Source organism: Tamandua tetradactyla, chromosome 20, assembly GCF_023851605.1.
Source record: "Tamandua tetradactyla isolate mTamTet1 chromosome 20, mTamTet1.pri, whole genome shotgun sequence".
NCBI lineage: Eukaryota > Metazoa > Chordata > Mammalia > Pilosa > Myrmecophagidae > Tamandua > Tamandua tetradactyla.
This window is the reverse complement of record NC_135346.1, coordinates 38,692,407-38,764,495: the sequence shown is the minus strand read 5'-3', so window position 1 is coordinate 38,764,495 and position 72,089 is coordinate 38,692,407. Positions and strand designations below refer to the sequence as shown.

General features: G+C 36.8%; 2 protein-coding genes across 4 annotated transcripts; both read left to right on the top strand.

Moving 5' to 3' along the window:
- Window positions 1-18,373: 18,373 nt before the first annotated feature.
- SOX30 (SRY-box transcription factor 30) lies at window positions 18,374-71,020 on the top strand. Of its 3 annotated transcripts, XM_077137531.1 has the most exons (6): window positions 18,384-19,836; window positions 21,445-21,684; window positions 23,046-23,225; window positions 26,714-26,761; window positions 30,214-30,706; window positions 69,298-71,020. In XM_077137531.1, exons 1-6 carry the CDS (start codon window positions 18,837-18,839, stop codon window positions 69,677-69,679), a joined length of 2,343 nt encoding a protein of 780 aa, XP_076993646.1. In that variant the 5' UTR covers window positions 18,384-18,836; the 3' UTR covers window positions 69,680-71,020. The 3 variants fall into 3 exon arrangements, with proteins under 3 accessions (XP_076993649.1, XP_076993647.1, XP_076993646.1); XM_077137532.1 differs by lacking the exon at window positions 26,714-26,761 and having other exon boundaries at window positions 18,382-19,836; XM_077137534.1 differs by lacking the exons at window positions 26,714-26,761; window positions 30,214-30,706 and having other exon boundaries at window positions 18,374-19,836; window positions 69,298-69,541.
- On the top strand, window positions 55,058-57,442 carry LOC143664040 (mitochondrial fission regulator 2-like). Its single transcript, XM_077137530.1, has one exon. The coding sequence runs from the start codon at window positions 55,248-55,250 to the stop codon at window positions 56,352-56,354; it is 1,107 nt and encodes a 368-aa protein (XP_076993645.1). The 5' UTR covers window positions 55,058-55,247; the 3' UTR covers window positions 56,355-57,442.
- Window positions 71,021-72,089: the final 1,069 nt, after the last annotated feature.

The window sequence follows — 72,089 nt, the reverse complement described above, 5'->3', positions numbered from 1 at the left end:
AGGAATACAAGGGAACTTCCTTAAAATGATAGAGGGAATATATGAAAAACCCACAGCTAATATCATCCTCAATGGGGAAAACTTGAAAACTTTCCCCCTAAGATCAGGAACAAGACAAGGATGTCCATTATCACCACTATTATTCAACATTGTGTTGGAGGATCTAGCCAGAGCAATTAGACAAGAAAAAGAAATACAAGGCATCAAAATTGGAAAGGAAGAAGTAAAACTATCACTGTTTGCAGACGATATGATACTATACGTCGAAAACCCGGAAAAATCCACAACAAAACTACTAGAGCTAATAAATGAGTACAGCAAAGTAGCAGGTTACAAGATCAACATTCAAAAATCTGTAGCATTTCTATACACTAGTAATGAACAAGCTGAGGGGGAAATCAAGAAACGAATCCCATTTACAATTGCAACTAAAAGAATAAAATACCTAGGAATAAATTTAACTAAAGAGACAAAAAACCTATATAAAGAAAACTACAAAAAACTGCTAAAAGAAATCACAGAAGACCTAAATAGATGGAAGGGCATACCGTGTTCATGGATTGGAAGACTAAATATAGTTAAGATGTCAATCCTACCTAAATTGATTTACAGATTCAATGCAATACCAATCAAAATCCCAACAACTTATTTTTCAGAAATAGAAAAACCAATAAGCAAATTTATCTGGAAGGGCAGGGTGCCCCGAATTGCTAAAAACATCTTGAGGAAAAAAAACAAAGCTGGAGGTCTTGCACTGCCTGACTTTAAGGCATATTATGAAGCCACAGTGGTCAAAACAGCATGGTATTGGCATAAAGATAGATATATTGACCAATGGAATCAAATAGAGTGCTCAGATATAGACCCTCTCATCTATGGACATTTGATCTTTGATAAGGCAGTCAAGCCAACTCATCTGGGACAGAACAGTCTCTTCAATAAATGGTGCCTAGAGAACTGGATATCCATATGCAAAAGAATGAAAGAAGACCCGTTTCTCACACCCTATACAAAAGTTAACTCAAAATGGATCAAAGATGTAAACATTAGGTCTAAGACCATAAAACAGTTAGAGGAAAATGTAGGGAGATATCTTATGAAACTTACAATTGGAGGTGGTTTTATGGACCTTAAACCTAAAGCAAGAGCACTGAAGAAGGAAATAAATAAATGGGAGCTCCTCAAAATTAAACAGTTTTGTGCATCAAAGAACTTCATCAAGAAACTAGAAAGACAGCCTACACAATGGGAGACAATATTTGGAAATGACACATCAGATAGAGGTCTAGTATCCAGAATTTATAAAGAGATTGTCCAACTCAACAACAAAAAGACAGCCAACCCAATTACAAAATGGGAAAAAGGCTTGAACAGACACCTATCAGAAGAGGAAATACAAATGGCCAAAAGGCACATGAAGAGATGCTCAATGTCCCTGGCCATTAGAGAAATGCAAATCAAAACCACAATGAAATATCATCTCACACCCACCAGAATGGCCATTATCAACAAAACAGAAAATGACAAGTGCTGGAGAGGATGCGGAGATAGAGGCACACTTATCCACTGTTGGTGGGAATGTCAAATGGTGCAACCACTGTGGAAGGCAGTTTGGCGGTTCCTCAAAAAGCTGAATATAGAATTGCCATACGACCCAGCAATACCATTACTGGGCATCTACTCAAAGGACTTAAGGGCAAAGACACAAACGGACATTTGCACACAAATGTTTATAGCAGCGTTATTTACAATTGCAAAGAGATGGAAACAGCCGAAATCTCCATCAACAGACGAGTGGCTAAACAAACTGTGGTATATACATACGATGGAATATTATGCAGCTTTAAGACAGAATAAACTTATGAAGCATGTAATAACATGGATGAACCTAGAGAACATTATGCTGAGTGAGTCTAGCCAAAATCTAAAGGACAAATACTGTATGGTCCCACTGATGTGAACCGACATTCGAGAATAAACTTGGAATATGTCATTGGTAAGAGTCCAGCAGGAGCTAGAAACAGGGTAAGATAATGGGTAATCGGAGCTGAAGGGGTACAGACTGTGCAACAGGACTAGATACAAAAACTCAAAAATGGACAGCATAATAATACCTAATTGCAAAGTAATCATGTTAAAACACTGAATGAAGCTGCATCTGAGCTATAGGGTTTTTTGTCTGTCTGTTTGTTTGTGTTTTTTTTTGTACTATTATTATTATTTTTATTTTTTTCTCTATATTAACATTCTATATCTTTTTCTGTTGTTTTGCTAGTTCTTCTAAATCGATGCAAATGTACTAAAAAATGATGATCATGCATCTATGTGATGATGTTAAGAATTACTGATTGCATATGTAGAATGGAATGATTCTAAATGTTGGGTTAATTTCTTTTTTTTTCTTTAATTAATAAAAATATATATATATATACATATAAAAAATGCTACAAGAAAGCAAAACTATAAGCCAATCTCCATAATGAATATAGATTTAAAAATTCACAACGAAATATTACAAATTGAATCCAGTGACATAGTAAAATAATTAAATACCTCAGTCAAGTGGGGTTTATGCTAGGCATGCAAGGGAGGGTCAACACAAGAAAATCAATCAATGTAATACAACACATTAAACAAATCAAAAGGTATAACTCATATGATCATCTAGATTGATGCTTGTGCTGGTTTGAAAGGGTGTATGTACCCTAGAAAAGCCATGTTTCAATCCTAATCCCATTTTATAAAGGTAGCCATTTCTTCTATTCCTATTCAGTACTGTGTGTTGAAACTGTAATTAGATCATCCCCCTGGAGATGTGACTCAATCAAGAGTGGTTGTTAAGCTAGATTAGGTGGAGAAGTGTTTCCACCCATTCAGGTGGGTCTTGATTAGTTTACTGTAATCTTATAAAAGCGGAAACATTTTGGAGAAAAGGAGATTCAGAGAGAGCATGAAAGAATGACATAGCCACGAGAAACAGAGTCCACCAGCCAGGGACCTTTGGAGGTGAAGAAGGAAAATGCCTCCTGGGCAGCTTCATGAAACAGGAAGCCAGGAGAGAAAGATCGCAGATGATGCCGTGTTCACCATGTGCCTTTCCAGATGAGAGAGAAGCTCTGAGCATGTTCGTCATGTGCCTTCTCACTTGAGAGAGAAACCCTGAACTTCGTTGGCCTTCTCGAACCAAGGTATCTTTCCCTGGATGCCTTAGATTGGACAGTTCTGTAGACTTGCTTTAATTGGGACATTTTCCCAGCCTTAGAACTGTAAAATTCCGCTTTTTAAAAATCATTCCGTTCTGGTATATTGCATTCTGACAGCTAGCAAACTAGAACAATGCTGAAAAAGGATTCGAAAAAAAAATCAGCATCCTTTTCTGATAAAAACACTTCAAAAGGTAGGAATCAAAGGAAACTTCCTCGGTATGATAAAGGGCATATATGAAAAACTGACAGCCAGCATCATACTTAACAGTGAGAGACTGAAAGCATTCCCCCTAAGATCAGAAATAAGACAAGCATGCCCACTGTTACAACTATTATTTAACATTGAGCTAGAAGTTCTAGCTAGAGCACTCATGCGAGAAAAAGGAATAAAAAGCATCCAAGTCGTAAAGGAAGTAGTAAACCTTTCATTATTTGCAGATGACATGATACTATACTTGAAAAATCCTGAGAAATCTATGACAAACTACTTGAGCTAATAAATTTAGCAAGGTGGTGGGATATAAAATTAATGTGCAAAAATTCAATAATGTTTCTATATACAAGCAATGACCTAACTGAGGAGTCAATTAAGGAACAAATTGCATTCAAAATAGCAACTAAAAGAATCAAGTGTTTAGGAATAAACTTAACCAGGGATGTAATGGACCTGTACACAGAAAACTACAAAACATTGCTAAAAGACATCCAAGAAGATTTAAATAGGTGGAAAGAGTTCTGTGCTCATGGGATAGGAAGGTTAAATGACATTAAGATGTCAACTGTACCCAAATTGAGCTGCAGATTCAACGCCATACCAATCAAAATTCCAACAGCCTACTTTGAAGACTTGGAAAAAGCTAGTTATTAAATTTACTTGGAAGGGAAAAAGACCTCAAATAGCCAAAAATATTCTAAAAAGGGAGAATGAAGTGGGAAGACTAACACTTGCTGAATTTTAAAATACTTTTAAAATTGTATAATATAACATATATGCAAAGCAAAGAAAAAAAAGCAATAATTTTCAAAGCACTCTTCAACAAATAGTTACAGAACAGATCTCAGAGTTCATCATGGGCTATCATTCCATCATCTTAGATTTTTCCTTCTTGCAGTTCGAGAGCACTGAAAGCTAGAAGAAATATATATATATATGTTTTCTTTATCTTCACATCGACAGCTTTTTTTTTTTTTTGGTCTAAAATTTAGAGTGTTGATGATTGTACAACTAAGTGAGGTTAGTGTGAGACATGAACTGTTTATTTTGGACATTATCCATGATGCCTAATGGATGGAGGTGGCCAAAGGGTACATTGATTGAGAAGCAGAAGGGCGAACTGTGGTTTATACCGGATAGAATATTGTGTGGCTACAGAAAGAAACAAAGTTGTGAGGCATGCAATGAAGTGGATGAACTTTGAGGACATTATGTTGTGCAAAATAAGCCAGAAACAAAATAACAAGTATTGTATGGTCTGTTTTAGAAAATACCTGTAAGTAAATTGAGGCTTAGATTGTAAACCCACACAGCAGTCACATTTAGTTTGGAGTTGTGTTATTTCTAGATTCTGAGCTGCTGCATTATATGTATATAATCTTATTTTTCCCTGGAATTTGGGGTACCTGTGTGACACCTAAGACTCAGAGTTGGAGTTTTGCAGCTTTGAAAGTCAGCACTCCTACAGACAGTAACTGTTAAAGAAACCGAAAAAGAGGTCAGCCTTCAGTGAGAGGTAAGAACAAAGACAATCTGGTTGGGACTAAGGTAAATCAGAATACAGGGCAAAGGGAGATGACTGTGTACATTTAAGAGCTTCACCCACTGTATGAGACCAAAGGATGGGAGGTTTATTTTGTCCAAAGACTAAATTTTCTGTAGCACACAATCTAACTCAATCTTCCTGGATAGCTCATTTAACAACCCAAACACATGGAGCCCAGAATGGGACCGAGGTCTTGTAATTTTGTCTAGTTTAACGTAATTATCCATAGTATGTTGGGCAGATAATTTAAAAGTTTTGGCAAAATCCCTTGTGGGACTGAAGAAAAAATATGGAACTATTAAACTTTCCCACCTGGGAAACCCCTGATACTCTCTCAAACATTAGGAACTCCCAAGTTAATACGCAAAGCCCTTGATCTCTCTTTTTTTTTTAAATGTTTTTATTGAGAAATATCCACACAATTTTAGTCCAACCATATTATACAAGCATGGCTCACAATATCATCTCATAGTTGTGTATTCCTCACCATGATCATTTTTAGACTACTCCTGAAAATGAAATAAAAAGAAAGGAAAGAACTCATACATCACATACCCCTTAACTTTCCCTTTCACTGACCCACAGTATTTCAATCTATTCAATTTTTATGTCTTATGTCCCCCATCATTTCTTTATTTTTGTCCTTAGTTTTTTGTTTTACTCATCTGTGCATACCCTGGTTATAAGATGCATTAGACACAAGGTTTTCACAATCACACAGTCACACTGCAAAAGCTTATATAGTTATTCAATCATCAAGAATCAAGCCTACTGGAACACAGTTCAACAGTTTCAGGTACTTCCCTTTGGCCATTTCCAATACACAATAAACTAAAAAGAGATATCTATATAACGTATAAGAATAACTCCAGTATAACCTCCTGACTGTTTGAAATCTCTCAGCCACTAAGACTTTATTTTGTCTCATTTCTCTTTTCCTTCTTTTGGTCAAGAAGGCTTTCTCATTCCAATGATGCCAGGTCCTGGCTCATCCCCAGGAGTCAGGTTCCATATTGCCAGGGAGATTTATACCCCTCAGAGTCATGTCTCATGTAGTGGGAGAGGGCAGGGAGTTCACCTGCCAAGTTGGCTTACAGAGAGAGGCCACATCTGAGCAACAAAAGAGGCTCTTCAGGGGTGACTCTTAGGCATGATTACCAGTAGCAAGCCCTTGATGTCGAGGCTTGCCCTTATGAAACTTATTTATGTAACAGAGAAGTTTAGCCTACCTATAGTTATGCCCAAGAGTTACTTCCAGAGGACTTCTTTTATTGCTCAGATGTGGCCTCTCTCTCTCTAAGCCCAACTCTTCAAGGAAAATCATTATCCTCCCCCCAACATGGGATATGACATCCAGGGGTGAAAGTTTCTCTGGCAACATGGAACACAACTCCCAAGAATGAGCCTGGCCCTGGCACTGTGGGATCAACAACACCTTTCTCACCAAAAGGGGGATAAGAAATGTAACAAAATAAGGTTATCAGTGGCTCAGAGAGTTCAAATAAAGTTGAGAGGCTATTCCGGAAGCTACTCTCATGCAAACTTCAGCTAGATATTGCTAATTGCAACGGTTTGCCAAACTCCAGCGTCATTCCTGTTAACCCTAAAGAACATCTAGGGCTCTATCTGAGATTCTACAAAAGTTGCACGCATGAAGTTCATTTTTCAGAAACCAATAACATCCAGATGGCTTCTAGACCAAAAAAGCCCTGAAACCCAGAAGGCCCAGCCTCTCCAAGAACATTAAATATTTCTGTCTCCCTATTCTATATTGTTAACACTCCTTTTCAATATGAAAAAGTTAGAATGGGCATAGCCCAAATATCCCTAAGGTTTGGGGGAAGGATCAAAGGAGAAGGAGGAGTCCTAACAGAGAAGATAGGATTTAAAAATGAGTATAACTGCTGAATCATTATATTGATATTTCTTTTAGTCGCCAGCACTTGGAGCAGCTAGAAGGAAAAAACTGAAATTGGGGATCTGCAACCCATACCAAACTTTGAAATCTGTTCTAGAAATTCTTGTTAAAATGTACTAGGAAATTTACTGGTTTTTGTGTATATGCTTTGGTTTGTGCTGGTTTGAAAATATTATGTACCCCAGAAAAGCCATGTTTTAATCCTGACTCAATCTTGTGGAGGCAGCTGTTTCTTTTAATCCTAATTCAAAATTGTGGGCAGTAACTTTTGGTTATCTCCACAGAGATGTGACGTGCACAATTGTGGGTGTGACCTTTTGATAACACAGAGATGTGACTCCATCCTTTCCAGGTGGGTTCTGATTACTTTGCTGGGATCCTTTAAAAGAGGAAACATTTTTCAAAGAGTCAGAAACAAAGGAGTCAACAGAGAGAGAGAGAGCAAACAGAGGGAACAGAGACACAGATGTTTGGAGATGCTTGGAGCCCAGCTGAAGTTGCTGTGTGCCTTCCCACCAGATGGTAAGCAAGCCAAAACCTGGAGATAGCCAAGGGTAGCCAAGAGATGAAAGCCAGCCCCAGAGAAGCAAAGTGAGGAACCCCCACAGGAACAGAGATTGAAAGCAATGGAACCCAGGAGCAAGGGGACCAGGAGATGCCAGCCACATGACTTCCCAAGTGACAGAGCTGTTCCAGATGTATCAGCCTTTTTGAATTAAGGTATCTTTCCCTGGATGCCTTAGTTTGGACATTTTCTTAGGCTTACAAATGTAAACTTGTAACTTCCCTTTTTAAAAGCCACTCCAGTTCTGGTATATTGCATTTTGGCAGCTTGCAAACTAGAACAATGTTATATTTCACAATAAAAGATGTTTTAAAAAATGATTGCTATAGGTAGGTGTGAACTTGAAAGAGGGTAGGATAACATTTTGAATAAATTCAGGGATGTGAGTAATATGTGCAGGGTGGAAAGTAGGGAGTGGGATAAAGTCAAAAGAGACAAGATTGACTTGAGAATATTAAATATAAGCTAAGGACTTTGGCCTTGATTTATTTAATAGAGTTTTTGAAAGATTAATCTAGCTGCGCGTGAAAGGTAAACAGGAGTGAAGAAAACCCAGAGGCCAATTGAGAATGTATTTCAACATTTCAGATTTGCTGTGCTGATTAGAATTAGGAAGCAATAAATGAAGTAAATGAAAAACAAAGAATTTGTTGTCCATAAAATACTTTGAGGTCCTAAATCACAAAAAGATTTAGTCCTTTTAAGACAGGGCAAGGCATAAAGTCATCCTGAAATAATACAAAGATATTATTGATATAGAGAAATAGTCATGTTCAACAAAGTATAAATTCCATCTTACAATTAGGAATTATTTATAGGGCTGCCTATTAAGTGCCCAAAAGCAATTTGGCCTGGAATGGACCATAAATTGGTAGCAAGACTGATATAGGCAGATACATTTCAACTTAATTTTTTTTCGAATGGCTGGGCTGGTTTATTCAATAAAATAATTTGAAATCTTTGTGCTCATCTCAGAAATTCAGAATGTGAATTGACTTTCTGTTTGGTTTATATTGTTACTCATTTCCATGCAATGGATATTAAAGGTAGAAGAAAATCCAATAAGTAATTTGTGAATAATTTGCTTGATAAGAATTGTTTCCTAATCTGAGTTTGATGTGATTGTTTCTTTAATTTTACAATGAAAAAAAAAAAACATGTAAAAAATGAGACAAATTCTACCAAGCTTAACTATTATTCCTTGTTCTCGCTAACTGGAGAACAAAAATTGCTATTTAAACATAAATACACAGAATTTCACCTCTAAATACTTCTGGTACAGTTTTCTTCTGTTGCATAGAAATCTGTGAAGAAACAATAAATTGGGAAAGGAATTCAAAGGATTTCAGAGACTCAATCATATCACATCACTGATACTGCAGGCATTCCTACCATTTAAGGAAATCTTTTTTATCCTTGATATTTATTCTTTGAAGATCACTACTCAAGAATGCATTCTTAGGCAAAATCTCAGCAATTCCTACCCTTTAGGTCTGACTCACCATGGATACAATCTGAAAACTTACCCTTTCCTCCTTAAGTTTCTATATTTGCAAAATACAATTTCATATTTACACAATTTCAGGATGAGTAACTGTGATGTCAATCAGAACCTATGAAGAATAACTCTATAAAAATGTAATTAAAATATATTCACGCTCAAATTCCATTTAGGTTTTACTTCCACTCATGTCTGAAGAGGACCTCACTTTTCCACTCATATACTGAATTTTGGTGAGATGCACCCTTGTTTTCCCAGTCATTCACAGGTTTGAAATTTGGGAATCATTGTTAGCTCTTCTCCATCCTTTTTAAGTAACAATGGCCAACATACTGATATTCACAGTTTCCAAATTTGGTTTGAGCCCTTTACATAGACTATTTAATATCATCACGATGGTTCTTTAAGGCATAGACTGTTATTATCCCATTTCATAGCTGAGGAAACAGCTTTAGAGAGATTAAGTGACTTGTCCAAGATCACATAGCTAGTATATGGTGGAGCCCAGATAGGAAGCCAGAATTCACTGCCAAAGCTTATGCTCATAAACATTTCATCTGTACTGCTTCCCAATACCACTGTCATGTTGACCTTATGGATTCATTCCTTTATTCATTCCACAAACACATAAGCAATCATCCTAAATCAGACACTGTAGAAGGTGCAAGAAATTAATTAAGAAAAGATTACTGCACTTACAATTTAGTCAGAGACAAATTCATTCATAAAAAATTAAGGCATGTTTTAAGTGTTAAACAATGTTACTTTCATCCCCCTTTCTATCAATTTGGATACTTTCAGCTGCAAGGGACTGGGAATCTGATTAACAGAGAATATGGACATTTACCTAATCATATAGAGAAATCTGTAAACTGGCAATTCTAGGGCTCACTGGCTCGATGATGCCATCAGGAATCAGAGAGAGCTTATCAGAGAGCTTTCTGATCACAAGATGGCTGCCATAGTACCAGACATTATATCCTCACACTGCGGCATTTCCCAAGCAGAAAGGAAGGAGATGAACAGAAAAGAGCTTTCTCTTTATAGTTACTCTCTCTTTATCTTAAGAAAAAAAATTCCCAGAAGCCTCTAGCAAATTGTTTCCTATGTTGCAATGGAAAGAACTTGGGTTACATGCCCAACTGTACATCAATCTCTGACAAGGAAAACAATACTTGCACAGTGTTATCAAAAAGTAAATCAGGGGCCTGTTAGAAAGGAAGAAGGGGTGAATGAAAAAGGATAGGCAATTATTAGTGTTTGCTATACCCACTTCCAATATGGGTGCCAAAATGAGGTACATAAAAGTGTTGTAAAAGCACAGATGATGAAATGTTTTATTCTATTTAGGAAAGCTAAAGATGGCTTTTTGGAGAATGGGACATTTGAGTTGGGTGTAGAAAGATAGATAGGAGTTAAGCCAGGCAAAGGCAAAATATCTTAGAATATCAGGGGTGAGAGGACCAACTGGGGATTGAGATATGATAGAAGAGTGCAAAGGTGAACCATTCATGTTAAGAAATCAGATGGTGAATTTAGCAGACAAAATCTTCAAGGAAGTTATTATAAATCTTTATAAATTATCATATTTATAAATTATAATATTATAAATGATAATGAGTACATAAATAAGAAATCTTAATAGAGAAATAGAAACTACTAAACTACTAAAAATGGAAATTCTGGAGTTGAAAAGTACAGTAATTTAAATGAAAATTTTAATAGGCAAGCACAATGGCAGATTTGAGATGGCAGAAGAAAGAATCAGCAAACTCAAAGGCAGATCAATAGAAACTATCAAATTCAGAAATTGACATAAAAAGTTTCAAAGAAATGATCTGAGCATCAGAGACCTGTGGGACAATGGCAAGTATTCTAACACAGGTTAATGGGAGTCTTAGAAGAAGAAAGAGAAACCAGATAGAAAAAATGTTTGAAGAAATAGTGGCTTAAACATCCAAAATTTGACTAAAACACAAACAGGTATTAATTTACAGATACAAGAACCTAAACAAACCCAAATAGAATAATGATAAGAGAACCACATCTAGACACATCATGAACAAACTATTAAGAGCCAAACACAAAAAGAAAAATTTGAAACCTTCAAGAGAAAAATGACTCATCATATATTGGGGAAATAAGAGAAGAATTACTCAATGATATCTTGTCAGAAGCAGAAGAGGATAGTGGAAATATATATTCAATGGGCTGAAAGGAAAAAGAAAACAAACAAACCAGGTGTGCTGGTGTGAAAGGATGTATGGACCCTAGAAAAGCCATGTTTAAATCAAAATCCCATTTTGTAAAAGCAGAATAATCCCTATTCAATACTGTATGTTTGAATCTGTAATTCGATCATCTCCCTGGAGATGTAACCCAATCAAGAGTGGTTGTTAAGCTGGATTGGGGAGACATGTCTCCACCCATTTGGGTGGGTCTTGACTAGTTTCTGAACTCCTATAAAAGAGGAAGCATTTTGGAGAATGAGAGATTCAGAGGCAGCAGAGAATGCTATAGCATGACAAAGCAGAGTCCACCAGCCAGCGACCTTTGGAGATGAAGAAGGAAAATGCCTCCAGGGGAGCTTCATGAAACAGGAAGCCAGGAGAGAAAGCTAGCAGATGACACCATGCTCGCCGTGTGCCCTTCCAGCTGAGAGAGAAACTGTGACTGTGTTCACCATGTGTCTTCTCCCTTGAGAGAGAAACCCTGAGCTTCATCAGCCTTCTTGAACCAAGGTATCTTTACCTGGATGCCTTTGATTGGACATTTCTATAGACTTGTTTTAATTGGGACATTTTCTTGGCCTTAAAACTGTAAACTAGCAACTTCATAAATTCCCTTTTTTTAAAAGCCATTCCGTTTCTGATATGTTGCATTCTGGCAGCTACAAACTAGAACACCAGGTCAACCAATAATTCTACATCTAGCAAAACAAGCTTTCAAAAATTAAGGTGAAATAAGACATTCAAAAATAAAAACTGAGAGTATCTGTTGCTAGCCAGCATAACTTCTAAGAAATATTAAAGTAGATCCCTCAGGAAATCATGCTAAACAAAAACACGGACCTACAGGAAGGAGAGAAGAAAATGGAAATATTTACCCTATAGTAAATATATTGGTAACTATAAAAGATTATATATATATATGTTTCTTACTACTTTTCTCTTAATTTCTTTAAACATCATAAGTTTGCTTAAAACAATAAATATATGGCTGTATTAAGTTTATAAAAGATATAAATATATTTGCTGTATTATTTAGTTTATAACAGATATAAGAATAATACATGACAATAAGACCATAAAAGAAGATGAAGGAAATGGAATTCTGGTGAAATGCTGCTATAATTTACCAGAATTAAGTCACTATTTTTGGAAGAAGACAGTGATAGGTTAAAGATGCATATTGTAACCCATAAAGCAACCACACACATACATAAGGTCAAAATCCAAAAAAACAACAGAATTAAAATGGAACACTAAAAAAATATTTGATAGTACAAAGAAGGCAGTACAGGAGCAACAGAGGAACCAAAAAGCATATAGAAAACAAATTCCAAAATAGTAGACATGTGTCTAAGCATGTCAATAATTACATTAAATTTTACTGGGCTAAAGAGAGCTGGAACGCTATATTAAAATAGACTTTAAGTGGGCCACGATGGCTCAGCAGGCAAGAATGCTTGCCTGCCATGCCAAAGAACCCAGGTTCGATTCCCGGTGCCCGCCCATGTAAAAAAAAAAAAAAACATAATTTTTTGGGCCATGGTGGCTCAGCAGGTAGAGTTCTGGCCTGCCATGCTGGGGACCCAGGTTCGATTCCCAGTGCTTGCCCATGTAAAAAAATAATAATAAAATAAATAAATTCCCCTTAAAAAATAAAAAATAAAATAGACTTTAATAATCAAAAAGTATTGGCAAAGTCCCTTGAGGGATGGGAGAAAAAATATGGAACTATTAAACTTTACCACTGGGGAAACCACTGATACTGTGTCAAACATAAGGGATACCCAGATCAATAGGCCAAACCCTTGATCTTGAGGCTTGCTCTTGCGAAGCTTATGTATGTAGCGGAGATGCTTAGCCTATCTATAAGCAGGCCTAAGAGTTACTTCTGGAGGACCTGTTTTGTTGCTCAGATGTGGCCTCTCTCTCTCTCTCTCTAAGCCAACTCTTCAAGTGAAATCATTACCCTCCCTCCTATGTGAAACATGACATACAGGGGTGAAAGTCTCCCTGATAGGGTGATGGCTCCCAAGGATAAGCCTGGTCCTGACACTGTGGGATTGATAAAGCCATCCTGACCAAAAGGGGGAAAAGAAGTGTAACAAATATGGTATCAGTGGCTGAGAGAGTTAAAATAGAGTTGAGAGGCTACTCTGGAAGCCACGCTTATGGCAAGCTTCAGTTAGATATTGCTACTTATCATAGTTTGCCAACCCCCAACCAAAACCATTCCTGCCAACCCTAAAGAACACCTGGGCCATTATATGAGATTCTACAAAGATTCTATGCACTAGGGTTACTTTCCATAAATCTATAACCTTCAGATGGGTCCCTGGACCAGATAAGCCCTGAAATGCAGAGGCCAGCCTCTCCTGAACATCAACTAGTTCCATCCCCCATCACTTATTATCAACAGCTCTTCCAACATGAAAGAGTTAGAACAGGCAGAGCCCAAATACCCCTAAAGAGTAAGATCAAAGGTGATGGTGGAATCATACAGAGAAGATAGAATTTAACAAATGAGTATGACTGCTGAATCATTATATTGATACTTCTTTTAGTCTCCAGTATCTTAGAGCAGCTAGAAGTAAAAATCTAAAATGGTGAAATTTTAATCTATACCAAACTCTGAACTCTGTTCCACAACTAATTGTTGCAATGTGCCTTGAAATTTATTGTTTTGTATATATGATATTTTTCACAAAACAGAAAACAAAAGTGATGATAAATGCACAGCTATATGGTGATACCGTAAACCACTAATGGTACACTTTGGATGATTACATGGTATGTGAATATATAATATATATATATAAGAAAATAGACTTTAAGAGAAGAAATCACTAGATTCAGAGAGGAATTTTTCATTATGAGAAAAGGGTCAATTCATAGGAAGATAAAGCAATTATAAATGTTGCACTAATAACAGAAGCCCAGAATATGTGAAGCAAAAATTGACAGAACAGAAAGAAGAAATTCAATAATTTTAGTTGGCTCTCCCAATACTTCTCTTTTTAATTGATAATATTCAGTAAGCACACAGCATATTTGAAAAACACTATCAACTACAAAATTTCACCCAACAACAGTAGAATATACATTCTCCAGAATAGGCCACATATTAGGTCTTATTTATGACCACAAGGTCATAAAACAAGTCACAATATATTTATAAGGATTGAAATTATACAAAATATGTTCTCTGACACTACAGTAGAATTAATTTAGGTATCAATAACAGAAGAAATCTTGGAAGTCCTCATATGTTTGGAATGGAGGTATAGCAGTGCATAGAGGGAAATTTATAGCTTTAAATTATTATATTAGAAAGGAATAAAGATTTAATCAATAGCCTAAAAATTAAAATTAATAAACTAGGCTTCTACTATAGGAAACTAGAATAAGAAGAGAAATGAAACCCAAAGTAAACAGAAGTAAGGAAATAAAGATTGGAACAGAAATCAATAAAATAGAAAACAGCAAAACAATAGAGAAAATCAATGAAACTGAGAGTTGGTTCTTTGGAAAAATTTATGAAATCGATAAAATTTTAGCAAAATGACCTAGAAAAGAAGAAAGAAGGCAGAAGCTACCAAAATTAGGAATCAAAGAAGGAACATTATTATGAACCTTAGAGAAATTAAAAAGATTATAAAGGTATATTAAGAATGACTTTGTGACAACAATTTGACAACTTAAATGAAATGGACAAATTCTTAAAGCATCAGAATTTACCAAAATTGATTCAAGAAGAAATAGAAAACCTGAATAGATCTATGTCAAGGAACTACATTAAACTGAGTTAAAAATGTTACCACAAAGCAAAGTCCAGGCCCAGATGGCTATACTAGTGAATTCTATCAACACATAAGGAATTCACAATAACAATTTTACACAAATTATTCTAGAAAATAAAAGAATAAGAAACACTTTTCAGCTCATTTTACTGATAAATTCACAAAGATATCAAAAAAAAAGAAAACAAAATAATAGCAAATTGGATCCAGTAAAATATAACAGTATTATACACTATGACCAAGTGGAGTTTATTCTAGCAATACAGCCTGGATTAACATCTGAATAGCAATTAATGTAAAATAACATATTAATAGAAAAAAGTAGGGATTAACAAACTATGGCCCATAGGCCAAATCTGGCATGCCTTCTATTTTGTGAATAAAGTTTTTTTTTATTATTGTGGTAACATAACATATAAACATATCAAAAATTTGTGATTATAACCCTTTTTTAAGTCTACAGTTCAGTGGCATTATTTATTTAATTACTTTTACCATATTTTACTACCATTGCCATCTTCTACTACTAAACCCTTTTCATTACCCAAAACAAAAACTGTTTACTTTTTAAGAGAAAAACTCCCCATTTCCCTTCCAGGCATCCCCTGGTAACCGCTAATCTATTTTCTGTCTTTGCAAATTTGGTTTTAAATAATGCGTTATTAAAACACAATCATGCCCATTCATTTACATATTGCTTATGATTGCTTTCACACTATGACAGAGTTGACTGGTTCCAATGGACACCCTATAGCTCACACAGCCACAAAATTCACCATTTGACCCTTTCTGGTAAATTTCTGCAGATTACTGGAATAAAATACAAAGCCATATGACCACCTTTTTAAGCAAAGAAAAAAAAGCATTTGATAAAATTCAACAACTATTTGTGATAAAAATCTCAATAAACTTGGAATAGAAGAAAACTCGCTTAATCTGATAATGGCAGTTATGAAAAACCTACAACTAACATCATTCTCAAACGTGAAAGTCTAGGCTATCAGGGACTGGGGTGAGAGTACTAGATGGGGAGTTAATGCTTAAATTGTACAGAGTTTCTACTTGAGGTGATGGAAAAGTTTTGGCAATGGATGGTTTGTGATGGCATCATAACATTGTGAATGTAATCAACAGCATTGAATTATATATTTGAATGTGGTTAAAAGGGGAAATTTTAGCTTATATATATATCAGAAAAAATTTTAAAAAAACCAGGAGCGTACAAACATGGAAACCCAATGTAAACTATGGACCACACTTAATAGTGCAATTATAATAACGTACCACACTAATGCAAGGTGTTATTAACAGATGTGATTATATGTAAATATATTAATATTTACATATTTTTGAAAGTTTTCAGTTTTTATAAATAAATATTGATAGATATAACCCACATAAACAAAAGTTCTGAGGTTTTCAATAATATGTATAGATGTAAAGGGTTCATGAGATAAAAAAAGTTTGTGAACCTTTGCCCTTGCCTATCTGCCAGATTAAAAAACTTCTGTTTACCACATTTGAGATTAAAGAATTAGAAAGAGAATTGGTCATGATTTGGGATTTAACTTGTCTTGGCTGCAAAACTTATCTTCTTCAAGATAAACCTATAACTTTTAGATAGAAGGTCATTTAGAAATGTCCAAATGTTAATGCAGGATTTCTTTCTTTAGGGGATACTAAGTGGAAATAAATTCAATCCTAGTAAAAGGACCGGCATAAACATGGAAAAGACTTTTGGTGCAGTGCCAAGCATAAGAGTAAGACTTTAATAAAGGTAGTAATTGCTATTTTATTATTAGACTGTGGCAGTCCTTGTTTATTCATTCACACAACTATTTTTTTATTGAACAAACTGAACTTGTTTATTCAACATGTTTAACTGAAAGACTACCAAATCCCAGGCTCAATACCTAGCTGCCGCTGATAGCTTCAGTCGGGCAGCGGGACTGGTACACTGGGTGGTTTTGGGGGCGAGCTTGCAGGGAATTAACCTGGGTAAGCTGGAGCCGGCGCTTTCCCCAGCCGGCGGTCGCGAGAAAAGTCTTCACTGAGGCCAGATGCAGGTTAAAGCTTTATTGATACACACCGGAATGGGCCACCCGGGAACCCGAGGAGTGAGACGTCTGGGGTCCGAAGACCCCGGAGCTCGGACGACCCAGAGCGGGGTAAGCGTGGGGCTTAAGTACTCTCGGGGAGGGGTGAAGTCTCGGGCGCACACGTCAGGGGGAGACAGCCACTCACACAAGCCAGGCGGCAGTTGCTAAGCTTTAGGCAGGTGTGGAGCTAGAATTAGGAATAGAGAAGCGAGGAGAAAAACAGGAAAGGCTGTGGGTTTGTGGCGAGCTACGGAAGTGGGCGGTCTACGACAAGAGGGGGAAGGGGGGAACAGAGAGGGGGGTTACAGGTACGGAGGGCAGAGAGTGAATGTAGAGAGGGAGAGAAGGATTAAAAAATTTTAAGTTTGGCTAGGCTCCAGTCCCTGAGAAATACGCCACACCTAGCACTAGTAATCCACCACGAACAAAAACACAAATGCTTCTGCCTTCATGGTGTTTATAGTCAAGTGGAGGAGGCAGCAGACTAATCATACAAAGAAATGTGTAATTACAAATTTCGGTAAGTACTTCAAAAGCAGTGCAGGAAGTATGAATACATAAAAGGAATTTGACCTGATTTCAGGATTAAAGAAGACTTTTTTTTCAGAAAGTGCCTGAGAAAAATGCCAGTTAAGCAGCATTTTGAAAAATGAGCTGGAAGAGTTAACTAAACGCAAAAGGAGGAATAGCATTCTGAGCATGTTCAACAGCCCCCGTGTAGGAGAGAATGATAGGCCAGTGTGGCCGAGTTCCACATAGCTGGGGTGGAGCAACGAGGAGGATGAGGAGGAATAATAGTAGTAGTAGTAGGTTGGGCCCAAGACTTTATAGACTTAGCTAAGGATTTTAGATAATTATCACGTGGCCAGTGAGGATTCCTGGGAACAGAGATTTAGGAAACGAGGTAGGACAAAACCAGATTTGTATTTTTGAAAGATGATGGGGGGAGGGAGATGAAAAGCTGGTTGGATCAAAGGTAAAAAAGCAGGGGTACTATTTAGACGGCTACGGTAGAATCCAGATGAAAGATGAGCCTTGGAACAGGGGGGTGGCCGTTGAGACCCAAAGAAGTGGATGAATTCGGGACGTACTTTGGCAAGTAGGGACCAGTGGACCTGAGGAATAATTTGATGCCTGACTAGAGATTACTGTGCTTGGAACAGAAGATCCACCAAGTTCAAATGATAGGCTTATTGAGAAGTTGCAAAATGTCACCCTTTACAAAGATCCAAAAGCCGTCGTTAGGGTACTCGGCCCGCCGTTTATTCTTGCTGCACAAAGTTCAAGCACTTGACTCAATTTCCTAGCCTGGTAAGAGGCTTGCCGACTTCATCCACTGGGAGCGCCGTGGTGTGGAATCGCACTGTTTCCTGGGCAACGCCATTGTCTGCCGCTCTGCGCGGAGGAGGAGTAACTATGGACAACCGCCGGAAGAGAACTTCAGCAGAGTGGGAGGGGAAAAATGGGCAACACGTGCCGCAGCCTCGGCCAACGCGGGTGATTCGAGGGCCGGCACGAGGCGAGAGCCACGGGTGGGAGGGGCCGAAGAGAGCGCCTGTGGTTGGTGGGCCAGGGGTGTCGGGACGCTTGTGATTGGGTAAAGCCAAGACGGAGGCTGCAGTTTTGAACCGCGTAGGGTTCTGGGTAGCAAAGGTCTTGGAAGGGTCTTAACCGAAAGGGATAGGGGAAGGCCGCCAACAAACGGCTGAGCTCACAATCCCGGCGGAGGCTAGGTCAGGGCGCCCCCCACCCCCACCCCATGGAGAGAGCCAGGCCGGAGCCGCTGCCTCAGCCGCTCCAACTGCCGCGGTTGACACCGCCGCGCCCGTTGCGCCCCGCTCCGCCTCCGCTGCCGGTCGAGGGCGCCTCCTTTCGGGTAGTGGCCGCCGAGCCCACCTCGTCACCGCCTGCCCCGTGCGCGGCCGCCATTGCTACTGTGGCCTCCTCGTGCGGTGACGCCCCTGCGTCGAGTATACCGTTAGCGGCTCGGCGGCTGCTGCAGGGGAAGCCAGAGCAGGTGTTGCTGCTGCCTCCTGGGCCACCACCGCCTCAAGCCCGGGACGAAGTCACCGCTTCCTCCGCGCAAGCGCGGTTGCTGCAGTTAAGGCCGGAGCTACTGTTGCTGCCGCCACCGCCCGCGTCCGAGGGCGCCCCCTGCAGGCCCGAATTGCAACCAGCGCATGCCCGGGCGCTGCACGTTAAGGCTGAGAAGCAGGATACCGGGCCGGGTTTGGATACATCGGTGGGACCTAGGACGGCAGTCGAGGCGGGCCCGAGGGCCTCCAGGGCGACCAAGATTGAAGACCCCGGGCCCGCCCTCGACAGCCCCCGAGAGGACGAAAAGAAGGGCAAGCTGGAATCGGAGGAGGTCATGAGGGACATGGCGAAAGGTGAAGGTATTAGTTTGGCGGCCGTCAGAGGAGTCATCAAAACGGAGGAGCCTGAGAGACTCCGTGAGGACTGCAGGCTCAGTATAGAACCCGCGTCCAATGGCTTGGTCCATGGCAGAAAGGAGGTCATTCTGGCCCAGCCGACCAGTGCCTTCGGGTCTCACCAGCAAGACCTCAGAATCCCTTTGACTCTCCACACCGTCCCCCCTGGGGCCCGGATCCAGTTTCAGGGACCTCCGCCTTCAGAGCTGATACGATTGACCAAGGTCCCCTTGACACCGGTGCCTATTAAAATGCAATCCTTACTGGAGCCTTCTGTAAAAATTGAAACCAAAGATGTCCCGCTCACCGTACTTCCCTCAGATGCAGGTATTAGACAGCAGGGGAATCTGGTTTTCAAAGCTTCGTCTGTGTTGCCCCATAGATGACAATGTCAGCAGTTCAGAAGCCTATACTAGGAAAATAAAATCATGGAACTGATTGTTGTCAGGGCAGAGTCTTCACAGGTATCACTTCTGATTGACTTGTACATATACCAGTAAAATACACTAACAAATTCACGATGCCAAAATACTTTTAAAAATCTATTTTAAAGTCCAGTAAATGATGAAATTTAGATGTGACTAATGTTAATATAGAAAATATAAATGTTCTTGTTAACACAGAATTCTCAGTTTATATGCTACAAATAACATTAAAAGCATTGTGCTAGAGTAGCTGTATGCTTTTACTTGTATCAAGAAATGAAAGAAGCAATGGGACTTGAAGAAAAATGACTAAACTTAAACAGGAAAGTTTATACTCATTATAGAGGTTGTCTTCTTTTTTAAAAAAAATCAGTAAAATTTTTCTAGTAGTAAACAGTACATGATTAAATTTAGCACTTTAATATTTATTCTTTTAAACACCAAAGACTTATAAAAGTGTTTAAAACACTGTAGAATAAGCTAGGAAAAAATTCCTTTCCAAGAAAAGACTATATCTATGGCAGGGGCAGCTACAAATATTTTATTTCTGTCTAGTATTTCCATATATGCAGTTAGGAAATTCTTAGCTTAAAATTCTGTTCAGACAGAACATTGTGCCTATAAATATCTTGAAAAGTCATATTAGTTTTCAGTTCAAATTTCCATTAATTTTATATTGTTTTGTTCTTATTTTCTTTTCTGCACTTCTCCTTTCCCCACCTTTTGCTTTTTTTAATCTGTATTTTTAAACTTTGTTTTTATTTTCTAAAGGAAAGGGCAAGTTTTCTTTATACTATGTCATCCTTTGCAGTTTTTTTTTATTTTATACATCAAGTAACCCGAAAATAAAGAGAAACAATATAGGAAGTTTATAGACACTTATTTTTGATGATTACACAAGAGATTGAATTTAGCCAATCCTCTTATTGTAATTTCAATGGTCTCTATGACTCTTGATAAGTCACTTTTACTATTTTTCTTTTGTTTTTTTTGCCCAAGACATGCAGCTGGTGTTGACCACCTTGATAGGAGTTCAATCTCATAGTAAAATACAACTAACAGAGTACTATATAAGTATTTTGCTTTAATGAGCATTACAGTGGCATATAAATGAGTTCTTTAAACGATTAGGGAGCACTCATCTTGTGCTAGGCTTAGGTCTTGAATAATTCATCATTCCTGCCCTCTAGTGATAGAATATTTTTAATGGGCAACAAACTAAATATTGCTTTTAGAGATATTGACAGAGTTCACAGGAGTACTAAACCAACAGTTTATTGGGTCTTCAACTAGTATATTCTTTTTGAGGAAAAAGAGAGTCATTCTGAGCAGTTTAGAATGTTGAGTTTGGGGGTTATGAGGAATTCTGGAATACTGGCAGTTCTTTGGTTATATTGAAGTCTATATTTTCTCCAGATATTTAACAAATAAATATAGATGGAGGTGCACTTCACTTTAAAATGGTGTGGGTGTGGCACATTAATTTAGTCTCTTAATTTTTGTCATGTAGGAATACCTGATACTCCCTTCAGTAAGGACAGAAATGGTCATGTGAAGCGACCCATGAATGCATTTATGGTTTGGGCAAGGATCCACCGGCCAGCACTAGCCAAAGCTAACCCAGCAGCCAACAATGCAGAAATCAGTGTCCAGCTCGGGTTAGAGTGGAACAAACTTAGTGAAGAACAAAAGAAACCCTATTATGATGAAGCACAAAAGATTAAAGAAAAGCACAGAGAGGAATTTCCTGGTAATCAAACAAAATAAATAAAGCCTTTTCTCATTTATTTTAAATTAGTTAATTTAGGTAAAGATTAGGTTAGGATGAGATTGAAAGGCAAAAATGTGTATTTTTTTTCTAATCTGATATATGCAATAAAGAAAATAATGCCTAATATTGTAATGATTGAATTGATGTGGGCATAAGTTTCTTTAAATAGAACCAAACAGAGGTTTTCTGGTCTTATATTTATTGACTAATACAAATCAGGGGATATACAGTTTTACTGTGGTTTTGATTAAATATATATAAACTTGAAACTTCAGAGTTCTTGCTTAACTCTGTTGTTTTTATTTTCAGACATATGGGAACATATAATAAAGGTCTCTTAAATTTTCATTTGAATGAATGGAAAAAGCTGAGATTTATTTCTAGGCTATCATTTTGCAAATGTACTAGAAGATGTGGTGTTAAAATCATAGCAACAGAATAAACTATTCAGGCACACTTAAAGGCAATGAGAATGCACCATGCTCCATTTTGATATCTATGGCTATCAGAACATAGTCCTGCCTTCCAACTGATATATTTATCCCAATCAAGATACAGTTTGGAATGAGTCTGGTTCCTCCCCAGCAGTGAGGATATTGAGGTTACGCTTGAGTAATGCAGTGTGTGGCCAGTGTGAGTGTGCATGATGGGAAAATAGTAGTTTGGATTTTTTTTTTCCTGAAATATGAGTGAAGAGGTTCTAGGGGAGAAGATCAAAGGCAGCATTATGGGGAACTGGTGATTCTTTGTTTATACAGTGACTCCAACTTCCACAACCCCAATCTTCTGCCTGTGGAAGAAAATTGGGTGGCTTGAGACTTGGAGATGGCTAGGTACAGGAGCATAACTCTTATTGAACCAGCCTTAAAAATAATAACTGGTCATTAGTGACCATTGCACTGTAAGATTCAGACAATTGTATCTTTTAGGAAGTGAGAAAATGGGAATTGATGAATAAGTAATTGGGACTTTGTTTTATAGTTACAGAAAAGACTTTGGGATTCAAGTTCAATGGCTTTGATGCAGATTAAACTGCAAATTCAGTATGTCTTTGGATAAAAGACTTTGACCTTGCTCTTACAATTATGGATTACAACATTGGCCACTAGTTAGGAGATATATGGATATGTATGTTAAAATGCACTTTTAGAAGAGTCATTCTAGAAGTCATTTTAGAAGAGTCATACTATCATAGAACTAGAAAAGATACCTTAGACAGTAACTCACTTTTAAAACCTTAGAAGTGCCTAATATATTTAATATGAAAAGAACTATTTAAAGACTAAAGGCTAAATAGGGTATATACATTTGAATTAAAAATAGCCTATCTTCTTCTATAGGTTGGGTTTATCAGCCTCGTCCAGGGAAGCGAAAGCGCTTCCCTCTAAGTGTTTCCAATGTATTTTCTGGTACCACACAGAATATCATCTCTACAAATCCTACAACAATTTATCCTTATCGCTCATCTACCTACTCTGTGGTTATTCCCAGCCTACAGAATACCATCACTCATCCAGTTGGTGAGTTGATTTTATAGTAGATTGCTGTTTTTTGAAGAGCTGCATGAAAATTTTACCTCAAGTAGAAATTTCTTTTCTGTTAGACTTAAGAATTTAAAACAACAAAAATTAAGGAAAAAATCAAGAGAAAATTTAATTGGAGAACGAAAAGTTTAAGAAGATATCAAAGCATCTGGTTTGCAAGGGTTGCAGATATTCCATGGGTAAAACCTCAGACCTTTTAAGGAAATCAGGATGAGCACACAGTTTAGGCAGATACTGCAGGAAATTAGTGAAGTAATTCAATAGGAAATAGAAGTGTCTTTTTACTATCAGCATGAAAGAATGCCTTGCTAAAGAGATCATGAGACGTTGTGTCCTGGAACTTAGTAATGAATAATCTGTTAAGATCATTTTCTCATTGCTCTAAAAAAAAGCAACTGAAATAATCTGTTTTCTACCAAATATTTTTTTGCGGAAAGTTCATTATATTGTCTTTCCTTAAATCACTCCTCTATCAGCAATTCTTTACTTTAGCTTTTAAAAACCCAAAATTGAGAACCTAGTTAATAACTTGTTATATATAGTGCTATCCAAAATTGTTTTGTTTTTCCAGAACGGATTTTAGCTATCTCATAGGAAGAGCTTTATACATTCCACTAGATGCTATTGCTTGTTCTAAAACTACTTTTCTTACCAGGTTCCACCTGCTCAGATTATTCCTGTAATAAGGCCGTTCCTATGTGCGGAAAACTTTAGATATCTTGGAAATTGACTTATTAGAATTTTAAGTATTTTTCATTGTTTTTTTTTTTCCATTTATCTTTTTAGCAACTGGTAGCAACAGATGTCTAGGCTCAAAAGCAAGGTACAGAAAGCTGATCCCAAGTCCTGTTCTCTCCCAGCACAGTCAGGCACTCTCACCTCTTAGTATTTGTTAGTGTCTCCTTTAATCCCATATTTCAGTCTAGGCTAACTGTAAAATTTTCACTTGACTTGTTTGTCTACAGCATTACTTCTGATTTGTTTTTATAATATATGTTTATTCTTTTTATCCTTCTGTCCAAGACTTCCTCTCTATCTGCTTCTACCAGCCATTAAATGCTGTGTATCTTCTATTCCCAGAAACAGATGTATCAATGTTCTATTTGAGGCAACTGCCAGTTTTATACAATAATATTAATTTTATGCAAACTTGAGCAATGATATAAGGTGGCTAAAAATTAGAAAATTTTATTCTAATGTTGGTGAGGTTCTTGAATCCATTATGTTGTGTTTAAATATGGTAGGCAGAATGATGCGTTTCAGATCCATATACAACAGGAATCAACGCTAAAGCAAGATAATGATTTTTTGTTTATTTATAATATCCCTTATATCTGGTAATATCTAGTGTAGTAAAGATTCCTTTATTGGGTCTCAAATGATGAACAGAGCTCATTATCTCATAATAATAATTTGAGAATTATTTTCTCAGATATGTCTTTTAATACTTAATAAGATTTATCTGCTACTGTGCTCCCTAAGTAGTTAGGTATGACTTTGCTCAAACAGAAAATTACCATCTTTTTAGGTGTCAAAAATAGGCTCAGCAAGTCATAGTATCCAACATCACTACTTCCAGTGGTTGGAGGTTATGTTGAAGCCCCCAAAAATACTCTGGTAGAGATGACATTTGTTCCTGATTGATCTAATGGTTTTTCAGTTCTATTTTGAGTTTATCTACAATTCTTACCACCCAGCCTTACTGATTTATTTATATTTGTTTTGTCAATTTGGATCAGAACATTTTGTCAACTTGCCATTACTGTTGTTGATTTAATGTTCTTAACCTATCTGCTTTGAAAATTAACTAGGGTCCAGAAATAATCTTAAGGTCTTACTTAGTAGGAAGAGGTTTATTGAATTTGTTTTCTTTTCACATACCTTTTGTATTGTAATAACTAAGTAATTCCACTGATTGTTCTCTTCTTGCTTTAAAAGTATTTAAAGAGCCAGTTGGTATTGACTTTGAGGTCCTTCACATGTGGCTCCTTCAATTTTCCTTTGGACTGCTTAGCTTATTTGCATCTGATTAATAATCCTTGGTGATATCTCTGTTTTACACATCTGGACAAGTATTTACACTTTAAAAAGACACCTTTCCCTTTTGATGAGCACTCTTTGATTTGGCCACTTAGACGTAGCAACTTTCTCATTTGAGGCACATTTTTTTCTTCTGGATTTTTAGCATTATAAACTTCATTTTCTAGGGACTTATTTAATCATCTCTATCAGCCTTTTTTTTTCCTAGCCAATATCTATACTTCCAAAAATCACATAACTCCAGGGTGGAATTCTTTGCATTTTTCTTTAGTCAGAATCTTAAATTTTTAAAATATGTTGTGATCACTACAGCATAGATAAATTCCTATAAATTTTATCTATAGAATTCATAAATTTTCTAGTAGTGTTTCTTGGTTATTCAGCTCTCCATAAAGCTTATTTCATTTTACTGTGTATTCTATTAGACCTTTTTGTTCTAGTAAGCAATCATTTATCCTATATTAGACTCTTCCCGTCAGAGTTTTATCCCATTATGATATTCAGTCTATCTATTTGAAACCAGGCAGTGTAATTTGGTAGTCTCCCTCTTTTCGGTGAATGTTTCCATTTCAGATGTCTTCTTAGTTTAGGGTAAATTCCAGTGCCACAGTTGCATGCTTACATGCCCCCTTGCTCTGCCAGCCCCCCCCCCCCCACCTAATGTTTAATGGGTCAAACTCTGTGCCATGGACAGCATATACAGACATTTTCATGGTCTCTGCTGTCTAAGAGTTCAGGAGGTGGTTGTAGAAAGAATAAATATAAATGAAATAATTTTACTATTTGTTTGATAGAATAGATAGTACCTTTCTTGTCTGGTATTATTTTTATGTCCAGTGCATTATGTTTACTCTCACGTTTAATGTCACATCCCCAACTCTTCTCCTGTTTCTAGTTTCTGAAAGAACTTTCAGCATGATAGTCCAGAGTTCTCTTTAGATGCCTTTGTTTATCAAATGCCTTTGATACCGATTACGCCAGCATCCTTGTTTTATGTTACACATTCAGATGTGTTTATTCTGCTTTAAAAGGCTTTTAGAACTTTGCTAGAAGGTATATTATTTTAGCCTGGCTTTAAAATGTCACTTTGTATGTATGCTAACTTTCTGGTTAGATTATTATATCTGCATTTTGTTTCTCAAGCCTGATTTGTAAATTTTTAGTTAAAAATGTTTACCACTATTTTAATGTTTTGGTAATAGATATATGGAGCCATTTGGGTTTATACACCTCTTCTTGATTAAACGAAACAAAACAGAAACCTCCATAAATCTGATACTGTGAAAATCCAAAAAAGAAGGTGTCTTTGTCCATTCTGGACAAAGGATACTGCCTTAGGTCCATTAGAGCACAATGTTATATCCATAAGAAACACTAATCTAGTTCAAAAATTCCTTTAAATGTGATGTAGTTCTTTATTGCAGGTGTACTTGAGGTGACAGGGAAAGAAGAATCACATGGTTCAACATATAGTAAGTCTTCTTGGGGCTCCTTTCTCATTACCTTTCTCTCTCCCCAATGTCCCACTTTTCTTAGTAATTGCCTAACTCTTCTTCCCAATTTTCCATTTCCTTCTTCTGTCTCTATATCCTTCTCTGTCTCTTGCTCAATTTCTCTAGAAACCTTACTGTTCTGATTCCACAAGGTCCCTCACACATGGCTTCCAGAGGAAAACAGACATTTCTCTCTTTGCCCGTTTCTCTCACGCCAGCCACATTCTTACTACCTCTACACAACTTTTTTTTTAAATTGACCAAATAAAACAACATACAAACACGAACATTCCTGACATATGAACATTCCATACTTGGTGTATCACAATATCATCATCCACACAACTTTTTCTTGTGGAGAAATTTGATCTGTTCTCAGTTTTTTCTTCTCTCTGCTTTTTTACTGTTCATACCAGTCACACAACCAAAGTCTACTTGCACCTTTTGGCCATTCAGCACATACAGTGGATTCTTCCTCTTTGGGACTCGGTGGTGGGAGATTTGCAAGAATTGCTTAAAAGTATATTTTAAATTTTCTCGTGTTCCTGTGATAGTAAGTTACTATAAATCTAAAATTATTCTGTTTATATCACATAATGATTAGATAATGATAGCTGCTTTAACAAGCACCAAAACATAATGGTTTAAAAACAAAGTTTATTTTTTATCTATGGAAAGTCCAAAGTGGGTATATCTTGTCAATAGAGGTCTCTCTTCTAAGAAGTGATTCACGGACCCAGACTTCTAACCTGTGGTTCTGCTATCTTCAATATGTGGCATCCAAGGCCATTGTACTAGTATGCCTGCAGAAGAGGAAATGGCATGGGAGATCATGTGTGAGGTTTTTTTATGGTCCAACTCCAGAAATGGGTAGCTCTTAGCCATTGGGTAGCTCTTAACCACTCTAAACTGCAAGGGAGGCTGGGAAATGCAATCCAACTGTGTGCTAAAGACAGAAGAAACAGGTAATTGGCTAGTTTTAACCATACCTTATTCATACTTTCACACATTAGAGCTCTGCTTTTCTCATAAATCTTCTCTATTCACTAACAGTTTATAACTGAATGCTGCAGATTTTAACTTCCTGAGTACCAACCTGAATTTTGACATTTAGGACATCTTCAATATATTTTCATATAATTCTTTATGTATCTGGTGACTTGACTTCAGATCAAAACAATGCCTGACGTGTTAATTGCTTAGAAAATATTTGTTGATTTGAATGAATACGTGGTTATCACCCTATGCCTCACTAGCTACCTTTTTAAATAAGAAATCTTTTGTGTAAAATAACATTTGGTATCAGCTAAAAGATAAGTCACTTCCTTCTTCAAACACTGAACTGAAACTTCCTTGGCCATTCTTGTATGAATTCTTGTAATTTATGTTTCCTTTGCCTAGAAAGAACTGTACTTGTTCACTAAGGGCTAAGAGCTTTTTTTACTGGGTATAGGCAAAAGAAATCTGTGTCAAAAGTAGATTGTAGGTGTAGATATCTCAAGTACAGTGATAATTCAGTTAATAGAACTTTCAGTATTTTTATAAGTTAGCCTGGTTTCATAGTTATATAGGGGAGGTTTAGATCTCCTTATACAAAATTAGAAGTACTCTTAGCTGTAGGCTTTCACTAGTTCTTTCTTTCATCCATTCATACCTTTCTTAACTTTTATTACCCAGGCTTTTGCTAAATCTAGAAATACAAACATGAATAAAATAGTTCCTGCTCTCATGCTCTCGCTTTGGTGATTGTGGTGTACAGACATGCAGATAATTATGTGAAGATTTACATTATTTTATGATGTGTTACCAAGGTTCTGAGGGAACATGGAAGAGTTAAAATTACCTTGTGCTTGATAAATCATAAAGGTTTGACTAGGGTCTGTTCCTCACAGATGGGAGAGTCAGTCCATGTAACCCCATCAACTAAAACTTAGGACAGCTTCATTTAGAACTTGCTCCTGTGTTACCTCTGCTTCACAAAGTCAGAGGCCATCTCAAAACACATGGGTATATCCTTTAAATCCCTACTTCCAGTTTAAGAGGAACATTATCTGATTTATCTGGTGGGAAGGAAGGAGGGGAAGAATAGGAGGGTCTTATCTGGATATGGTTGAGAGAAGATACACATTGATTTCTGCCTCTGACCATCTTCTAACCACAGAGTCTGTCTTATACTGCATCTTCTTTATTAGCAGAGACCTAAGTGCATTGGAATAAACTGAATTATGACCCAGTTGCTAAGGCCTCTATCTGTATGTCTTTAGAAAAGTTTAAGTTTAGGCTAGTTGCGTCATCTGGATAATTCAGCAATTCAGTCAGCAGTCCTCTCACCTACAGGAACAGAAAAATCATACATTCAATTATTTCATTTACCTTTCAAAATTCTGATTCATCCATTATGCCCTGCTGCAGTAGTATTCCTTTTATATGTGTCACAAATTGCTGATTTTTGACAAGTATCATTTTCACTTGAGAATTTCCTTCTGTGTTCACATTGAATGCAGTAAGTGCAATAATTTTGTTAATTATTTTTATCACTTAAATTTTATCAATTAAAAATTTAAAAATTAAGTGCCATTTATAATTTAGCTGAAGTTTATTGTGTTTATTATAATCAGTTTAATACAGAGAAGTTACAAAATAGAATGACCCATACCTCTACCTAGATACCCCTGTTGATATTAAAAATAAAGTTAATATATTTAGATAATAGAAAACTAAAACAGTACTGTTAAGTACTGCTGGCACTGACCCTGCTCCCAAATTACCACTCCTTAAAGGTAGCCACTGTTAGTAGTTCATGTTATTTCATTTAGAACTGTATTTATGTGAATACCAGCGTTTGTGTATTCATTCTTTCAGTCAATCAAAATTTTTTCCACTCATTTACTCATCCACAAAATATTTAAGGATCTACTTTGTGCCAGGTGGAATTTTGTGCTCTGAGGATACAGAAAGGTATTCTCAGCTCGTGGCACTTAGAGTCTGGTTGGGAAAAAGAGACAGAAAATGTAAGTAAGTAAGCAAGGCAGCCTCAGTTTGTTAAAAATGCTGTCAGGAAGGGGGTGCAAAGATAGTTCAGTGGTAGGATTCTTGCCTGCCAGGCGGGAGACCCAGTTTGATTACCAGTCCATGCACTTCCCTCAAAAAAAACAAGCAAAAACAAACAAAAACAAACAAACAGAAATTTCAACATATGGTGCTGCAATACTCACATGGAAAAATAATGAAATGTTTTGACCCTGCCATACAGCATACAAAAAAAAAATGCTATTAGGAAAATAGAGTAATTGCATTTTGTGAAATAAATAGAGTAATTGGATATAAAGTAAGGTGGTTAGTGAAGGCCTCTATTATTAAATTCTGTTGAAAAATGGAAAACATGGTATGACTCAATTAATGCCTGACCTGTGCTATTTTTATTTCTAAAGGTGAAGCCCCACCTGCCATCCAGCTGCCCACACCTGCAGTCCAGCTTCCAAGCCCCATCACACTTTTCCAGCCGAGTGTCTCAAGTGCTGCCCAGGTGGCCGTCCAGGCTTCAAGTATGCCTCTCCACCCAGCACTCCCACCACAGCGCTTTGCTGGGCCTTCCCAAACGGACACTCATCGACTGCATTCCACATCCAGTTGCTCTGTGAAGAGACCCACCCCTGTCTCTCTGGAGAGCACCAGCAGGATTCCAACTAGTGCAAGCACTGCCTATGCCAGATTTGCAACCTCGACTATCCAGCCTCCCAAGGAGTATCCTAGCGTTTCCACTTGTCCCAGAAGTGCTTCAATCCCCCAGGGTCCTCCCATTCCACACTCACATGTTTACCAGCCTCCTCCTCTAGGCCATCCAGCCACACTGTTTGGGACACCTCCACGATTCTCTTTTCATCACCCCTACTTCCTACCTGGACCACACTACTTCCCGTCAAGGTAAGTGAACAGTTTTTTCCCATTCACCTAAAAATACAGTTATGATATTTTTCTTCTGAAGATACCTCTTTTTTACTGAAAAGGGGACTTTCTTAATTCTGCTTGAAATCTTTAATTTAGATTAGAGGCTAAGTAGACACCTATGCAGTTAGCATAAATAAATGAAGTGGACCAGATGAGGATTGAGAGCTAGAGAGAGTACAGTGCCCCATCTAATGGGGAGAAGCTGCTACTCACCTCCAACCAACTGTTGCCCTATGAGTATACAGGTCCCAATGTTGTCAGATCTGATTTTCATGAGAAACAGCTTCAAGGGACATCCCCTTACTGTATGGAGTTGTACTTCTCAAACTTTAATGTGAATATGAATCACCTGGGGTCTTGGTAAAATACAAATTTTTATTCAGTTTAGTCTGGGTAATTAGTAATATACTCTACTGGAATATAGTAGGCCTAATATTCTGCATTTCTAGCAATCTCTCAAGTGATGCCCGTTCTGCTGGTTAGAGGAGGATATTTGGTCTAAGGAAGGTTAAATGTCTTGTCCGAAGTTACATTCCATTGAGTGCCCTTTTTACCAAACTAGAAAATTTTGTTTGTTCTAGGAAAACAAAGTGTTCCCTAGATGATAGAAAAGTGCTAAGGACACAGCTGGAACTTTATAAATGAGTAGGTTTGAGAAGACTTGGCCTTAGTTAGAACCCTGAAGTGACAGACTATTTGTAAAAATTTTAGTACCTGTTACATAATTCCTTTCGCAATACAGGGAAGGCTTGGACAGCATTTACTTACAGGAAGGGAAGAAAAGAGGTAGCTAGAATGGGTATGTCCCACAATCTCACTCTGGTTATTGTTTTCGTTGTTGTTTGGTTGTTGTGTTTTTTTTAGCATTACGATAGGTATTTTTTTTAACATGTAATTCTCACAACAATCTTGTGACTTGGTTGTAATACAACTCACTTTTTCTGATAAATTGAGACTCAGATGTTAAATCACTTTGCCAATATCATACAACTAAGTGGCAGAGCAGGTAGTCAGATTTAGCTTTGTCTGTCTAATTTTGAATCCCATGTATGTTTGTTTTACTACATCAGTAAGACTTCTCAATATAAAAACTCCTCTTGATAGGCAGCTTTTAGTTGCTAGCAGAGAATCATATGGAAAATATTTATTTTTGAATGGAAAATTCATGTAGTCATGTTGGTTTTGGGGCAGGTAATGTTTCCTTATGTATTAAGTAGATTAAATCACAGGAAGTCAATCTTCTATACTCATGACAGTCTTAGGATTTGGCTGTTAATATATAAATTATGTAACACTTTAAAGAACATTTTAAAAGAAATAAAGTCCTTAGAAGGCAGAAATTCTACCTTTTTCTTTAATACCATTATTGCTAATTAATAATGATGCTATTGAAGGAACCAAATGGAGTGAATAGCTACCGAGTAAATAGTATTATATTGAATTTTATTTCATTTAAGAATAGCAAAGCAGCACGTCAGCTATAAATATTAAGCTACCTGCAGTTTTCCAAAACAGACTAGTCTTATAAGTTGTTCCATTGCTTTTCTGACCTATATCTGTATGTATCTAATAATAATTTCCCGAGGAGATAGATTATCTAATTATGTGTGTTTATTTAAATAGTATGTTTCCTTAAAATCCAACATGGATAAATGGCAAGGTTAATTAAATGATTCTCAATTTTTTCATTGACTCTTCTCCAAACTAAAAAGGTAATCTTTTATAATGAGTACTTTTTCTCTAATTTAATTCATGTAAGTGTTTAATTATTCAACCATTTCAACACCTTAATCCTAATGGATGCTTGAGCTACATATCTATATTTTCTTTTTGCTGGATAGTCCACTTCGCCCCTGTGTATGTAGAGTAAAAATCAAGGATGTTATGTGGTTTCCTCAAAGAGTAGTTTAATAAAACAGATGGATTCTCTGAATGTGATCCCCAGCTCTGAGGGCTAACTTCTTTTTCCCACTTTTCTAATCTTAAACATCTTCATAATGTACTTAGTTGAAATTCTTTTTATTACATTAATTCCTTAGATTAGTCCCTTTCTCCTTCTCTCTTCCTCCCCCATTCTTCTTTTTGATAAATATTTATGTGTTTATATTCAAAGGAGATGTCTAGGGTCTTTTCTCTGGTGACCATTGATAATGTTTTTTTAAGAAAATATTTTTTTAAAAAATAGATTTCATTTACGGACATAGAAAGGTTATAAAAGATATGAGGATACATTAACTTGAAATATCTAGACAACATAATTGTATATGGGGGAAAGATAAAGTCAAAGAGTTCCTGAATTTGTTGGAATATATAGCACTTTCACTGTAAAACTTTAAGCAAACAGATCAAAGGTTAAAAGTAATTATTCTTAACCTTTGTTTGGGCACTGACCTGTTTGAGAATCTTATTAACGTTATGGACCCTGTGCTGGTTTGAAAGGATGTGTGTCCCTTAGAAAAGCCATGTTTTATACTAATCCCATTTTGTAAAGACAGCCGTTTCCTCTAATCCCTATTCAGCATTGTATGTTTGAAACTGTAATTAGATCATCTCCCTGAAGATGTGATGTAACCAGGAGTGGTGTTTAGCTAGATTAGGTGATGACATGTCTCCACCCATTTGGGTGGGTCTTGATAAGTTTCTGGAGTCCTATAAAAGAGGAAACATTTTGGAGAATGAAGAAAATTTGGAGAGAGCAGAGAATGCTGCAGCACCATGAAGCAGAGAGTCCATGAGCCTGCGACCTTTGGAAATGAAGAAGGAAAATGCCTCCTAGGGAGCTTCATGAAACTGGTAGCCAGGACAAGAAGCTAGCAGATGATGCTGTCTGCCATGTGCCCTTCCAGATGAGAGAGGAACCCTGACCGTGTTCACCATGTGCCCTTCCACTTGAAAGAGAAACCCTGAACTTCATCAGCCTTCTTGAACCAAGGTATCTTTCCCTGGATGCCTTAGATTGGACATTTCTGTAGACTTGTTTTAATTGGACATTTTCTCCGCCTTAAAGCTGTAAACTAGTAATTTATTAAGTTCCCCTTTTTAAAAGCCATTCTGATTCTGGTATATTGCATTCTGGCAGCTAGCAAACTAGAACAGACCCTCTCCCCATAATAATGCACACCTAATGTTTTAGTGGGGAATTTATACTCCCCAAATATGGTACACTTAGCTAACATGGAAAACCTTCTGCTACATCTAGAAATGTTGAATTTAAATATGAGTAGTTTATTGCCTAGCTGAATACACCAAAAAGGAAAAACATTCCAAAGTACCAAAATGACCAGCAAACTAAAAACTATTTGCAATGACTCTGTAAGTTGTTTTCAGATTCAGAAATAAACTCAGTGGTTATAGACTTGGGATTTAATGCCTATGTAAAAAGAAGAGATGCTCAGGGTGGGGAGTGGAACCTGAAACTTCTCCATAAAGCCAGGACCCTAGAAGGGCTTTTCAACTGTGATTAGAGGAATAGAAAAATTCTACCACAGACTCAGGGAATGATTGAAGAGAAACTTGTTTTTAACCAGGGATCTAGATGGAAAAAAAAATTTCCCATTAGAAATCAACATCCCAAAGTGTACTACACAGAATATAAAATCATCCCATCCACGTGATATAGAAATATTTAAGTTTTTCTGAAAAACTAACATATAAGTTGGTCCTGGGCTCATGATTATACTGGGCATCTGATCTAGAGTAACATTTCCTCCATCGAGGGCACTTAGGATTTCCAAAGGAGGAAATTGCCATTAAAGAGGAACTTTTAAAAAATTACAGAAAATGAGGAAATAATTCATTAAGAACAAAAGTCAGCAGATACTACAAACAGGAGAATTAACATCTCAAGACTGAGATAATTGAAAATCAGAAAGAGACTAAAAATGGTTAAAGAGGATGTCTGTTCTAGCCAATATGCAACAATAGGAACTGAATTTACCCTCCTATTTAAAACAGTAAAAAAAGTCAAAATATATGAAATAGTGGTTTTCAAGACCCTGGACATCAAGTAATGAAGGTCAGTGATCCCTGAAATACAGGAAACTAATGAAGTGTGCCCTATAATTTACCCAGCTACCACCTTGAGAGACTTCCAGACCACAGTGCAAGGAGGAGGAACCAAACAGAGCTTGGCAGACTTTTGAGTTGAGGAGACAGAGCTATGAGTCCAGTGAAACCAAGGCAGCTAGAATTTGCCGCAGCACAAGTACCAGAGAGAAGAAAGCTACACAGAGAACTCCAGAGATTCGCATATAGTCCCTCATGAATATTCAGCAGAGTATTGATTAGTGTATACTGGCAAGGAAACTACCCAAGACTGATAAACCACTTGAAAGGTTTAAAGGTAACAATGTCCAGAACTCAGACAGAGCTAGGAATAGTGCCTTTTCCCATCAACCATATTGGAAAACCTACATGAGGAATTGAGTAGAATATGCAGAAGGATCTTGCTTCAGTTAGTCCTAGACTGAACGCTGCTGTAGTCCCATCTAAAAAATCTTAAAAGCTACACCTGAAATGATTAAACTGTTTCTCAGTAATTAAACTGTACCCCAGAAGAAAGAAAATAGGGCTCCTTTCCTCTTAGCTCTAAAGCAAGAGATTTGGTATCTCACAGGGAGGAACTGCATTTCTCCTCCCCTTTAACTCTGAGATGAAGAGATTAAATTCATGTTGAGCCCTCCTCTTCAACTCTTTAATTTGTGGTGAGGATGGCCGTTTGCTGGAGGCTCCTTTCCTTTTCCTAGCCCTTACTTGTAGGACAGCAGCTTAACTCCATGCATGGCAGGCAAGAGCATTATAACTCCAATCCTCCTAACACCAGCTCACTCATAGGACAAAGGTTCAATGCTAGAAGAAGCAAGCTGAAAAGACCAAAAGCTACCACTCCTGCCTAGCATCCAGAGTTGTGGCTCAGTGTTTTTTTCCAGGGGGAGAGCCAGTCCGTTAGAAAAATGAGCTCTGAAGCTCTCCCAAAGGAACTGACGTTATTTGAAACTGTTTGGCTAAGTTCAAGCCTAAAGGTTCAAAAGAAAAAAAAGAAAGTAGATTTTGGTGGTAAGCAAATAAAAGGAGGATGATAACTTCTCTTGAGAGTACCAGGCTAACCACAGGTCAGCTAGTTTACCAGAAACAACATCTCCTTTCTCTACTCATTTCATTTAAGTTAAGAAAAGCCTTCTTGGGATCAGAGTAACCTTCCATGACTGGGTTCAAAAAAAAACCTCTGTTTTAATTTAATTGGGTCATACCATGTAGCAATTAAAAAAAACAGGCCATGAAAACTGCCTGGGAGAAAGCCAAGATGCTGGTTTGACAGATGAAGACTTCAAGTATACTTAAACAATTAATATAAACTATACTTAAAGAAGTAAAGGAAACTAAATGACAATGTTTCATCAAGTAGAGAATGTCAATAAAGCTATAGAAACTATAAAACAACCAAATGAAAATTGTAAGGTTGAAAAACAAAATGAAAAATTTAGTAGAGGGGTTCAGTAGTAGAATTGAACTGGCAGAAGAAATAATCAGCAAACTGGAAGAAAGAGATTATGTAATCTGAAGATCACAGAGGGAAAAAAATAAAGAAAAATGAACAGAACCTCAGAGAAATGTAGGATCCATTAAACAATCAAATATGTTTAATAGAAATACCAGAAGGACAGAAGAGATAAAAGGAGCAGAACATGTATTTTAAGAAGTAATATCTGAAAACTTCCCAAATTTGATGAAAAACATTAATCTACATATCCAAAAGCTCAACAAACTCTAAGTAGGATAAATACAGAGATCCACTTTCAGAAAATGCTGAAAGATGAAGGCAAAGAGAAGCTCTGAAAGCAGCAAGAGAAAAATGATTCATCACATAACAATATTAACAATATTAACATCTAGCTTTTCATCAGAAACAGTGGAGGCCAGTAGACATAGTCAAAGTGCTGAAAGAAAGAGAAAAAGCCAACCAAGACAGTTATATCCGGTGAAGCTATCTTTTAAAAATGAAGGCAAAATAATGACCGTCTCACATAATAATAAATGGAGAGAATTTTGTGTTTGTAGATCCAAAAGTCAAGTTAATACTGAAGGGAGTTCTTCAGGCTGAAAGCAAGTGACTCCTGATGCTATATGGAATCCACATGAAAAAGCTAAGCAGCCCAGTAGAACTAAATATGTAATTATAAAAGACAATATAAATGCATATTTCTTCTCCCTCTCTTAATTGATACAGAGAGTAGTTGTAGTGCATCAAAATCATTATCAAGAACGACGAAAAATAATCTACAGAATGTTAGAAAATATCTGGAAACCATATATATGATAAGGATTTATATCTAGAGTAGATAAAAATATCTCCTACAACTCAACAACAAAACACAAACAACCCAATTTTAAAATGGGCAAAGAACTTGAATAGAAATTTCTCTAAAAGATGCACAGATATCTAATAAGTACATGAAAGGATGCTCAACAACATTAGTCATTCAGGAAATACAAATCAAAACTACAATGAGATACTATTTTACACCCATTAGGATAGCTATTATTAAAAAGGTGAAAACTAACAAGTGTTGGGGAAGATATTGAGAAATTGGAACCCTTGTGCATTGTTGGTGGAAATGTAAAATGGTGAAGCCACTGTGGAAAAAAAATTGGTGGTTCCTCAAAAAGTTGACCATAGAATTACTGTATTACCTGACCTTCCCATTCCTGGCTATATACCTCAAAGAACTGAGAGCATGAACTCAAACAGATACTTGTACATTGATGTTCACAGCAGCATTATTTGGATAGTCAAAATATGGAAATTACCCAAATATCCATCAGTAGATGAAGGGATAAACAAAATATGATATATACAGACAATGGGGTAGTATTCAGCTGTAAAAAGGAATGAAGTTCTTATACATTTTATAGTATGGATGAACCTTGAAAACCTCATGCAAAGTGAAACAAGCCAGACACATAAGGATAAATATTGTATGATTCTACTTATATAAATTATATAATAAAAGCAAATTCATAGAGCTGGAAAGTAAAGTTTACCGAGGTTTGAGTAAATTATTGCTTAAAGGAATAATTTCTATTTTGGGTGATGGAAAAAAGTTTTAATAATGGATGGTGTTAATAGTAGCACATCGTAAATATAATTAATGCCTCTGAATTGTATACTTAAAAATGGCTAAAATGGCAAATTTTATATTATATATATGGTACCACAATATAAAAGCAACTGTATAAAAAAAAGTGTATATAATTGCATCATTGGGTCTATACATGAGGAAATGTAATATATTTGACAATAACAACACAAAGGAAGTGGTGGAAGGAAAATAGTTTTGGAGCAATAAATGACACTAGATGGTAAATCAAATCCACAGGAACAAATGAAAAGATTCAGAAATGGTAAATAAGGTTATTATAACAAACTCTATAAATATTTTCCTTCCTTTCTCTTCCTAACTAATTTAACATACATAAAATTATATAAAGTAATATAATAATATGTTGGATTTGTAACATATATAGCTTTAATTTGTATAAAGAGTAATAGCACAAAAAGAGGAAAAGGAAATATTTCTATTTATATTTCTACATTATATAATATTTCTACATTTCTATTTATTACTAGAATTAATTTAATATAAATCTGATGTAGATTCTGATAAGCCCTAGAATAACAACTAAGTAAATAACTCAATATAGTGAAAAAAGTCATTAAAGGAACTAAAATGTTACACTAGAAAAATTGGCTTAATGTAAAAGAAAGCAGATAAAAAGAAATAGAGGAAGAAAAACAAAATTTGAGGAAGAAAACAAAAAATAAAGTGGTAGACAAATTCAACTATATCAATAGTGCTATATCAATAATAGCATTAAATGTGAATAGATTACACAATTCAATCACAAGGCTGATATTTCCATGTTGGATTTAAAAAAATAAACAAGACCCAACTATGTTCTGTCTACAGGAAATACATTTTATATCCAAACTTTTCCATAAAACAGAAGAGAAAGAAACACTTCCCACTTATTTATTGTGCCCATAATTATTACCCTGATTAAAACAAGAAAAGTCAACACAAGAAATGCAAAGCTTAGGCCAACATCTCTTATGAATACAGATAAATACAGTTGAGTAAAAAATGCTCAACACAATACTAGCAAGTTGAATCAAGCAATATGTAAAACAAATTATATACCATGACTTGGTGGGAATTATCTCAGGAATTCAAGGATGGTTAAGCATTTGAAAATCAATTAATACAAAACACAATATCAATAGAATAAAGGACAGAGCTGCATGATCATCTCAATAAATGCAGAAAAAAATCATTTGACAAAATTTAGCACCCCTTGAGTGGGAGGGACCAAGATGGTGGCTTAGCAATGTGTGTGTTTTAGTTCGTCCTCCAGAACAGCTACTAAATAACCAGAAACAGTACTGAACAGCTCCTGGAGCCACGTCAGTGACCAGACACACAGTGTATCCCAGTCTGAAAGGACCGGCTGCAAGCCTCCCCAGAACCATGAGTTCTCCAAGGCATGGCGGCCAGTGCCCCTCCCCCACAGGCTGCTTCCCAGAGGGGAAAGGAAAGAGACTTTAACAGCAGCAGGGGCTGAGCCCAACCAAACACCAATTGTGGCATTAATTAACAAATTCTGACTACTAAAAATAAGCCCCCAGCTCAGGTGAACCTGGTCAAAGCAAAGGTCGCTCATTAGGCTAATGGAAGAAGGAAAAAAGAAAAGAAACAGAGGTTTATGTGACTGTGTTTCTACAAAGGGTTGACTACCTCTGGATTCAGTGGCAGGACTTCTCAGGCTGTAACTGCTGCAGGCATAGGCAAAAACAAGCTCATTTCAGGGCTTGTCTCGAGCCTGTGTCTTCCCCAGGGGAGCGGTGAAGTCTAACTCAGGTGGAATCCCTACCTCAAGGAATTCAGACACCAGGGCTTGGTAATTTGAAGCCATTAAAACCAGCCTACAACCTCTCCTTTGTCTCCACTACCATGCCCCCAGCAGTGAGAGTCTGCTTAAGTTAAAGGTACCACATCATCTTATGCTGGTGGGACCTGCAGGCAGACAAGCACCTCATACTAGACAGGATAAGAAAAACAGAGTCCAGAGACTTCACAGGAAAGTCTTTGAACTTGCTGGGTCTCGCCCTCAGGGAAAACCGATGCAGGTGACTCCTTCCCCCTAATAGAAGGCCAGTTTGGTCTGGGAAAACCTGGCTGGGGTCTATAATACCTACGTAGACTCTCCTAAGGGTGGGGGGAAAATGGCACCATGCAAGCGGGGCAAAAAACAGGAAAACAAGAACCGAAAAATTCTCCTCTGTTATACAAAACCTAAACTAGAGGTCCAGAAAAAGCTGAACCGAATGTCAAAGAACAGGTAGACAACAAATTCATCCAGCAAGAAAACCCTAGATAAAAGAAGTGAAAGCAATCTCCAGAATAAACTAATTAAGGTAATTAAATGTCTAGACGCCAGCAAAAAATGACAAATCACACCAGGAAAATTGAAGATATGGCCCAGTCAAAGGAACAAACCAACAATTCAAATGAGATACAGGAGCTGAAACAATTAATTCAGAATATACAAACAGACATGGAAAACCTCATCAAAAACCAAATAAATGAATTGAGGGAGGATATGAAGAAGGCAAGGAATGAACAAAAAGAAGAAATCAAAAGTCTGAAAAAACAAATACAGAACTTATGGGAATGAAAGGCAAGGTAGAAGAGACGAAAAAAAAAAAAACAATGGAAACCTACAATGGTACATTTCGAGAGGCAGAGGATAGGATTAGTGAACTGGAGGATGGAACATCTGAAATTCGACAAGAAACAGAAACTATAGGGAAAAAAATGGAAATATATGAGCAGGGAATTGAATGACTCACTGCGCATGTACTCAGGGAATTGAATGACAACATGAAGTGCACAAATATACATGTTGTGAGTGTCCCAGAAGGAGAAGAGAATGGAAAAGGAGGAGAAAAACTGATGGAGGAAATTATCACTGAAGATTTCCCAACTTTTATGAAAGACTTAAAATTAGACATCCAAGCAGTGCAGCGTACCCCAAAGAGAATAGATCCAAATAGACGTACTCCAAGACACTTACTAATCAAAATATCAGAGGTCAAAGAGAAAGAGAGGATCTTGAAAGCACCAAGAGAAAAGCAATCCATCACATACAAGGGAAACCCAATAAAACTATATGTAGATTTCTCAGCAGAAACCATGGAAGCGAGAAGAAAGTGGAATGATATATTTGAATTACTAAAAGAAAAACTTCCAACCAAGAATTCTACACCCAGCAAAATTGTCCTTCAAAAATGAGGGAGAAATTAAAACATTTTCAGACAAAAAAATCGCTGAGAGAATTTGTGACCCAGAGACCAACTCTGCAAGAAATACTAAAGGGAGCACTACAGATATGAAAAGACAAAAGAGAGAGGTGTGGAGAAGAGTGTAGAAAGGAAGACTAAGAGTAAAGGTAAAAAGAAGGAAAATTAGATATGACCTATAAAATCCAAAAGGCAAAATGGTAGAAGAAAGTACTACCCATACAGTAATAACAGTAAATGTTAATGGATTGAGCTCCCCAATGAAAAGACATAGATTGGCAGACTGGATTAAAAACAGTACCCATCTATATGCTATCTACAGGAAGCACATCTTAGACCCAAAGATATACATAGGTTGAAAGTGAAAGGTTGGGAAAAGATACTTCATGCAAATAACAACCAGAAAAGAGCAGGAGTAGCTATACTAATATCCAACAAATTAGACTTCAAATGTAAAACAGTTAAAAGAGACAAAGAAGGATACTATGTACTAATAAAAGGAACAATTCAGCATGAAGACATAACAATCATAAATATTTATGCACCGAACCATGAGGCAAACACTGAAAAGAGAAATAGACACATCTACCATAATAGTTGGAGACTTCAACTCCCCACTCCCATCAACGGACAGAACATCTAGACAGAGGATCATTAAAGACACAGAATTTGAATATTACAATAAATGAGCTAGATTAAACAGACATTTATAGGACATTACACCCCACAACAGCAGGATACACCTTTTTCTCAAGTGCTCATGGATCATTCTCAAAGATAGACCATATGCTGGGTCTCAAAGAAAGTCTCAATAAATTTAAAAAGCTTGAAATCATACAAAACACTTTCTCAGATCATAAAGGAATGAAGTTGGAAATCAATAATAGGCAGAGCACCAGAAAATTCACAAATACGTGGAGGCTCAGCAACACACTCTTAAACAACCAGTGGGTCAAGGAAGAAATTACGAGAGAAACCAGTAAATATCTCGAGGCAAATTAAAATGAAAACACAACATATCAAAACTTATGGGATGCAGCAAAGGCAGTGCCAAGAGGGAAATTTATTGGCCTAAATGCCTATATCAAAAAAGAAGAAAGGGCAAAAATTCAGGAATTAACTGTCCACTTGGAAGAACTAGAGAAAGAACAGCAAACTAACCCCAAAGCAAGCAAAAGGAAATAAATAAAGATTAGAGCAGAAATAAATGAAATTGAGAACATGAAAACAATTGAGAAAATCAGTAAAACCAGAAGTTGGTTCTATGAGAAAATCAATAAGATTGATGGACCCTTAGCGAGGTTGGCAAAAAGAAGAAGAGAGAGGATGCAAATAAATAAAATCAGAAATGGAAGAGGAGACATAACCACTGACCCTACAGAAATAAAGGAAGTAATCAAAGGATACTATGAACAACTTTACGCTAATAAATACAACAATGTAGATGAAATGGACGGGTTCCTGGAAACGCATGAACAACCAACTTTGACTCAAGAAGAAATAGATGACCTCAACAAACCAATCACAAGTAAAGAAATTGAATTAGTCATTCAAAAGCTTCCTAAATAGAGAAGTCCAGGACCAGATGGCTTCACATGTGAATTCTACCAAACGTTCCAGAAAGAACTAGTACCAATTCTCCTCAAACTCTTCAAAAAAATCGAAGTGGAGGGAAAACTATCTAATTCATTCTATGAAGCCAACATCACCCTCATACCAAAACCAGGCAAAGATATTACAAAAAAAGAAAACTACAGACCAATCTCTCTAATGAATATAGATGCAAAAATCCTCAATAAAATTCTAGCAAATCGTATCCAACAACACATTAAAAGAATTATACATCATGACCAAGTAGGATTCATCCCAGGTATGCAAGGATGGTTCGACATAAGAAAATCAATTAATGTAATACACCACATCAACAAATCAAAGCAGAAAAATCACATGATCATCTCAATTGATGCAGAGAAGGCATTTGACAAGATTCAACATCCTTTCCTGTTGAAAACACTTCAAAGGATAGGAATACAAGGGAACTTTCTTAAAATGATAAAGGGAATATATGAAAAACCCACAGCTAATATCATCCTCAATGGGGAAAAATTGAAAACTTTCCCCCTAAGATCAGGAACAAGACAAGGATGTCCACTATCACCACTATTATTCAACATTGTGTTGGAGGTTCTAGCCAGAGCAATTAGACAAGAAAAAGAAATACAAGGCATCAAAATTGGAAAGGAAGAAGTAAAACTATCACTGTTTGCAGATGATCTGATACTATATGTCGAAAACCCTGAAAAATCCACAGCAAAACTACTAGAGCTAATAAACGAGTACAGTAAAGTGGCAGGTTACAAGCTCAACATTCAAAAATCTGTAGTGTTTCTATATACTAGTAATGAACAATCTGAGGGGGAAATCAAGAAACAAATTCCATTTACAATTGCAACTAAAAGAATAAAATACTTAGGAATAAATTTAACTAAAGAGACAAAAGACCTATACAAAGAAAACTACAAGAAATTGTTAAATCACAGAACACCTAAGAAGATGGAAGGACATACCATGTTCATGGATTGGAAGACTAAATATAGTTAAGATGTCAATCCTACCTAAATTGATTTACAGATTCAATGCAATACCAATTAAAATCCCAACAACTTTCCAGAAATAGAAAAACCAATAAGCAAATTTATCTGGAAGGGCAGGGTGCCCCGAATTGCTAAAAGTATCCTGAGGAAAAAAATGAAGCCGGAGGTCTCACGCTGCCTGACTTTAAGGCATATTATGAAGCCACAGTGGTCAAAACAGCATGGTACTGACATTAAGATAGATATATTGACCAGTGGAATCGAATTGAGTGCTCAGATATATACCCTCTCATCTATGGACATTTGATCTTTGATAAGGCAGTCAAGCCAATTCACCTGGGACAGAATAGTCTCTTCAATAAATGGTGGTTAGAGAACTGGATATCCCTATGCAAAAGAATGAAAGAGGACCGTATCTCACACTCTATACAAAAGTTAACTCAAAATGGATCAAAGATCTAAACATTAGGTCTAAGACCATAAAACAGAGGAAAAGGTAGGGAAATATCTTCTAAATCTTATACTTGGAGGCAGTTTTATGAACCTTAAACCCAAAGCCAACAGCACTGAAGAAAGAAAGAAAGAAAGAAATGGGAACTCCTCAAAATTAAACACTTTTGTGCATCAAAGAACTTCATCAAGAAAGTAAAAAGAGACTTCCGGAGAAGATGGCGGCTTAGTAAGACGCGCGGATCTTAGTTTCTTCTCCAGGACAGCTACTAGGGGAGTAGAAACGATACAGAACAGCGCCCAAAGCCACAACAGAGATAAAAAAGACAGCGTACCCCATCCTGGAACGGCTGGCTGGCTGAGAGAAGCCGCTTGGGTGAGATCGCCGAGGCGCGCGGGCTTCACCGGGTGGGGCGGCAAGCGGCCGGAGTCACTCCCTTCCCCCTTCCCGGGCCGGCTGGGAGAATTGGAGAGGCGGTCCCCTGAAACCGCGGCGGCTGGCGCCCACACCACGCGCGGCCCCCCGGACCAACTGAGAGAATTGGATCGGAAATACCCAGGCCGCGGAGAACGGTGACGGGTGGGGGAGGCCCCTTCCAAACCTGTGACTCCCCGGGAACTTGCACTCTCCCGGGCGGGCCGCTGCCGCTGGCGCCCTCCCGCCACGCTTGTCGCCCGGGAGACTAGGAAATTCGGACGGGCGCTTTCCCGGGCTGCGGCGGCCAGCAACCCTCCCCACATTCGGACCCTGGGCCGGCTCGAACCCTTCCAAGCCGCTTCGGCTAGCGAGCCTCCCGGACGGCGAGAGTTTTCCAAAGTTAAAGGTCCCACAGCACCTTTTACTGGTGGGACCCGCAGACAAACGTGTGCCACGAGCGCCACCTACTGGGCAGGATAAGAAAAACAGAACCCAGAGATTTCACAGAAAAATCTTCCAAACTTTTGGATCCAATACCCAGGGAAATCTGTCTAAATGCGCAGACGCCAACAGAAGATAACGGATCACGCTCAAATAATTGAAAATATGGCCCAGTCAAAGGAACAAACCAATAGTTCAAATGAGATACAGGAGCTGAGACAACTAATGCTGAATATACGAACAGAAATGGAAAACCTCTTCAAAAGCGAAATCGATAAATTGAGGGAGGACATGAAGAAGACATGGGCTGAACATAAAGAAGAAATAGAAAAACTGAAAAAACAAGTCACAGAACTTATGGAAGTGAAAGACAAAGTAGAAAAGATAGAAAAAACAATGGATACCTACAATGATAGATTCAAAGAGACAGAAGATAGAATTAGTGATTTGGAGGATGGAACATCTGAATTCCAAAAATAAACAGAAACTATCGGGAAAAGAATGGAAAAATTTGAACAGGGTATCAGGAAACTCAAGGACAATATGAACCGCACAAATATATGTGTTGTGGGTGTCCCAGAAGGAGAAGAGAAGGGAAAAGGAGGAGAAAAACTAATGGAAGAAATTATCACTGAAAATTTCCCAACTCTTATGAAAGACCTAAAATTACAGATCCAAGAAGTGCAGCGCACCCCAAAGAGATTAGACCCAAATAGGCGTTCTCCAAGACACTTACTAGTTAGAATGTCAGAGGTCAAAGAGAAAGAGAGGATCTTGAAAGCAGCAAGAGAAAAACAATCCATCACATACAAGGGAAACCCAATAAGACTATGTGTAGATTTCTCAGCAGAAACCATGGAGGCTAGAAGACAGTGGGATGATATATTTAAATTACTAAAAGAGAAAAACTGCCAACCAAGACTCCTATATCCAGCAAAATTGTCCTTCAAAAATGAGGGAGAAATTAAAACATTCTCAGACAAAAAGTCACTGAGAGAATTTGTGACCAAGAGACCAGCTCTGCAAGAAATACTAAAGGGAGCACTAGAGTCAGAACCGAAAAGACAGAAGAGAGAGGTATGGAGAAGAGTGTAGAAAGAAGGAAAGTCAGATATGATATATATAATACAAAAGGCAAAATGGTAGGGGAAAATATTATCCAAACAATAATAACACTAAATGTTAATGGACTGAATTCCCCAATCAAAAGACATAGAATGGCAGAATGGATTAAAAAACAGGATCCTAGGGCGGGCCGCGGTGGCTCAGCGGGCAAAGTGCTTGCCTGCTATGCCGGAGGACCTCGGTTCGATTCCCGGCCCCAGCCCATGTAACAAAAACGGAGAAACAGAATACAATAAAACAAGAAAATGTTTAAAGATGTTTCCCTTTCTTCCTTCCTTCCTTCCTTCTCTCTGTCTTTCCTTTAAAAAAAAAAAAAAAAAAAAAAAAAAAAAAACAGGATCCTTCTATATGCTGTCTACAGGAAACACATCTTAGACCCAAAGATAAACATAGGTTGAAAGTGAAAGGTTGGGAAAAGATATTTCATGCAAATAACAACCAGAAAATAGCAGGAGTAGCTATACTAATATCCAACAAGTTAGACTTCAAATGTAAAACAGTTAAAAGAGACAAAGAAGGACACTATATACTGATAAAAGGAACAATTAAACAAGAAGACATAACAATCATAAATATTTACTCACCGAACCAGAATGCCCCAAAATACGTGAGGAATACACTGCAAACACTGAAAAAGGAAATAGACACAAATACCATAATAGTTGGAACTTCAATTCCCCACTCTCATCATTGGACAGAACATCTAGACAGAGGATCAATAAAGAAGTAGAGAATCTGAATATTACTATAAAGGAGCTAGACTTAACAGACATTTATAGGACATTAAATCCCACAACAGCAGGATACACCTTTTTCTCAAGTGCTCATGGATCATTCTCAAAGATAGACCATATGCTGGGTCACAAAGCAAGTCTTAACAAATTTAAAAGGATTGAAATCATACACAACACTTTCTCGGATCATAAAGGAATGAAGTTGGAAATCAATAATAGGCAGAGCACCAGAAAATTCACAAATACGTGGAGGCTCAGCAACACACTCTTAAACAACCAGTGGGTCAAGGAAGAAATTACGAGAGAAACCAGTAAATATCTCGAGGCAAATTAAAATGAAAACACAACATATCAAAACTTATGGGATGCAGCAAAGGCAGTGCCAAGAGGGAAATTTATTGGCCTAAATGCCTATATCAAAAAAGAAGAAAGGGCAAAAATTCAGGAATTAACTGTCCACTTGGAAGAACTAGAGAAAGAACAGCAAACTAACCCCAAAGCAAGCAAAAGGAAATAAATAAAGATTAGAGCAGAAATAAATGAAATTGAGAACATGAAAACAATTGAGAAAATCAGTAAAACCAGAAGTTGGTTCTATGAGAAAATCAATAAGATTGATGGACCCTTAGCGAGGTTGGCAAAAAGAAGAAGAGAGAGGATGCAAATAAATAAAATCAGAAATGGAAGAGGAGACATAACCACTGACCCTACAGAAATAAAGGAAGTAATCAAAGGATACTATGAACAACTTTACGCTAATAAATACAACAATGTAGATGAAATGGACGGGTTCCTGGAAACGCATGAACAACCAACTTTGACTCAAGAAGAAATAGATGACCTCAACAAACCAATCACAAGTAAAGAAATTGAATTAGTCATTCAAAAGCTTCCTAAATAGAGAAGTCCAGGACCAGATGGCTTCACATGTGAATTCTACCAAACGTTCCAGAAAGAATTAGTACCAATTCTCCTCAAACTCTTCAAAAAAATCGAAGTGGAGGGAAAACTATCTAATTCATTCTATGAAGCCAACATCACCCTCATACCAAAACCAGGCAAAGATATTACAAAAAAAGAAAACTACAGACCAATCTCTCTAATGAATATAGATGCAAAAATCCTCAATAAAATTCTAGCAAATCGTATCCAACAACACATTAAAAGAATTATACATCATGACCAAGTAGGATTCATCCCAGGTATGCAAGGATGGTTCGACATAAGAAAATCAATTAATGTAATACACCACATCAACAAATCAAAGCAGAAAAATCACATGATCATCTCAATTGATGCAGAGAAGGCATTTGACAAGATTCAACATCCTTTCCTGTTGAAAACACTTCAAAGGATAGGAATACAAGGGAACTTTCTTAAAATGATAAAGGGAATATATGAAAAACCCACAGCTAATATCATCCTCAATGGGGAAAAATTGAAAACTTTCCCCCTAAGATCAGGAACAAGACAAGGATGTCCACTATCACCACTATTATTCAACATTGTGTTGGAGGTTCTAGCCAGAGCAATTAGACAAGAAAAAGAAATACAAGGCATCAAAATTGGAAAGGAAGAAGTAAAACTATCACTGTTTGCAGACGATATGATACTATACGTCGAAAACCCGGAAAAATCCACAACAAAACTACTAGAGCTAATAAATGAGTACAGCAAAGTAGCAGGTTACAAGATCAACATTCAAAAATCTGTAGCATTTCTATACACTAGTAATGAACAAGCTGAGGGAGAAATCAAGAAACGAATCCCATTTACAATCGCAACTAAAAGAATTAAATACCTAGGAATAAATTTAACTAAAGAGACAAAAAACCTATATAAAGAAAACTACAAAAAACTGTTAAAAGAAATCACAGAAGACCTAAATAGATGGAAGGGCATACCGTGTTCATGGATTGGAAGACTAAATATAGTTAAGATGTCAATCCTACCTAAATTGATTTACAGATTCAATGCAATACCAATCAAAATCCCTACAACTTATTTTTCAGAAATAGAAAAACCAATAAGCAAATTTATCTGGAAGGGCAGGGTGCCCTGAATTGCTAAAAACATCTTGAGGAAAAAAACGAAGCTGGAGGTCTCGCGATGCCAGACTTTAAGGCATATTATGAAGCCACAGTGGTCAAAACAGCATGGTATTGGCATAAAGATAGATATATCGACCAATGGAATCGAATAGAGTGCTCAGATATAGACCCTCTCATCTATGGACATTTGATCTTTGATAAGGCAGTCAAGCCAACTCACCTGGGACAGAACAGTCTCTTCAATAAATGGTTCCTAGAGAACTGGATATCCATATGCAAAAGAATGAAAGAAGACCCATCTTTCACACCCTATACAAAAGTTAACTCAAAATGGATCAAAGATCTAAACATTAGGTCTAAGACCATAAAACAGTTAGAGGAAAATGTTGGGAGATATCTTATGGATCTTACAACTGGAGGCGGTTTTATGGACCTTAAACCTAAAGCAAGAACACTGAAGAAGGAAATAAATAAATGGGAGCTCCTCAAAATTAAACACTTTTGTGCATCAAAGAACTTCATCAAGAAACTAGAAAGACAGCCTACACAATGGGAGACAATATTTGGAAATGATATATCAGATAAAGGTCTAGTATCCAGAATTTATAAAGAGATTGTTCATCTCAACAACAAAAAGACAGCCAACCCAATTACAAAATGGGAAAAAGACTTGAACAGACACCTATCAGAAGAGGAAATACAAATGGCCAAAAGGCACATGAAGAGATGCTCAATGTCCCTGGCCATTAGAGAAATGCAAATCAAAACCACAATGAGATATCATCTCACACCCACCAGAATGGCCATTATCAACAAAACAGAAAATGACAAGTGCTGGAGAGGATGCAGAGAAAGAGGCACACTTATCCACTGTTGGTGGGAATGTCAAATGGTGCAACCACTGTGGAAGGCAGTTTGGCGGTTCCTCAAAAAGCTGAATATAGAATTGCCATACGACCCAGCAATACCATTGCTGGGAATATACTCAAAGGACTTAAGGGCAAAGACACAAACGGACATTTGCACACCAATGTTTATAGCAGCGTTATTTACAATTGCAAAGAGATGGAAACAGCCGAAATCTCCATCAACAGAAGAGTGGCTAAACAAACTGTGGTATATACATACGATGGAATACTATGCAGCTTTAAGACAGGATAAACTTATGAAGCATGTAATAACATGGATGGACCTAGAGAACATTATGCTGAGTGAGTCTAGCCAAAAACTAAAGGACAAATACTGTATGGTCCCACTGATGTGAACAGACATTCGAGAATAAATTTGGAATATGTCATTGGTAACAGAGTCCAGCAGGAGGTAGAAACATGGTAAGATAATGGGCAATTGGAGTTGAAGGGATACAGACTGTGCAACAGAACTAGATACAAAAACTCAAAAATGGACAACACCATAATACCTAATTGTAAAGTAATCTTGTTAAAACACTGAATGAAGTTGCATCTGAGCTATAGGTTTTTGTTTTGTTTTGACTTTACTATTATCACTTTTATTTTTGTCTCTATATTAACATTCTATATCTTTTTCGGATATGTTGCTAGTTTTTCTAAACCGATGCAAATGTACTAAGAAATGATGATCATGCATCTATGTGATGATGTTAAGAATTACTGATTGCATATGTAGAATGGTATGATTTCTAAATGTTGGGTTAATTTCTTTTTTTCCGTTAATTAAAAAAAAAAAGGGAGAAGGGGTAATTGGAGCTGAAGGGATACAGACTGTACAACGGGACTGGATATAAAAACTCAGAAATGGACAGCACAATACTACCCAATTGTAATGCAATTATGTTAAAACACTGAATGAAGCTGCATGTGAGGTATAGGTTTTTTGTTTTTTTTTTTCTTTCTATTAATGTTTTAATTCTTATTCTGTTGTCTTTTTATTTCTTTTTCTAAATCGATGCAAATGTACTAAGAAATGATGAATATGCACCTATGTGATGTTATTAAGAATTAGTGATTGTACATGTAGAATGGAATGATTTCTAATTGTTTTGTTAATTCTTTTTTTAATTAATAAAATAAATAAATAAATACATAAATAAATAAATAAATAAAAAGAAAGTAAAAAGACAGCCTACCCAATGGGAGACAATATTTGGAAACGACATATCAGATACAGGTCTAGCATCCAGAATTTATAAAGAGATTGTTCAACTCAACAACAAAAAGACAACCAATCCAATTACAAAATGGGAAAAAGACTTGAACAGACACTTCTCAGAAGAGGAAATACAAATGGCCAATAAGCATATGAAGAAATGCTCAACTTCCCTGGCCATTAGAGAAATGCAAATCAAAACTACAATGAGATATCATCTCACACTCACCAGAATGGCCATTATCAACAAAACAGAAAATGACAAGTGCTGGAGAGGATGTGGAGAAAGAGGCACACTTATTCACTGTTGGTGGGAATGTCAAATGGTGTAACCACTGTGGAAGGCAGTTTGGCGGTTCCTCAAAAATCTGAGTATAGAATTGCCATATGACCCAGCAATACCATTGCTAGGTATCTACTCAAAGGACATAAGAGCAAAGACACAAACGGACATTTGCACACCAATGTTTATAGCAGCATTATTTACAGTTGCAAAGAGATGGAAACAGCCAAAATGTCCATCAACAGATGAGTGGCTAAACAAACTGTGGTAAATACATATGATGGAATATTATGCAGTTTTAAGACAGAATAAAGTTATGAAGTATGTAACAACATGGATGGACCTTGAGAACATTATGCTGAGTGGGATTAGCCAAAAACAAAAGGACAAATACTGTGTGGTCTCACTGATACGCACTGACATTAGTGAATAAATTTGGAATATTTCATTAGTAACAGAGACCATCAGGAGATAGAAATAGGGTAAGATATTGAGTAATTGGAGCTGAAAGGACACAGATTGTGCAACAGGACTGAATATAAAAACTCAGAAATGGACAACACAATACTACCTAACTGTGATGCAATTATGTTAAAACACTGAATGAAGCTGCATGTGAGAATGATAGAGGGATGAGGACTGGGGGCATAAATGAAATCAGAGAGAAAGATAGACAGTAAAGATTGAGATGGTATAAGCTAGGAATGCCTAGAGTGTATAATAATAGTGACTAAATGTACAAATTTAAGAAATATTTTTGCATGAGGAAGAACATTGGAATGTCATTACTGTAGGGTGCTGAAAATAGGTGGTAATATTTTAAAATTTCGCCTTATGTGTGAGACTAAAGCAAAAAATATTTATTTGGTACAAAATTTATATTTTTACTAGTGCATTTGCTAATATAACTTATGTAGATAGCTTGGTTGAACACCATAAGTGCTTAGAATCTTGGGTAGGACATGAGATTTTGTTGGTTTGTCCAGAGTGATGCCCTGATGAATCCTAGAGTGATTTGATCAGTGAGTGGAAAAGTATTTGCAAAGTCCCCTTGGGGGAATGGTGAGAATGGGGAGAAATTCAACTTCCCCAAGTTGAATTCTTGATATTCTCACAAGCAGTGTAGACAACCAAAGCTATAGGCTGAGCCCCCAGTCTTGGAGTTTGTTCACATGAAACTTAACCCCACAAAGGATAGGTCAAGTCTACTTAAAATTTAGGCCTTAGAGTCACCCCCAAGAGAGCCTCTTTTGTTGCTCAGATATGGCCTCTCTCTCCAGCCAACACAACAAGCAAACTCACCACCCTCCCCCTGTCTACATGGGACATGACTCCCAGGGGTGTGGACCTTCCTGGCAACATGGGACAGAAATCCTGGAATGAGCTGAGACTCAGCATCAAGGGATTGAGAAAAACCCTAGAATGAGCTGAGACTCAGCATCAAGGGATTGAGAAAACCTTCTCGGCCAAAAGGGGGAAGAGTGAAATGAGACAAAGTGTCAATGGCTGAGAGATTTCAAACAGAGTCGAGAGGTTATCCTGGAGGTTATTCTTACACATTAAGTAGATATCACCTTGTTAGTCAAGATGTAGTGGAGAGGCTGGAGGGAACTGCCTGAAAATGTAGAGCTGTGTTCCAGTAGCCATGTTTCTTGATGATGATTGAATAATGATATAGCTTTCACAGTGTGACTGTGTGATTGTGAAAACCTTGTGTCTGATTCTCCTTTTATCTACCATGTCAACAGACGAGTAGAACATATGGAATAAAAATAAATAATAGGGGGAACAAATGTTAAAATAAATTTAGTTTGAAATGCTAGTGATAAATGAAAGTGAGGGGTAAGGGGTATGGTATGTATAATCTTTTTTTTTCTTTGCTATCATTTTATTTCTTTTTCTGTTGTCTCTTTATTTCTTTTTCTGAGTTGATGCAAATGTTCTAAGAAATGATGAATATGCAACTATGTGGTGATATTGAGAATTACTGATTATACACGTAGAACTGAATGATATGTTAATGTTTTTGTTCTTAATTTTTTTAATCAATCAATAAATAAATTTAAAAAAAAATAGCACCCCTTCATGTGGAACCGTAAGTAAAGTGCAACAAATTAGGAATAGAAGGAAACATCTTTAAACTGACAAAGGGCATATATACAACCCCCACCACAGCAGACATCATACTTAAATGGCAAAAGCCTGAAGGCTTTCCTGTTAAGATCAGGAACAACACAAGCATATCTATCCTTGTCACTTCCATTAATATTTAATACAGGTTCTATCCAGGGCAATTATACAGAAAAAATAAATAAAAGTAATCCATATTTAAAAAGAAGTGGTGAAACTATCTCTACTCACAAAGGAATATAAAACCTTTTATATTAAGAACACAATCCTATTTGCAATAGCATCAAAATAATTTTTAAAAAACTTTTGGAATTAATTTAATGAAAGAAGTACAAAACACATACTATGAAAACTACAAAATACTGTTAATGTAGGGCATCACCAAGAATGGCAGAATAGAGAGCTCCAAGGATCTATTTCTTCACTGAAGCAATGCTTAAACTAGTAAAAACTGCCAGAATAAACTTTTGTGAAGCTCCAGAATTTAATAAATACTTATGCAACCTGTGGAGTGCTTAATGAAGAAAGGGTGTGTGGCATTTTTGCTTGCCTGCCTACCATCCTCCATTCTTGCTGCTGCCAGAAAGGGTAATAAATACCTTAATCTCTAACAATTGTAATACTCAGAATTTCCATCTTTCAACAAAATATTATGTCAGGCAAAGAAAGTATGGGACATTCACAGGAAAAAAACTGTTTCCTGGAGAAATCCATACTTTGAACTCACTAGACAAAACTTTAAATCATTTGCCTTAGATATGCTTGAAGAGCTAAAGGAAGCCATGGACAAAGAATTAAAGCAAACCAGGAAAATGCTATCTCATTATATTGAGAATATCAATAAGAAAAATTATTCAAAGGAACAAAGTAGAAATTCTGGAGCTGAAAATAATTGAAGTGAAAAATTTACTAGAGGTGGGCGGGCCACGGTGGCTCAGCAGGCAAGAATGCTTGCCTGCCATGCCAGAGGACCCAGGTTTGATTTCCGGTGCCTGCCCATGTAAAAAATAATAATAATAAAATAAATAAATAAATAGAGTGAGTTGCAAGCACTTGTACACTTAAAAAAAATGTACTAGAGGGGTTCAACAGCAAATTTGAGTATACAAAAGAAAATAATCAGTGAATTTGAAGATAGGTCTATTGAAATTATTCAAGCTGAGAATTAGAAAAAAAGGAAAAAAAGACAGCAAGTGGAACCTGGTGGACCATCAAGTGTATTGTCAGACATAACTGGGGTCCCAGAAGGAGAGGAGTTCGGGGGAGGTAGGTACAGAAATAATATTTGAAGAAATAATGGCCAAAAACTTCCCACATTTGATGTAAATATGAACCTGCACATCTAAGAACTCCACGAACAACAGATAAGATAAACTCAAAGAGATCCACACCAGCAGAAACTGACAAAAGCTAACGATAATGTCTTGAAAGCAGAAAGAAAGAAGTGATACATCATGTGCAGGGGCTTTTCAATAAGAGTAACAGCCAATTTTTCTTCAGTAACCATAAAGGCCAGAATGCAATGGGATGCATACAGTGCTGAAAGGAAAAAAAAACTGTCAACCAAGAATTCTCTATCTGGCAAAACTATCCTTCAAAAAATGCATAGAGACTACCTGGGGGCTAGCGGCCGAGTGAGGGGGGCCCCGGGCGACCCCGGGGAGCCTGGGGGACGCCTCCTCCGCCGGTGGCTGGAGGCCGAGCACGGCCCCGACGGGGCGGGAGCGGTCTGCGGGCTGGGCCCTGCGCTCAGGCATCAAGAAATTGATAATGCTTCCTTGAATTTGTTTCTGAATTTACTTCATCAATGTCTCTCTTACTGAATATCTTAAGAGAGATGCTGGAATATTTTGGTGTTCCCATAGACCAGATTTTGTCAGTTTGGGAAAATAAAGAATATGGATCAGCTCGAAGTATTGTTCGTATTATTGGGAAAATTCTTCCTTTAGAACCTTGTCCAAGGCCTAATTTTGAGTTGATCCCGTTCTTGAGCTCTGTAGACTCTGAGAACTGTGGCTCTACAGTTCCGTCCTTTGCTGATGTTATGTGTGTGGCGAATGATGAAGACGCCCATTATCTCAGATTTCGAAATAGTATATGGAAAAATGAAGAACAGACTGCTGACATTTTCCATCCTTTGCAGCTAGTTTGTGATCCGTCACCCCTTGCTCTGAAATGGGATGAACGATTGGAAAATGATCTGCCTGTAAGTGAAGCTGCAATAAAAAAAATAGCTGCCCTTGAAGATGAGCTCACTTTTCTTCACTCCCAGATTGCTACGATTGTGGAAATGCAGGAACTGAAAAACAGTGCAAATTCTGGCTCCTTTGACTTGAATGACTGGCCTAGTGGTTTGGACCAAATGCTGTCGTCAGGGACTCCTCAACTGAGAGTGGAGCCAGATCAGTTTCCAAGTTCAGTGCTTCCTGCTGCTGCTGCTGCTCCTCCTCCTGCTCCTCCTCCTGCTCCTCCTCCTCCTCCTCCTCCACTGTCTCCTCACCGTCCTCCGTGTCCTCCTCCTTCCATACAACCAGGAGCTAGGATTTATGACTCGGAAAATTCAGCAGCTGGCATGGAAAAACAGCACCCAGGTGCCAGGAACACCAGTTATAACCATTATTTAAAAAACCAGAGAAATAAAGATGTTCCTAACATGTTGGATGTTCTAAAGGATATGAATAAGGTTAAACTTCGAGCTATTGATCGGTCACCTGGAGGCAGACCCATTTGTAAGAAGAGAAGGCACAGCTCACACTGGGACCCCGTGTCTTTAATATCCCATGCCCTGAAAAAGAAATTTGCCTTCCAAGAAGATGATTCCTTCGAGAAAGAAAATAGGTCTTGGGAGTCTTCTCCATTTTCTAGTCCAGAAACTTCAAGGTTTGGACATCACGTTTCACAGTCAGGGCAGTGACCTAAAGGAAGAACTGACCTACAGCAAAGACACCGTTCCAGCTGTCAGCATCCGAGCCTTGTCTTCACTGCAACTGCACCAGCACGTCCACCCTGCCTTCTCAGGCTCCTGCTCGAACAGTTTACTTAAGCCCCTACCCTGGGATCTGTTAGGGCAGAGATCTGAGGAATCTTAATAAATTTTAAGAATACTTGTCTCTGGTTTTGGAAAACCCAACTGGCAATTAAGTTTGGGTTGTTTTTTTTCAAGTATGGATTTTTTTCCCCATGTATATTAATGTAATTGAATGCTGAATACACAGTTTGAAGGATTTTCCTACAGCTTAATATTAAATGACTTAATGTTCCTCATCAGGGAACAGGATCTCACCATGAGGTAACACAACCATTTTAATGGATTAAGGAATTAATGTCAACTAAGTCTGTATTTACTCTTCAGCAAATGCTATTATTATGTTTGTATTCTTTAATACTTTTTAAAGCAATTATGACTTCTGAAAAGCCTTGCATCTTTTAAAGATTGATAGTGTTGTGGTTTACTAGGCTTCCAGCAATTTTTCTAATAAGATAAAATTATAATTTTTTATTAAAATAGTCTTAGTTTGAAGCATATTGGTTGAGCCACCTAAAACTCCTCCTGAGATAGATATTCCTTTCCTTAGACTGATTTTGACTGTTCAGTGTTAGAAGTGGAAGAATTGAAAGGACTGACAAATTTTGCCCACACTTGTTTTGTACATGTACATGCCTCATATGTTTCCTTTGTTCCTTATTACATTTATCCTCCATTCCTTTATAAATAGAGTTGAAATAAATGTTCATTTTGAGCTTAAAAAAAAAAATGCATAGAAATTAAGACATTCCCAGATAAACAAAAGCTGAAGAGATTTGTCACTTGTAGAACTGCCTCATAAGAAATGCTAAATGGAGTCCTTCAGGCTAAAATGAAAAGACACTACACAGTAACTTGAAGCTATATGAAGACATAAAGAACACTGGTAAAGTTAACTACATAGGTAAATATAAAAGCCAGTAGTATTGTAATATTGGATTTTAACTCCTCTTTTTTACATGATCATAAATACATAAGCATAAAAACAGTAATTATAAATCTATGTTAATGGGCACAAAATGTATAAAGAAATAATTTGTGACAACATAAAGGAGTATGGAATTGTATAGAAGCAGAGTTTTTATATGTTATTGAAACTTAATTGCTACCAATTCAAACTGTTGTTGCACATTTAGGAAATTAATTGTAATCCCCATGATAAGTGGTAAGAAAATGACCAAAATTAAATGAGGGAATCAAACGTTACACTTGAAAAAAATAAATACAAAAGAATGCAGTAGTGGAGGAATTGAACAACAAAAAATATATGATGTATAAAAAGTAGCAAAATGGCAGAAATAAGTCTTGCCTTACCAGCATTTACTTTAAATGTAAATGGATTAAATTCTCCAATCAAAAGGTAGAGATTGCCTAAATGGACCAAAAAGGGTCTATCTATATGTTATCTATAAGTGATTCACTTTAGATCCAAAGTCAAAAGTTGCCTGAAAGTGAAAGGATGGAAAAAAGATAATCCATGCAAATAGCAACCAAAAGAGAGTTGGAGTGACTATACTACTATCAGAAAAAATAGACTGTATGTAAAACGTTATTACAAGGTACAAGAAGGACATTACTCATTGACAAAAAGGCCAATCCATTAAGAATATATAACAATTGTAAACATATATGCCCCCAACAACAGAACCCCAAATACATGAAGCAAAAATGGACAGAATTGAAGGGAGAAATAGAACATCTTGCAATAATAGTTGGAGACTCCACTTTAAAAAAATGCGCAGAAGATCATCTGTGCAATAACTCACCCAGTAATGGATGAAAATTAATAAGGAAATAAAGGACTTGAACAACAGTATAAACTAACTAAACCTTACAGGCATATATAGAACAGTATACCCAAAACAGCAGAATACATATTTTTCTCAAGTGCACATGGAACCTTCTCTAAGAAAGACCATATGTTAAGTCACAAAACAAGTCTTAATATAGTTTACAAGATTGAAAGTGATACAAAGTGCCTTCTTCAACCACAATAGATTGAAACTAAGAATCAATAACAGAAGTGAAACTTGGGAATTTACCATTAAGTGGGAATAAAACAGCACATTCTTAAACAACCAGTGGGTTAAAGAAGCAATTACAAGTGAAATTAGAAAATACTTGAGAGACAATTGAAAATTAAAACACACATACCATAATTCATGGGATGTGGCAAAAGCAGTGTTCAAAGGGAAAGTTATAGCTGTACTTGCCTACAATAAAAAGAAGGTTCAGAGCAAGCCAGGGTGGCTAAGCAGGCAGTCTCGCCTGCCATGCTGGAGACCCAGGTTCGATTCCTGTGCCTGTCCTTGCAAAAAAAAAAAAAAAGGAAGAAGAAGGTTCACAATTCAACACCTAACCTTATACCCTAAGGAACTAAAAAGAGAAGCACAAACTAAAACAAAAGTTCTTTCAGGAGGGTATTTAGTTTAGGTCACATCCTAATTTAGTCTATTAAATATGGCCACATGGACATGGAGAAGGATATTAAAAAGGAAATTAGGTTTTTTGCAAATATGCCGCCCTCACTTAGATTTAGGACCTATCCCTTTATAACCAGCAGTTATGTATTGAATTCTTATCTTGTCATCCCAAATAACTGTAACATTGTTAAGTAATAAAAAGTTAGAGGAAAAAAAACTAAACCTAATGCTAGCAGAAAGAAGGAAATAACAAAGATTAGAACAAAAATAAATGAAATAGAAAATAGAAGACAATAGAGAAAATCAACACAACAAAAAGTTCTTGGAAAAGATTAACAAAATTTGATGGACCTTCAGCTTTACTAACAAAAAAACCGAGAAGATGCAAATTACTAAAATCAGAATTGAAAGTGATGACATTACTACCAATCTTAAAGAAATAAAAATGATTATAAAAGAATACTATTGAGATTTTGTAGATTTGTCCAGATTAATGCCTTGATAAATCCCAGAAGAATTTAAACAGGGAATGAAAAAGTATTTGCAAAGTCCCCTTGGGGGTATGGTGAGAAAGTGGGAAAATTCAGCTTCCCCAAGTGGAGAATTCTTGATATGCTCTCAAGCAGTGGGGACGACCAAAGCAATAGGCTGAGCCCCCAATCTTTGGGTTTGTTTATATGAAACTTAACCCCACAAAGGATAGGTTAAGCCTACTTAAATTAGGCGTAAGAGTCACCCCTAAGAGAATGTCTTTTGTTACTCAGATATGGCCTCTCTCTCTCTCAGCCAACATGACAAACAAACTCACTGCCCTCCCCTTCTCTACGTGGGACATTACTCCCAGGGGTGTGGACCTTCCTAGCAACATGGGACAGAAATCCTAGAATGAGCTGGGACTCAGCATCAAGAGATTGAGAAAACTTTCTCAACCGAAAGAGGGAAGAGAGAAATGAGACAAAAAAAAAGTGTCAATGGCTGACAGATTCCAAACAGAAATTGAGAGATTATCCTGGAGGTTATTCTTATGCATTAAGTAGATATCACCTTGTTAGTCAAGATGTAATGGAGAGGCTGGAGGAAACTACATGAAAATGTAAAGCTGTGTTCCAGTAGCCATGTTTCTTGAAGATGATTGTATAGTGATATAGCTTTCGCAATGTGACTGTGTGATTGTGAAAACCTTGAGTCTGACGCTTCTTTTATCTACCTTATCGACAAATGAGTAAAACATATGGATGGGATTAAAAATAAATAAATAGGGTGAGCCACAGTGGTTCAGTGGCAGAGTTCTCGCCTGCCATGAGGCAAACCTGTGGAAACCCAGGTTCAATTCCAGGTGCCTGCCCATGTTAAAAAAAAAAAATATATATATATATATATATATATAAAATAAATAAATAAATAGAGGGAACAAATGTTAAAATAAATTTAGTAGATTGAAATGTTAGTGATCAATGAAAGGGAGGGGTAAGGGGTATGTATGAATTTTTTTTTCTGTTTTCTTTTTATTTCTTTTTCTGAATTGATGCAAACATTCTAAGAAGTGATCATGATGATGAATATACAGCTATGTGATGAAAAAAATGTTCATATTGTATGTTGGTTGGTTTTATTAATAAAAATTGAAAAAAAGAAAAAAGAATACTATGATGGGTGGGCCATGGTGGCTCAGCAGGCAGAGTTCTCACCTGCCATGCCAGAGACCCAGGTTTGATTCTCAGTGCCTGCTCATGCAAAAAAAGAAGAATACTATGAACAATTGTACACCAACAAGTTAGATAATTTAGATGAAATGAACAAATTCTGAGAAACACACAACTTATCAAAAATAATGCAAGAAGAAACGGAAAATTGGATCTATACAAGAGATTTAATCAGTATTCAAAATCCTCCCAGTAATAACAATAACAACAACAAAAAGCCCAGGACTATATGATGTTATTGGTGAGTTCTATCAAACATTAAAAGAAGAATTAACACCAATCCTTCTCAAACTCTTCAAAAAAATAGAAGGAGAAGGAATGCTTTCTAATTATTTCTATGCAGGCAGTGTTACCCTGTTGCCAAAGCTAGACAAAGACACCACAAAAAAAAAAAAAAAAAAAAAGAAACGCTAGAGACCAATATCCTTTAGGTATATGGATAGATGCAAAATCCTCAACAAAATAGGAGCAATCCAAATCTAGCAGCATATTAATGGGATTATACACCATGACCAAGTGGGATTTATCTCAGGAATGTAAGTGTGGTTCAAAATCTGAAAACCAATCAATGTAATCATACTACCTTGAAGGAATGAAAGAAAAAGACTCAAGATCATCTCAGTTGATACAGAAGCTTTTCATAAAATTAAACACTCTTTCATGATAGAAGCACTCAGCAAATTAGTAATAGAAGGAAACTCCCTTAACATGATAAAAGGCATTTACAAAAACCACACTGAAAGACTGAAAAGTTTTCCTCATTAAATGCAGAATAAACCGAGGATATCCACTTTCACCATTGCTGTTTAACATCGTACAGGAAGTTCTAACCAGAGTAATTAGGCAAGGAACAGGAATACAAGACATTCAAATTGCAAAGGAAGAAGTAAAAACTCTATTCACAGATGACATGATCCTATATATATATATATATAAAGGATATATATATATATATATATATATAAAATCCTAAAGAACCCACAAAAATTATCATAGCTAATAAATTCAGCAAAGTTGCAGTGTATAAAATCAATACACAATAGGCAATTGTATTTCTAAACATTAGCAATGAGTGATCCGAAAAGGAAATTGCGAAAGCAGTTGTATTTAAATAGCAACAAAAAGAATAAAATACTTATCAATAGACTCAACAATGAGGTAGAATTCCTGTACACACTGAAAACTTTAAAACATTGCTTAAATAAATTAGAAAAGATTGTTCTAGTTTGTTAACTGCCAGAATGCAATGTACCAGAAATGGAATGGGAAATTTAATAAGTTGCTAGTTTATAGTTCTAAGGCCGAGAAAATGTCCCAATTAAAGCAAGTCTAAAGAAATGTCCAATCTAAGGCATCCAGGGAAAGATACCTTGGTTCAAGAAGACCTGTGAAGTTCAGGGTTTCTCTCTCACTGAGAAGGCACATGGTGAACAGGATCAGGGTTTCTCTCTCATCTGGAAAGGCATGTGGCAAACATGGCATCATCTGCTAGCTTTCTCTCCTGGCTTCCTGTTTCATGAGGCTCCACAGGAGGTGTTTTCCGTCTTTATCTCCAAAGGTCACTGGCTGGTAGACTCTCTGCTTCTCTGTGTCATTCTCTGCGCTCTCAGAAATCTCTTTCTTTCTCCAAAATGTTTCCTCTTTTATAGGATTCCAGTAAAGTAATCCAGACCCATCCAAATGGATGGAAACATGCCTCCACCTAATGCATCTTAACTACCACTCTTAATTAAATCACATCTCCAGGGAGATGATCTAATTACAGTTTCAAACATATAATAGTGAACAGAGATTAGAAGAAACAGGTGCCTTTACAAAATGGGATTAGAATTAAAACATGGCTTTTCTAGGGTACATACATCATTTCAAACCAGCACAAAGACTTACTTAAATATGAAGATGTCCATATTTATAGATTGGAAGACTTAATATTGTTATTATAGTAGTACTGTCCAAAGTATTCTATAGATTCAATACAACCCCTTTCAAAATCTCCGTGGCCTTTTTGTTTTCAGAAATGGAAAAGCTGATCCTAGAATTCATATGGAAAGGCAAGGGACCCCAAATAGCCAAAACAATCTTGGAAAAGAAAAATACAATTGGAGGACTCACACTTCCTGGTTTCAAAACTTACTACATAGCTACAGTAATCAAGACCGTATGGTATAGGCATAAGGATAGACACATAGATCGATGGAATAGAATTGAGAACCCAGAAAAAAACATGTATCTGTGGACAATTGATTTTCAACAGGGGTACAAAGACCATTTAATGGGTGTGCCAGTTTCGAACCATTATGTATTCCAGAAAAACCATGTTTTAATCCTGGTCCAATCTTGTGGGGACAGCCATTTCTTTTAATTCTTATCAGTGTTGTAGGGTGGAAACTTTTGATGAGATTATTCCACACAGACGTGGTGTGCCCAATTGTGGGTATGGCCTTTTGATTAGATGGAGATGTGACCCCACCCATTCAAGGTGGGTCTTGATTTGTTTACTACAATACTTTAAAAGGGGGAACATTTTGGCGAAACCTCAGAGCTGATGTAGATGTTTGGAGATTGAGACAGAAATAGCCTGTGTGCTAAGCAAGGACTCACAGAAATAACCAGAACCTGAAGAGAAGAAATCTCCAGCCCCGGCAGATGCTAAGCTAAGAGATGAAACCCAGAGTTTTGTCCTGGAGCAGCTAAGTGAATGCCCACAGATGCTTAGAGAGGAAACCACTGACATCAGAAACTGGAAACAACGGGACCAGGAACAAGGTCCTGCAGACACCAGCCATATACCTTCCCAGATCATCCTTCCTTGAGCCCAGCTGTCTTTCTCTGAATGCCTTAGTTAGGACATATTTATGGCCCTAGAACTGTAAACTTGTAAATTATTAAATACAACCACAGAAAAGTAAATGAATTGGACTTAAAATTTAAAACTGTGTATCAAAGGACACTATGAAGAAAATGAAAAGAGAAGCCACAGAATGGGAGAAAATATTTGTGAGTCATGCATCTGATGAAACTTGTTTCTAGAATACATAAAAAACTCTCACAACTCAACAAGAGAAGACAAATAACCCCATTAAAAATGGACAAAGACTCTGAATAGACATTTCTCCAAAGAAGATATCCATATGGCCAGTAAGCACATAAGATACTCAAGATCATATTCATTAGAGAAATTCCAATAAAAGTCACAATGAGATACTACTTCACACCCACTAGTATGTCTATAATGAAAAAAAAGAATAATGTTGGTGAGGATGTGGAGAAATTAGATCCCTCATACATTGCTGGTGGGAATGAAAAATGGTACAACTAGTTTGAATAACAATTTGGCAGTTCCTCAAAATATTAAATAGGGTAGTACCATGTGACCCAGTAGTTTTACCCCTAGGTATATACTGAAGAGAACTGAAAACATTTGCTCACTCAAAAAAGTTTATATGAATGTTCATATCAGCATTGTTCATAATAGTAAAAAAGTGAAAACAACCCAAATGTCCATCAACTGATATTAGGTAAATAAAATGTTGAATAGCCATACAATGGGATATATTAGTCAGCCATACAAAGGAATGAATTACACATACATGTTACAACATGAATGAACTTTGAAAACATGCTAAGTGAAAGAAATTGGTCACTAAGTACTATATATTGTATGATTCCACTTACAGGAAATGTTCAGAATATGCCAATCTATAGAGACAGAAAGTAAATTAGTGGTGCCTAAGACCAAGGGAGGAGAAGGAATGAGGAGTGACTGTTAATGAGTATGGGATTTCCTTTTGGGGTGATGAAAATATACTAAAATTAGATTGTGGTGATGGCTGTACAACTCTGGGAATATGCAAGAAACCACTGGAAATGCTAAATTGTAAATGGGTGAATTTTATAGTGTGGAATTAAATCTCTTTTTAAAAACTCAATGAAGGAGTTCAACAACATGTTAAACATACCTAAAAGGAGAACTAATCAATTAGAAGCTAGTTCTAAGGAAATTACCCAGGCAGATTGTATCACAAGAGTTATGGAAATAGAAAATATGAAAGAGATGTTGAGTCATGGAAAATAGAGTGAGAAGTAAACATGAAGTATAACAGAAATTCCAGAAGGGAGGTATATTGAGAATGAGGGATAGGCAATATTTAAAGAGATACTTGCTAAGAATTTTCTAGGATTGATAAAATTCAGAATCCTACCACTAATTAAGCACAGTGATACCTGTGCTAGATATATAAATGTGAATCCACATCCTGATACACTACAGTGAGACTCATTACTATGTTTGGGAATTTATGGATCTTCTTGGAACTTTTCCAAGAGGATTACCATTGCCCTAGATTAAGACCCCCTAATCTAAATTATAGTAAGAGCAAATCTGAATTTGGCCCAATTCTTGATTTAGCACCTAATTGGTAAATGTTAAGATAGAACAGTTGGTTTGCAGGAACCATGTGCTTGCTTTTTTTTTTTTTTTTCTTGCAAGAGGTACAAATCCTTGTGGATCTGCCAGATGACAATCTAGAATACAGTGAATGTTTGAGCTGCCTATCTTCCACATCTCTGTTGTTGCCCACTCTATGGAATCCTTCTAACCTTTGTTCATAGGCTGCAAAGAAAAAGAGTATTTGCATCAAGTTCTTCAGAAGTAGGCTTAGGCTCAGGGGACAAGAAAGGTGCTTCTGATCCTAACTGTAGAAAGTTAGAAGTTAAAACCATGTGTATAGATAGCTGAAGAAGTGGGCATTGTTCTATTTTGGAGTGTGCTGGCCAGAATTTATCATTTTAAGCAATTCAGACTGTAAATTATGGTTGCTTTTTTAGGCTTGGTACAAAACTAAAATCTGGATTAAATTTGAGTTTCCTATTGCTGCTATAACAAATTACCACAAATTTAGTGGTTTAAACAATATAATGTTATCATCTTACACTTCTATAGTTCAGAAGTCTGAAATGGGCTAAAAATCAAGGTGTAGACAGGGCTGTGTTCCTTCTGGAGGCTCTAGGGAACAATCCATTTCCCTGCTTATTTCAGCTTCTAGAGACTCTCTGCATTCCTTGTCTCATAGTCCTTCCCCAAATCACTGACATCTGCTTCTGTTGGTACATCTCCTTCTCTGACTCTGACATTTCCTCCTCCCTTTTATAAGAACCCTTATGATTACATTGAGCCACCTACATAATCCAGGATAATGTTCCCATCTCAAGATTCTTAATTTATTTGCATCTGCGAAGTCCCTTTTGCCATGTAAAGTAACATACCCAAAAAGATTCCAGGGATCAGAATGTGGATATCTTTGGGGACCATTATTCTGCCTACCACAGAACCCTTGTTTCATTTAAAGTTCTTTGAAGTAGGCATGCCTAATTTTGTGCGTTTCCATTTTGGGGCAAGTTTAAAGAAGGCATTAAAGGCATAGATCTATAGTGAGATTTTGATACTACACTTTGTGATTTTCATCTTCTGAGATACAGAGAGTTGGTCCATGATACATATTCACTGTGATTTGTGCCACAGCTCACCAACTTTCAAAAGTTATCAACTCCTTTCCCTGAGCTCTTTACCAACCAAACTATATTTCCTTAGTTCAGGATGCATTTTATCTTGGAACAAAAGGAGACAACAGAAATAAACTCTTACCTCTTTAGGGCAGGGCACTAAAGGTTAATGCAAGGGGAAGAAGGAATGCCCAAATCCATGTGTGGTCATTTTGCACTTTCTTTTTCTGGGTTGCTAGGTGTTCTTGGAGGACAATAAGAGCCCTGACACAGTGCAACCCCTACTGGTGCTAAAAACGACCCTATGCTGCTGGCCAAAGTAGAGCTGTTAACTCCAGGGTAATGAGCAAAGGGCGGAATCCTGAGAGAATGTGGATAAAGAGCAGAAGAAACTTGTGGAAAATTTGCTTCACCATAGAGGGAAAATTTTCTTTTCATCTTTCATGAATAGTATTTTATTTTTGTTTTATTTTCCGTTTTGTTACAGAAATTTTCATATGCTGAAACACGGAACAGTTTGAATGAATCCCCATGAATCATCACTTAGGTTCTGTAATTATATAAAATTATTTTGCTCTCCTTTCATCTTCTATTTCCCCCTGCTTTTGGGGGGGCAGGTGTCTGAGTATTTTAAAGCAAATCACAGACATCAAAGCATTTCCCTATAAATACGTAAGTATTATTAAAAGACTGGAAAAAATGACCACCTACTATTTTCACATCTATTAATATTTCCTTATTATCCGGTAAGCAGTGTATGTTTAATCCCCCTCAGTTGTCTCAAACCTTTTTTACAAATGCTTTGTATGAATCAGGATCCAAGCAAGGTATTCACACTGGATTTGATTATGTCCCTCAAGTCTCTTTTATTCTACAGCAGTTCCCTATTTTCTTTTTTGTCACATATTTATTGAAGAAACAAATTATCTACATCTGAGATTTGGTTTGCTACATCCTAGTGGTACTGTTTAACAAGTTTCCCTATCACACATTTTTTCCCTATGAACTGGTAGTTAGATCTTGCAGCATGATTAGATTAGATTCAACTTTTGTCCTTGGCACTTATACCTCACAGGTGGAGTTGTGTACTTTGTATTGCATCCCATCAGGAGTAGACACATTTGTTTCTTCTCTTTTGTGATCTTAAGAATGACCTACTTATTGGTTCAGGTGTTCATCAGTGTAAGTTTATCCACTAAAGCAGTGCTTCTCATTTCCTGGCTGCGCAGTATTATTATCTGAAGAGCCAAAATAAAAAGCAGATGTATAGGCCCTATCCCAGACCAGGTGAATAATAATCTTTGTGGTAGGGCCTGGGCAACAATATTCTTTAAAAATTTCCCCAGATTATTCTAAGGGGAAATCAAGGTTGAGAAATACTAAACTAATGTTTTTAGCCGTTATTTTTAGTAGGTGATTATTGCTTAGATTCATGGGATTGCAAAATGGTGATTTTCTGATTTGATATTCCTTCATTCATTAGCTGAAATTGTTTTATGAAGAAAAACTTTCATCAATTATTGGTTACTCTGAAATATAGGAAGGACAGGATAGACAATTGATTCTTCCCCTATATCAATGTTTTGTTTTGTTTTGGGAGTATCATTATGAACAAGTGAATTTTTATTAATTGATATGTTTTAATACATTTCAGACATTATTTATTTATTAATAAATAAACTTCTTAGCCCAATGCCTAGAAAACATAGTAAATTCTTATTACATGTTGGCTAATGTTAGTATTTTAATAATTAAATTGATACTTTCCTCACTTTGTCTTGATGCTTCTGTAGTTATTCATTTTCATCCATGTATCTTTGTAGGTCTTAATTTATCCTTTTATTCTCTAGACATTACATTAACTTCTCTTTACCATGCTCATATAGCCATGTTCTGCCAGCTTTATAGACTTCCTCACGTTGTCTAGTATATAACTAAATTTCAGGCTATTTTTAAAAACCTCTCCATCAATATTTACATACTGTTTTGCGTATATCGAGTCCTGAATAAATAGTTACTTGGTGAATTTTTTCTATCTGAAGTGAAGGCCTTATAAGGAGGTAGACTTGAGCATCACCCTTGAAGGATCTGTAGAATTCAGCAGATGGAGAGACCTGAAGGTGGTGAACTCCATGAGCAAAATCACAGATGGAAGCACAGTGTGTTCTGGGCACATGTCTTCAATAAAAAAAAAATGCCTAAAGTAAGATGTTACAATAGGAATGAAAACCTGAAAAATTTTAGAGACTTTGCTTCATATTTATGATATTTAATATGGGCAATGCACCTAGCATTTTAAATTTGGGGATGTTGGACACTGAGACACTGAAGAAGCTCCACATTACCAGAGAGTTTGAGATGATCGTGTAATATATTGCTCATACTTAAGTTTTCAACCATAGGGAAAGAAAGTTGACTTTTTTTTTTAATGTGGGAGCATGATGAAATGAAACAGCCCAGTTGTCATGGGTTTTGCTGATGAACATGGTCATCATGTTCATGGTATGTGTCACTAGATGGAGTTCCTGAGCCCAGGAAACTCTTGCTGGAATGCTTCCATCTCTTCTGCTGTGATTCTTGTTCTGTCTTTGAAAGGGAGAATAATACTTTTTAAAAATCTTTTAGCAACTAGTTCAAAATCTTTCTGGTAGTAACGAGTGTTTAAAATTTACTTTATTATTGAATGTCAACTAAAAATTAAGTTGTCATCCTCTGTCATAGCACCCCTCACCCCACTATTCAGGAGTTCTTGATTTCAACCCAGTTATATAGCTTTCCTGTATGAACTTCATTTCAAATGCTAGCAAAAATAATTGTTGCATTGCTCACTAAGTATCAGTTCTTAACATAATACAACACATACTTGCATTTACAATGCCTCACATGGCCTGGGACATCATCAAAGCAAGGCCAAGAAAAGCAGTTTTTCCTTTTCAAGGTTGTCAAAAGGTAAGAAGCCTGAAGTTGATGATAGATAGTAGTGCTGGTGAGTATTTCAGTCACAAGCTTATTTGCCACTTTAGTTTGAGGTGAGGATTGTGAATGTGTAGGAAAAGCAGATGACACATGTAGTGGTTGCAGAAAGGATCTTGGGAACTTTCCAGGTTCCAGAAGATGCAATTGACTTTCTCAATTAGTCCATATGCAGGGCAACATGTGGGTAAGGTATGATCTAATTCCTTTTTTTGTGTCTTTCTGCTGCAGCACGTGCCCTTATAGTCGGCCTCCCTTTGGCTATGGAAATTTTCCAAGTTCAATGCCAGAATGCCTTGGTTATTATGAAGACAGGTACCAAAAACACGAGGCTATGTTTTCAGCTTTAAATAGAGACTATCCTTTTAGAGACTATCCAGATGAACGCACACACAGTGAAGATTCTCGGAGTTGTGAGAGCATGGATGGGACCTCTTACTATAACAGTCATAGCCACAGTGGGGAAGAATACTTAAATCCCATGCCCCAGCTGGACATTGGAGTCTTGGAGAATGTTTTCACAGCCCCGACATCAACTTCCTCTAGCATCCAGCAAGTCAATGTCATTGACAGCGATGAAGAGGAAGAAGAAAAAGTGCTAAGGAATTTATAATTTTAAAACAAATATGCACAGAAAATAAACATTTCTTAAAATATATTTTGGGTCAGTTGGTGTGAGAAAAAAGGCCTAGAATGCTTTGCTGAGAATTTTCAGCCATGATTTGAGGAGTCAAACCAAATGCAATTTCTGTCTTCATAAAGTTTGTAATAAATGAAACTGGAGTCCCCAGTGTTTCATCATAGGAATTTTTAAGATATGAATAGATTTTTCAATGGCTGAAATTTGAATCAACATGTATTAACATTACTTTATTTTGAAATGTGCAAAATACCAAACCTTCACAATTGTATCTAAGGGGAAAGGGTGTATGTATCTGGCATGGCAAGTGTGATTTGTATTTTATCTCAGGATACATTTATTTATTTTTCTTATATAATTTTTTTGTTTGCTGTTTATGTAATATTTATGAATGTTGTCAGTTTTTATGTAACATTTTGATAACTTTTAATAGTGAACTATGACTCAGTTAACTAAATTTTTAATTTACCCTATAACCAATTATAAGTTGCAAATGTATTTTAATGGCACCTGGGTCATTCCTTCAGCTAAATTTAGTCATTTCTGTTCCTAGATAAACATTTTCATCATCTTTTTTGAATATCTTTTTCCATTTGGTATGCATTGTTCTACTTTTGTTACAGTTAAATAAACATAGATAAAATTGTTCTTGTTGGATGTTTTCTGTCTGGGGGAAGAAATAAACAAAATGAGCATTGATCAACTGAAGTTGGTTTCCCTACCACATGCAGATATTTATTTGTACCTTATAGCCCCCAGAATTGCACAGGTCCTATTAGTTTGCACAAGACTTAAAATATGTTGTGCATGTATTCTGATGCCATTTCCAAGTACTTGACACTGTGTACATGTGACTTAAACACGTCCCCAAATAGAAGAGCTCTTCCAGATTTGGTTCCAGCAGTTGTCTTTAAAATGGTGGAGTTGCTTTAAGAGCATGTGGACCTTAATTCACAATGAGAAAAAAAAAAAAACCCTACTTGTGATGTAACCTTTTGGTAAGTGTCCAGTTCTGCATGGAGAGGGCCTTTTTAGGACAGTATCAGGATCACCAGAATTGGAGTCATGGTAAAGACAGATCTACAAGGTGCAAAATTTTTGATTATGGGAAATAGTAACAATACAGTTTTCCTTCAATGGCCTATATAATTTGTGCAAATTGAGTTCTGATTACTTAAAACCGGGAAATTGTGTATGGAAACCTGTTCTAATCTTCCGACTTCTTGCTTTGCTAAACCTGTATCTGTTCCTTAAAGAAAGGCTGTTAATGTAATACATTTCATCAACCTTACACTAATTGAACATAACATTCCACTTCCCAATAAAAATGTATTTTCATATTTTGTATTCTTTATTACTCTGTGCAATGTCATTTCAATGTGCTTAAAGAGCAAAACTTGAATTTCTTGGTTGATAGCAAACATTATGTAACTTTACATATGTACTAAAGCAACATTTGATGTCTACACCACAAAGGAGAAATGTATGGGACAATTTGACCTATTTACCACCATCTCATTTCAATACTTTAGTGTCTAAATGGGGTTTTGATTACAGACATAATTCATATAGACAAATTGGTTGGGGGAGTCCCTGTTAATGTAGTGGAATGATATGTAGCATAGTTCAGTGTTTCCTAACTACCTCTCTTCAGGTTAGTCCTGCATCCTGATTCCTTCTGCAATCCTCTTTTTATGGCTTTTAATGTTCTTCCTCCTCTTCTTCCTCAGTGCTGGAATCAGAAGCCAGGAGCTTAGTTCACAGATCCACAGTAAATTTTTGGGAAATATCGGTAGCTCTCATTTAGAAAAGTGCCCAATTGCAGACAAGCATGCTAGCTACTAATGCCCATATCTGCTCATTTCTAGCTCTTCAATCCACTGCTGACTCTGACTAGAGATTTGCAGACTAAACAAAACTCTGCCCATTGGCATTAATTCATCTGCCTCTCTAAGTCATCAAAGCTTGAAGCCACAAGTACTTTCTAATAGGACTCTTGCCTTGTTTGTTCTTCTTGTAAATTGAAAGTATGTCATTTATCACACCTTTCGATGTGTGTTGAAACGTCAATATATTTACAATGTCACTGAGGCTATTCTATGATTTGTCCAAAGCTGCTCTGCTTATTGGCGAAAGTGGTTTTCACTACAAACAGACTGAGAATAGGTTTATTTCCAACTTTCAAGTAGCTGAGTTTTCAAATTTAGAAAGGTAAAAGCAGTGTTTTTTTAAGTGAGTGAGTTGGAGCCCAAGCCTGTGGCAAAAGAAATACTCTGACAAAAAAAGTTGTTCTTTTGGTCAAAGAAGTTTGGGAAATACATGCCATCATCCCACCTTAGAGAATGTTAGTGTCCATTATCAATGTAAAGGTTCTCAAAACTCT

What these genes read in the sequence shown, in the direction of transcription:
- SOX30 (XM_077137531.1), top strand. Translation starts at nt 18,837, where the DNA reads ATGGAGAGAGCCAGGCCGGAGCCGCTGCCTCAGCCGCTCCAACTGCCG. An exon ending in ATCACATGGTTCAACATATA is followed by an intron (nt 26,762 to 30,213) that starts GTAAGTCTTCTT and finishes TTATTTCTAAAG; the next exon opens with GTGAAGCCCCACCTGCCATC. An exon ending in CCACACTACTTCCCGTCAAG is followed by an intron (nt 30,707 to 69,297) that starts GTAAGTGAACAG and finishes TTTCTGCTGCAG; the next exon opens with CACGTGCCCTTATAGTCGGC.
- LOC143664040 (XM_077137530.1), top strand. Translation starts at nt 55,248, where the DNA reads ATGTCTCTCTTACTGAATATCTTAAGAGAGATGCTGGAATATTTTGGT.